Source organism: Littorina saxatilis, linkage group LG15 (genome assembly GCF_037325665.1).
Source record: "Littorina saxatilis isolate snail1 linkage group LG15, US_GU_Lsax_2.0, whole genome shotgun sequence".
NCBI classification, from domain to species: Eukaryota; Metazoa; Mollusca; class Gastropoda; order Littorinimorpha; family Littorinidae; genus Littorina; species Littorina saxatilis.
Window position 1 is genome coordinate 45,830,851 of NC_090259.1, and position 60,948 is coordinate 45,891,798.

The 60,948-nt window shown below is 40.9% G+C and overlaps 2 protein-coding genes and 1 long non-coding RNA gene across 3 annotated transcripts; all 3 read left to right on the forward strand.

Moving 5' to 3' along the window:
* Nucleotides 1–33,238: 33,238 nt before the first annotated feature.
* Nucleotides 33,239–38,500, forward strand: LOC138948038 (uncharacterized). Its single transcript, XM_070319567.1, has 3 exons — nt 33,239–34,336; nt 34,766–36,770; nt 38,442–38,500. The coding sequence occupies exons 1-3, from the start codon at nt 33,239–33,241 to the stop codon at nt 38,498–38,500; spliced, it is 3,162 nt and encodes a 1,053-aa protein (XP_070175668.1).
* Nucleotides 38,501–40,309: 1,809 nt separating this feature from the next.
* On the forward strand, nt 40,310–45,200 carry LOC138949463 (uncharacterized). Its single transcript, XR_011450291.1, has 5 exons — nt 40,310–40,635; nt 41,045–41,389; nt 43,428–43,490; nt 43,912–44,016; nt 45,061–45,200. It is a non-coding gene; the product is annotated as an uncharacterized lncRNA (long non-coding RNA).
* Nucleotides 45,201–47,897: 2,697 nt separating this feature from the next.
* On the forward strand, nt 47,898–51,114 carry LOC138948142 (uncharacterized). The gene is made up of 4 exons (XM_070319650.1): nt 47,898–48,306; nt 48,824–49,045; nt 49,978–50,034; nt 50,885–51,114. Exons 1-4 carry the CDS (start codon nt 48,177–48,179, stop codon nt 50,986–50,988), a joined length of 513 nt encoding a protein of 170 aa, XP_070175751.1. The 5' UTR covers nt 47,898–48,176; the 3' UTR covers nt 50,989–51,114.
* The last annotated feature ends 9,834 nt before the right edge of the window (nt 51,115–60,948 follow it).

Below are 60,948 nucleotides of genomic sequence, written 5' to 3' on the forward strand. Positions count from 1 at the left end.
ATGGACGAGAAGGTGGATCAGTTTTTATCTGATGTGACAACATTACAGATTTCAGATTTTCAGAGAAATGAGTGTGAAGGGTTAATAACTGAAAACGAAGCTCTCGCTGCACTTAAACAAATGAAATCTGGGTCGGCCCCTGGGGTTGATGGTATCACTGTAGAATTTTTGAAAGTGTTTTGGACCCGCATCAGAACATTGTTAATTGCGTCTTTTAATGCAAGTTTTGACGATGGAAAATTGTCCTCCACGCAGCGCAAAGCTGTCATTACCCTTATACACAAGGGAAAGGATTTGCCTAAAAATGAATTAAAGAACTGGAGACCCATCTCCCTTACAAACAGCGATTATAAACTGATAGCCAAGTGTTTGGCAAAAAGGTTAGGAAGCGTTATTGGTGATATTGTTCAGAAAGATCAAGTCGGTTATATTAAAGGCAGAAAAGTATATACAATATTAAGGTTAATTGATGATGTAATCGAACAGTCACACGAGTTAAATCAACCTGGTCTGTTGGTCGCTGTGTTCAAGCGTACGATAGTATTTCAAAAGAGTTTATTATTAAAGCCTTTCAAAAATTCGGGTTTGGGCCAGAATTTGTTCAATGGGTGACTGTGTTAATGAACGACACGGTTAGCTCAGTGCAGTATTGTGGATGGTTGTCTGATTTTTTTGATGTGAAAGCCGGGATTCGTCAAGGGTGCCCGTTTTCATGTTTGGCCTTTGTACTGGCCATAGAATTGTTGGCATTAAAAATAAGACAGTGTAGACGTATTAAAGGAATTTCGTTATGGAATAATGCTGATATTGCAACCGTTATTAAAATTGCTCTGTATGCAGACGATATCACCCTTTTTTTAAAGGATGAGATTGATATGTATTATGCACTTGAAATAATGAATGACTTTTCTAGCTTTTCAGGCTTAAGGATACATAAGAGAAAGTCTGAGGCGATGTGGTTGGGTAGTAGGAAACATTGTGATGAAACATTTTATAATTTTGTTTGGAAGAAGAAGTTGAAGATTGTGGGTGTATATTTTTGTAATGATAAGAGTGCTTCTTTGGTAGAAGATAACTGGACTGGAAGAATAAGGAATATTAAGCGATTGATTTGTGCATGGGAGAAGCGAAATTTGAGCATTGTAGGGAAAATATGTATTGTGAAAACGTTTTTAATTTCACAATTTGTGTATATTATGCAAGCGTTTGTATTACCTGACTGTGTTTTGAATGAAGTCAATACCTTATTGTTTAGATTTCTGTGGCGAAAAAGAGATTGTAATCGGAAGGCCTTTGAAAAGGTGAAAAGAAGCGTTGTATGTTTTGAAATTGAAAAAGGTGGTTTAAAAATGATCGATACTAGGCAAATGCAAATCTCTTTTTTATTACAATGGGTTTTACAACTTACTACATCAAATGAAAATGATAATTGGAGTTTCACTCCAAAGATGATGTATTTGCGTTTTGGAAAACATTTTGAATGTTTCTTATCGAATGTAAACAGTGCAAGATTTAAAGGGTTAGACCTAGTGAAATCACACTTTTGGAAAGCAGTATTAAAATATTGGCTGGATAATAACCACTACGATCGTGGGACAATCGGGCCGATTTTATTATGGAATAATGCATGCATAACGTATAGTGGCAAAGTTTTATTTTTTGAGAGTTGGATACAACGAGGTGTATTGGTATTAACTGACATTGTACGTTCGGGAGATATATTATCATATCAAGATATATGTGATTTGATTGGATATTCGCCAAACCGAATTCTTGAATATAATGTTGTAAAAGCTGCTGTGTCATTATTTATGAGGAAAAATGCTGTAAATATGACTGATGATGTTTGTATTACCTTACCACTGTTTAACGGCAAAAATGTGTTAAGTGCCAGCGAATACAGGAAAGAGATTATTAATATGAAAACAGATGTACCATGTTCCGGAGGATTTTGGAAGAGAAAGTTTAATGTAGAAATTGATGAACGATCCTGGATAGTTGCCTATCAGTCAACACAAGAGACTAGATTAAGAGTTTTACACTGGAAAATTATGCACAACATTTATCCGACCAACATTCTCCTGTGTAAAATGAAAGTAACGGAAACTAATAAATGTAATTACTGCTGTGATGTAACTGATTTCATTGAACACTTCTTTTTTGAATGCCCGGTTGTATATGTCGTAACGAAATCTGGTAATTGCCGAATTCGTGAAATCGGCAACCTATTTGCCGAATTCGTGAAATCGGCAATCGCTTGCCGAGAACGCGAATTCGGCAGGCTATTGCCGAAATTGTGAAAGGCCTTATCAAAGTTGTCGAATTCGTGAAATCGGCAACTGATTTCACGAAATCGGCAATCGATTTCACGAAATCGACGATTTTGTCGATTTCACGAATTCGGCAACTTTAAACAGGTTTTGGTACAACAGAATTTTCTGTAGCCGATTTGTCACGAGTTGTCGCTCTGCAAGATGCATGGGGCTCCTATCAGTGTAAAAATATCAATCAAGTTGTAGGCGACTTCTGCAGCGGTCCTCGACTTCAGTGGTCTCAGAAAATTGAACTTAGTGAAGTGATCCTGGTAGTTCATTATATTCACGTAGTCTCTATCTGGCTGTGACTCCATGATGATGAGGTCCACCTGTCCTCGCGAACCCAAGCCCGAACTGCATAATGGTTTCACCACCAGTCCCTTGTTTGGCTTTGACTTCTTCTTCTGACACGATTCGCAGTTTGCTAGGAATATGGCCACCATCCGTTCAGTAATATTGCAGTATTTGTCGTGAAGTCCGAGGCGTGTCTTCTTTACTCCTCCGTGTCCGGTACTGACATGGGCCTCCAGGATGCGTTGGAATAAATCCTCCTTGGTTATCAAGTACCTTGGGTGTGCGGTGGCATCGTGTCGTTTCTGGATTAAAGAAAAGCGAGTTTCAAAACGGGCAATAGATAGTATGTTCATGTTGACAGATGTATTGTTATTAGATAAATGTCACACACACACACACACACACACACACACACACACACACACACACACACACACACACACACACACACACACACACACACACAAACACATGTGTCTGATTTCCATAAATGACTAACTACAATTGCGAGAGAGAGAGAGACAGAGAGACAGAGAGACAGAGAGAGAGACAGACAGACAGACAGACAGACAGAGAGACACACAGAAAGAGACAGAGAGAGAGAGAGAGAGACAGACAGACAGACAGAGACACACAGAGAGACACAGAGAGAGACAGAGAGACAGACAGACAGACAGACAGACAGACAGACAGACAGAGAGAGACACACAGAGAGAGACAGAGAGAGAGAGAGAAAGAGAGAGAGAGACAGAGAGAGAGAGAGATAGAGAGAGAGAGACAGACAGACAGACAGACAGACAGAGAGAGACACACAGAGAGAACAAGAACAAGAACAAGAACATCATTTATTCTTCAGGCCTCTAGCCCCTAGAATAGGGTCGTTACAAACAAAAATACAAGTCAAAAATACATACAGCGGCAAAGCAACACGAAGCTACAAAACTAAACACATACAGCGGCAAAGCAACCAAGATACAAAACTAAACATACACGGTAAAGTAATACAGTCACAATCAGTCGTCTTGAGCTATGTTTTCAGTAAACTCCAGGCGAGTTTTTAGAGCAATGAACAAGTAAATGCTTAATCTACGAATATCAGATAATGAGCCGTTACGGAGAATATTCACAAAATTTAATGAGTTATATCTTGTATTTAGAAACTTAGCCCTGGCGTTTGCATACAATGGACAATCAAATACAAAGTGCTTTTGAGACACACAGAGAGAGACACAGAGAGAGACAGAGAGAGAGAGAGAGAGAGAGAGACAGACAGACAGACAGACAGAGAGAGACACACAGAGACAGAGAGAGAGAGAGAGAGAGAGAGAGAGAGAGAGAGAAAGAGAGACAGACAGAGAGAGAGACAGAGAGAGAAACAGAGATAGAGAGAGAGAGAGAGAGAGAGAGAGAGAGAGAGAGAGTGACAGAGAGAGAGTGAGAGAGAGAGAGAGGAGATGTTTATTACCTTTACTATTCTCTGTGAGCCAGCTATGTCCAACAGTTCAAACCGGCTTCTCAAATAGTAGTAACCGCGATCTTTGGTTTGCTGACCAGCAAGTGTTGAAATCATTGTATTGTAATCCTTTCTACTTGGTAGAATGTGCACGCTAAATTTCTCTTTTCTGATGGCATCATCAAACCTGTCGGCAAACAGCGCCTCCGTCATTGAAAGCTTCCTTGTTATGAAGGAAATTGTGAATATAATTTGGGCTCCACATTTTTCTTTTTAAAGGGTGAGTATTTTTCACCGTTTATTTCAACTACATAAAGACTGATATGCACGTGAAAGTGACTGAACATTGTGGAGTTAACTCCAAGTCGACGGGGTTACCACAGGACGAAGAAGAAGAAGAAGAAGAAGATGAGCACAGAGAACAGTTCAGTTTGCCATCAGACGCGTCACAGCTCAGCTACACTACATTCTGTTGCACCAAAACATGTTTAAAGTTGCCGAATTCGTGAAATCGACAAAATCGTCGATTTCGTGAAATCGATTGACGATTACGTGAAATCCGTTGCCGATTTCACGAATTCGACAACTTTAATCTGGCCTTTCACGATTTCGGCAATAGCCTGTCGAATTCGCGTTCTCGGCAAGCGATTGCCGATTTCACGAATTCGGCAAATAGGTTGCCGATTTCACGAATTCGGCAATTACCAGATTTCGTTACGACATATACAAATTCTGGAAGTTTATTGAAGAATTTATTTTTCGTACTTTAGAAATTAAGATTATTTTGAATGTTAGTTATGTTTTATTTGGTATGCATTTTGTAATGGTGAGAAAGGCAACTATGTATAAATTGAACTACATTATCTTAATCGGAAAGATGTGCGTTAGTATATATAAAAAAACAAATTCGTTTTTACCGTTGGAAAGTATTTTTAATAGGCAGTTACAGATAAGAAGCATTTTTGTGTGAGTGTTCGAAGAACAAAACGTTAAAAAAGTTAGCTTGCTGTTCTCGATAAGTTGTATTTAATTCATTGTATGAGATATTGTTAATTGTTGTTATTTATGTGAATAAAATTGTTTGAAAAAAAAAAAAGAAAAAAAAAAAAAAAAAAAAGAAGCTACATATCAAAATGACATTGCTTCTGAAAAGCAAACCTGGTGAACAGCATTAAACACAACAAGTGAACAATGCACAGTATTTTACATAGTAGACACACATCGATGAAAACGGTACCAGGAAGTTTGACAGAAAACTGTAATGTAAAGTGAAAGCAGTACACCGTTACTGTGGCAAAGACAACACGAGTAGTAATCAGCAACATTTGCATCAAAACAAAAGGGTGAGTCATCAGAGCTACACAGGTAAGTGTACCAACAAACTAAATCTGAATTATGTACATGACAAGTGATACATGATAATAGCAACGACGACAATATGGACAAGTGGCACAAGTGTGGCATATAAACATTGTAGTAAAAGGATCAACATGAATCAAAAGCAGTGTTCAATGAAAAGTTTGTTTGTTTGTTTGTTTGTTTAACGCCCAGCCGACCACGAAGAGCCATATCAGGGCGGTGCTGCTTTGACATATAACGTGCGCCACACACAAGACAGAAGTCGCAGCACAGGCTTCATGTCTCACCCAGTCACATTATTCTGACACCGGACCAACCAGTCCTAGCACTAACCCCATAATGCCAGACGCCAGGCGGAGCAGCCACTAGATTGTCAATTTTAAAGTCTTAGGTATGACCCGGCCGGGGTTCGAACCCACGACCTCCCGATCACGTGGCGGACGCCTTACCACTAGGCCAACCGTGGCGGTCAATGAAAAGTGGATGGGTACATCATGATTTGTTTGAAGAATAAACAAGAATAAACCACAGCATTTAATTATGTTACACAATCATAAAGTTTTATAATTTTTCAAGGAACAAATGAAACCAAAGATAGTTTCAATTGTCATTAAACAGATATGTACACCATAATCGTTACAGGGACATATGTGACCCTCCACCACGGAATGAGTCGCATGTCACCTTTGCATGATTTTCATATTTTTACATTTTCCTAAAGAGTTTTGTATGCTCTATCCAGTGGTGAAAACCGTTTTAGAAAAGAGCGAACACTTTTCGAGTTATAAGCCTGTGACTAAGGTGACCCTCACACTGTTACCTGACACCACCCTGACTTATATTAAGCTTAGCGCAGAACCGCGCGAGGTGACATGCGACTCATTCCGTGGTGGAGGGTCACATATACGTCATACGATATAGATGAGTGGCCGATGTGTATGCACAATGGGTACTCTCGGGAAATCACGAGAAAAACAAATTACTACAGACTCTAACCAAACCAGCATCTCGATTGCAAGCTTCAAAAAACATCCCGCAAGTTAAATCTACATACAGTATCTACAATAAATAGATTTTACTGTTTGGTCCCTTTAAAAGAACATTCACCAGAGTGTTTTGTTGTACACATTAAAACCACATTTTCTTCAGTGAAACATAACACGGACGAAACCAGTTTGCAACCATTTGTGTCCAATACAAATTCACGAAATATTACGCAGATTGCCCATCACGGATACATTTAATCGTCTAACTTTACATAAAGAGGCATTTTGGAGGATTAAATGCACTTAATATGAGCACTGGCTGAAAATGTAAGGGTACGGAATCAATTAAGCCGTACCGTGTCTCAGAAAAGCTAATGAGAAATTAACCCAGCCATACACTCCAAACACAAACAGCCTGACTTCATGTTTCTTGTACAGTGTAAAATGTGTACATTAAATAATGCCTCAAGAGACATAACAGAATGTCCACTCTGCTTTTGACGTGCGGTATATGTCCAAGTGGAGGGATGTGGTTTTTTCCATGTTAAAGATGGGGCAGGTTTGAGATGGAGAGCAGACATGGTTTTACGGGAAAGACTGTGTTTGTTTGTTTGTTTGTTTGTTTGTTTGTTTGTTTGTTTGTTTGCTTAAAGCCCAGCCGACCACGAAGGGCCATATCAGGGCGGTAGGACTGTTTAAAATGTACGTTTTAAAATCATATTTTGTAAACTCCAACATGTTATAGAAATTAGTAACGAACATCATCGGTGCAACAGAAGCCACGTGGATCTGAAACAAACATCGTATAACCTGACCAAGTGCATCAGTACTGGATCAGAGGCACAAACACAATATTAAATACAGATACAGGCCGTCATTCATTTCTTTCATCATACCATCCTGAAGAAGGCAGTTTGCCAAAATATTAAAAAACAAAGACCTTCCCTTGTTATTGCTGTGTCCTATTTTGTTTAAATCAAGACAAAGGGCCTTAGTCAGTCGGCTGAGGACCGTTTTGGTTACTTTTTGGCGTCACGTTAGCAAACACATTTTTCTGATAGATTTTAACACCACAACACTAAATCTAAAGTTTTGGGGCAATATTCCAAACCACCGGTGAGAAAAACGTTGGTTTGTGTGTATGTTTTCCTTCTTTGGCGTTACTATTCTTGTTTTGAGGGTTGGGTTCATAAAACGGACATAAAACTTAAACCGCTTGACAGAAATTATATAACTGTAAATCATTCGAAAGGGAAGGCATTCATGTACACGTTTGTGCCACTTAAAATGACGTCATTATCTGTTTGTTTTTGTGAAATTGACAAGAAGAGCGGGGTAGTAGTTGCTCTGAGAAGGATAGTACGCTTTTCTGTACCTCTCTTCGTTTTAACTTTCTGAGCGTGTTTTTAATCCAAACATATCATATCTATATGTTTTTGGAATCAGGAACCAACAAGGAATAAGATGAAAGTATTTTTAAATTGATTACGAAAATTTAATTTTGATAATAATTTTTATATTTTTAATTTTTAGAGCTTGATTTTAATCCAAATATAACATATTAATATGTTTTTGGAATCAGAAAATGATGAAAAATACAATGAACGTAAATTTGGATCCTTTTTTTAAAAAAAATATTTTTTTTACAATTTTCAGATTTTTAAAGACCAAAGTCATTAACGAATTTTTAAGCCACCACGCTGAAATGCAATACCGAAGTCTGGGCGTTGTCGAAGATTACTTGACCAACATTTCAACCAATTTAATTGAAAAATGAGAGCGTAACAGTGCCGCCTCAACTTTCACAAAAAGCCGGATATGACGTCATCAAATACATTTATCAAAAAAAAGAAAAAAACGTCTGGGGACTTCATACCCAGGAACTCTCATGTCAAATTTCATAAAGATCGGTCCAGTAGTTTAGTCTGAATCGCTCTACACACACACACACAGACACACACAGACACACACAGACACGCACACACACATACACCACGACCCTCGTCTCGATTCCCCCCTCTACGTTAAAACAATTAGTCAAAACTTGACTAAATGTAAAAAGGAGGAATAATTGCAATCACACACACACACACACACACACACACACACACACACACTTACACACACACACGCACGCACGCACGCATACACACGCGCACGCACACGCGCACGCACGCACGCACGCACGCACGCGCGCGCACACACACACACACACACACACACACACACACACACACAAAGACACATACACAAACATACCGACAAAATGACGGACATACACACAGTGAGACAAACCGACACAGAAACACGCACACATGCACGCACGCACTTTTGTACGCGAACAAAGACGTAGAGATGCTTATAGAGAAACAATTACGCAACCAAAAAAACACACAGACAGACAAACTTCATTCTTGGTAGAGAAATGCATTTCTTTCTGTATTGCTTTCTCTTTAAGTGCACCTACCTCGCAGAGAGAGAGAGAGAGAGAGAGAGAGAGAGAGAGAGAGAGAGAGAGAGAGAGAGAGAGAGAGTGAGAGACAGACAGACAGACAGACAGACAGACACAGAGAGAAAGAGAGAGAGATAGACAGACTGATAGACAGACATAGGGAGAAACAAACTGACGAACAGAATACAATACAATACAATACAATAACTTTATTAATCTCTAAAAAAGAAATTACATTGCTGAGCGTTTGTGAGAGAGAGACATAGACAAACACACAAACAGAGACACACAGACAGACTTCACTATTGTATGTGCAAGTAATTTTGTTAAACCACACGTTACGTTCACCACTGAACGTGTAACCATGTAAAACGTTACTATCTCTTTATATGTGTTTACTTGCATTGTAATCCTGGGGGGGGGGGGGGGGGGGTATAAATGTATGTAACGCGCAATACATGCCTTTTAACTTACTAGAATTGGAATTTTCATTTAAAGACTAGCATAAGAGTGTGACACATGGTTCATTCGTTATTACCTTATTACAAAAAGAAAAAGAGAACGGCACTGACGCTACCGGAAATAGAATTTATCAGTGAAATTCTACCATCAATTTAGTAATCGATGCGATGTAAATTATCCTAAAACTGTGGTATGATCACGACATCGTTTAGCATTTAGGATCAAATGGTGCCAATGTGTCCACAATGCACTAATCACAGACAACAGTTATACGCTTTACGTACATGTAACTCTCCAACTGACATTGTCTGCCACTTGAAACAAATGACTTTCGAAGGAACATTAACTTCAATATATACATATTATGTATGATTTTTAATAATTACTTGCACATTTTGAAAATAAAGCTTTTTCTACGATAATGTGTTTACCCCCTAAATGTATAAGTCATCCGGTAGAAAAACCGGAAGTATCGTGTACTAAGCACATGTATATGTTTAAAAAGTTAATTGTGTTAATGTAGAACATCTTGCCGATGTATATGTTTAGGTTTTGAATACTTTAGGGGAAAAGCATAGCCATTATTCAGTCATCTTTAACTAACACCCCTAATCTCAGGGCCCATTTTGTTTGTGGGGGTAGGGTTTCAATCAGTCAAAAATCACTTTTATTCAATATTGTCTGCCATTACAAATACATACACGTAATTGCACAATTTCTTGAATTTTAAGATGCTTTAACTGACTAGACCAAGAAAACCTGCACTTTTTGTAGAATTAGTATTTTGTCCATGATTTATGTTTAAAAATGTCAATTCTTACGACAAAAAATGCTAACAGTTGCCTCACCAGACGACACGTACCTACGACGTGAATCGTGTCTGCCAATTAAAATGCATATATTTTGAAATAAGGGGAATCATAACATATTTCACTGTAAAGTGTCTCACTCTAATACCTTCTGGGTTCATGGTGTATTTGGTTAAGTGAATTGCAGATAAGGCTTTTTGAAAATGACAGCTATACATATATTTTATTAAAACTGAAACTGGTGGAGTGAAAAACAGACCTGTTTTGAAGAAGTCGTACTAAAATCATTTATGGCCTTGAACTTCACAGTTTGCGTGTTATATTTTAAAGAAAACACGTTTTCATCTCTAACAATGACCTAATTTACACATACATATCGGTCGGTCATAGTCGCGTTTTTTTTTAGAGAGGTAGTGTACAAAATGTCGTTTTGTACGTTTAAATTACATGTCCATTATTTTAGTCGTATATCAATCAATAAGTAAATGCGCATACTTTTATTAAACGTTACTTTCACTTTAAGATCGCTTCTAACATTTAGTATAATTTCTGACAAATGCACGCTATGTAATAAATTGATAATATTATGGACGCCATGTGGTAAAACCGGAAGTTGAATTATTTTGCGATAGCAAAATCCTTTTACAATGATCACTTTCCTTTTATATTGAGCTGATGTTTAACGTTATGGGTAAAAATCTAACAGATTGAACCAAATTATCCTTTTTCAAGCCTGTGTATGTGTAAACTCTTTTTTGCTTCGACCCGGTTCGGTTTTCGGAGTTGATTCAGAATCATCCATTATTTATCTTATATGTCTGTTGTTGTCCTCAGTAAAATAACAATTGTTGATGTAAAATAATTCTAGCTGTGAGAATAAACAATTTTCAAGATGTTTTTGATTGCGGTTTCAACCAGGCGTTCTGTTAGCTATACATATCGATTGAGAAAATGTCATTTCCTGTTTTGTCGTCCGCATGTTATACAGATGTTGTTAAAAATAAAACTGTGTATACGAATTAGGCATTTTACTTGCTGTCTGATGGCAACAATCTTTAGCTTTCGTTTAAGGTATAATTTGCTTATATCCGTATGCAGTCAAGCGGTACATGACGTTTTTTTGTAACCTACCCCCTGCGTCATGGCTGCATTTTTGCAGAATATGGGTCATGTTACAAAAACGCTTCTCATTCTTAGGTGGTTGGGTTTAGCCATTTGTCGTTTACCGAACTGTGGCTGCAAATAAAACGAACTTTCCAAAAAACATAATATCTAATGTGACCACCAAAAGTAACCCTCCCACTATAGCCAGCCAGGTGACTATCTAGTCTACACTGTGACAATGGCAAGCTATCGATCAACCAAGCAAACAGACGAACAGGTAAACAATAAATCTGTTGTAAAAACAACAACAACCCTACACCAAACAAACAAACAAACAAAAAACAAAAAACAAGTATATCATCCCTCTACAACAAATCAAATCAATGCGAGTTGAAAGAGCACAACAACAAAAAACTCATATCAGAATTACAAGTGATTCAACAACAGTTTTTCATTGCAACGTATTCCGGCAGAATCTCCGAAGACAAGACATGAGAAAGAAAAGAAAATGGATTAATGAGGGAAACAGAAGTGTAACGGTCTGTGTCAAAACACGGTGTTGCAACGCACAATGAGAACGTTGTCGCACCATACACTCAATTGTAACAAAGCGGTGATACAAATAGATGGGCAACCAACGCATTGATATTGCAGCTGTGCAGTCTGAGTCCCACCACAGTTATGTGTACAGACTGAAGACAACCTGTGTTCACTCTTTGCCTCTGTACGACAGGTCAGGATACCTTGGATCAGTGAGATCAGAGAACAGCAAATAGTCCTTCATCTTGGGCGACAGGGGGAGCTGTGCAATGTCTCTGTGACGTGTCTTGCTGAGTGTGAGGCAGCGTGAGATCACCAGGCGACACGTGGACACCAGGCTGCGAGGTGTGCTGCTCACTTGCCGCAAGTAGTCAGCTGACTGCTGCATTAATTCAAAGTTAAATAAATAATCAGGAACGGTGTTTTCAACGTGGTGAACTTTTCCCCACAAAAAGCGAAATTGAAGTTGAATAGTCGATGATGAATGCTTGCCCAACTGGGGCATGTGCGTGTTGACGTAAAACAGCTGTCTGTTGGAACACGCCCCTGATTCATACAGCATATGTGTCACGACAGGCAGGCCTCGCATCACGGCCAGCACCAAGGGAGACAACATCTTGCGATCTTCTAACGGTCCATAATACCGGTATTGCCTGGCAGACCTTGGAGTGTCAGTGGCGTGCGGCTGGTGTGTGCTGAAGCCCAGCGTGACGCACTCTGATACTATCCTCTGTGGATAGTCTGTGCACATCACTGCGTAACACAACGCTGTATGACCAGTCTCTGTCACAGCTAAAGGGTCAACCTTCCTTGCTATCAGGTGGTACAGGGCGCCAGGACAGCCAGCCAGACACACAGCATGGAGAGCTGTCTCCCTTTTGTCATTCACAACCTTCTGCTGGTCAGGACACCACATGAGTGTGGACTCGATTACTTCCCCCTGACGTGCGTCAATCAGCATCCGTAGTGGTGTGCGTGTCTCACTGTCATGTCTACCCTCTCTGCAATGTGCAGCTTGGTGGATGTCCCCATGGAATTGAATCAATAACTTCACCAGGACCCACTGTTCAGCTCTAATCGCCCTGTGCAGCACAGACATGTCCTCTCTGTCCAACACATTGGGATCACCATCTCTCACTGTCAGCTCCTTCACTGCCTCCCAGTCCCCTTTCCTGGCCGCTCTGTGTATCGGTGTGTGGCCGTCATCGTCCTTCATGTTGATGTCAGCGTGGTGACGTTGGCAGTGATCCACCACATCCCACTGGTGCTGCTCAATGGCTTCCAGCAGAGCGGTGTCACGATGTCTGATTCCAGTCTCGTCTTTTTCCTCTATCAGCGGCTTTATCACTTGCCAGATCTCACAGCTGAATGCCCGTTGAAACAGCGCTTCCCGTTCCTCCAAAGACAGTGGGGCTGGCAAGGATTTGATACAGAGCCACACCACGCTCCCTTCCCTCCTCTCCCAGGCACGCTGCATCACCTGTTGTTTCACGGCATCATCAATTTCGTGTTCCATCACCCTGGCAACCAGAGTCCACTGATTCATCTCCAGCAGGTGAGGAAGAGCATCCAGACACACCTGAACACTCAGCCCTCGCTCCAACAGCGCTCTGCACACGCCCCACTGATGTCGTCCCATCATGTCAGAGAAGAACGAGTCTCGCTTGGCTTTATCCATCCTTAGTTTCACCAGTTGTATCACCACGTGCCTGGCCTTCTTCTTTACTGCTGCTTTTAGAGCCCTGAGGTGAGACGTTTTACTGGGACAACGAACAAGAGAATACAACACTGAGGTCCAGTTACTTTCTTGACAACATTTTCTTAAGTCTTTGTGAGATTTTTTCCCTCGCATTTCATTCTCCAGTTGCAGGGCTTTTATATGTGTGCGAGCTATGTTCCTCTTGACGTTCTCTGGTATCCTTTTAGCTTCGCGCATCCTCCCAAGCCGTTCTGCGATCTCTGCCACGTCACCGCCCCGTTCAAACATGCGAAGAACAACGTCCCAGTCGGCGTATTTGGCCATTCGGTAGTGCACTCTCATCAGTTCGATGTCGGTCAGTCCATGGTCAGCCAGCAGCAAGGCCACGTCCCACTGCTTCTCATTCAGAGCTTCGTTCAGCGCCCAGATCCGCTGATCGTCATACAGTGTGTGGTCTGCCCACTTCTTGACAACGCTCCACTGTCTCTGTTTCACAGCTGCCTTCAACAACTGCCACCGATCTTGCTCCCACACATGTGACAAACAAGCGTGGCTGATGACGTCCCACCTCTTATGACGTAGCATAACCCTAAGGGCCACACTCTGCAGTTCAGGGAAGAGAGGCAGGACAGCGAACATCGTCAGAAGGATGTCGTCATCCTTTTCTCTCCTCCTGTTTCGATAGTACAGGTTGAACTGCCGCAAGAATTGGAAAAACACATGTGTGGAACTGGAACTGTGTTTGCGTATACCTAACGGCTCAGATGACAATTTGCTGTCTTGCTTGTTCCATAGGTCGATAATTGCTTCAACAGAACACCCTACAGTAATGTTTCTCATGCAAGAATGTATCTTGTGATATATTTCCGGCACGCAGCTGTCAACATGATCGTTTATATTTGTTAAACTGTTGTGATCACTGCACAACGCCACACACACATTCTGCACTAATGACATGTACAGCACTTCATACAGGTCTTCCTTCAATTCAAGATGGCTACGTCGTGCCTGGCCATCTTCTCCAACAACCAGTACTGCCTTAAACAGTCTGATTGTTAACATTAAATCAACATGACAATTATCCACATCATTCAGTGATGCTTCTTCATCACCCTGTCGGAGTCTGGTTTCCCCTGTAACCCATTGATGCAGTGAGCTGGCAACAACCTTGTCTAAAACCAGACCTACCAAGTCTAGTTTACCATGTTCTACCAGGAGAGGCAGGACGATAGCGTAATCACGCGGAAGTATGTATCTTAAGAACAAGTGTTGCTGTTTATCCTGATTTATTGTTCCCGTCTTCCACATATCATCCGCTGTAGTTAAACCTTGATGTAATGTTTGACCAACAGCTTCCCACAAATCTCGTCGAATAAGATGTGTCTGCACAAAGTCAAACTGAACGTTAGCACAGTGAGGCAACGCATACTTTATAAAGTCATCACCTGTTGCATTTTTGCTGCATTCTTCAAGGGCCCAGTTGTGGCGCCCGTTACTCACACCTTGGTGTAGCACCCTATCTACAGCTTTCCACTCGCCCCTTGTCACAATATGTGTCAGTACAGAGTCTAACTGATCGTCAGCACAGTGATGCAACGCGTACTTTATAAAGTCATTACTTGTTGCAGCAATACTGCATTCTTCAAGGGCCCATCTGTGGCGCTCGTTCCCCACACCTCGGTGTAACACCCTATCTACAGCTTTCCACTTGCCCCGTTTCACCAGATGTGTCAGTACAGAGACCAACTGATTGTCAGCACAGTGAGGCAACGCATACTTTATAAAGTCATCACTTGTTGCATTTTTGCTGCATTCTTCAAGAGCCCATCTGTGGCGCTCGTTCCCCACACCTCGGTGTAACACCCTATCTACAGCTTTCCACTTGCCCCGTTTCACCAGATGTGTCAGTACAGAGACCAACTGATTGTCAGCACAGTGAGGCAACGCATACTTTATAAAGTCATCACTTGTTGCATTTTTGCTGCATTCTTCAAGAGCCCATCTGTGGCGCTCGTTCCCCACACCTCGGTGTAACACCCTATCTACAGCTTTCCACTTGCCCCGTGCCACAAGATGTGTCAGTACAGAGTCCAGCTGATTGTCAGCACAGTGATGCAAACCGTACTTTATAAAGACATCACTTGTTGCTTTTTTGCTGCATCTTTCAACAGCCCATCTGTGGCGCACGTTACTCGCATCCTCAGAGAGGATGCGTGCTACTTCTGCCCAGTCACCCCGCTCTACAGCGTCCTTCACTTGACTGCTGACGTCATAACAGGCTTTTTTTCTTGGACTTGCCATGATGCGCTAGTCACTGTGTGTCCAAGGAAATACAGGCGTTAAGAGTCAATTGCTTAATATCAACCATGTAACACGTTTCACATCATTCCCAAGAGTTATCTCAATGTATGCTCCACTTGTTCAGGTGACCATGATGTTGTATTTCTGTTAGTATACCTCCCACCGTGCGACACGCCTATCGTCCGCTTAATGCAGCTTGACAGGGTATCATCGACTCGGCCATATTAGTGCATGGTCAGCCCTCTTCACCGCAGTATACACACTGAGGTCCCAGGGTCCACGACGAGAACTTTTTCCCCATTTTTTATTTAAAGTTTTCTTGGCAGTTTGTGGTAACATCTTACAACTCTTACGTCGCTTCCCTTTACCTCTCCTGTCGTTCTTCGTGTAGCTTTCTACATTCTGCGTCTGAGCTTCATGGAGATCATCTGCACACAAAACCCACCAGTGTCATACCAAGCAAATGTCATTGTTTTAATATTCATATTCGTGTACAGAATTCTGTTCACCACCCAGAAAGGACTGCAGCGAGCGCATGTATACTGTTGTGTGGCCAGTAGTGGAATGTATGAATGGGGACTACCATAGTTATAGCAACTTAACGTAGGTTCGAACTAAGTGGTTGGTAACTAAAGCTTTAGTCAGTCTGCAATGCACGAGAGCGAACTTGGTCGAGACATACAGGTTACAGACTCCGAGTTCTGAATATCGTGCATATTTTCCCAAGGGTCGATTTTCAGGTATTACCTCACCAGAGACTCGGTAATACCTGAATACCTACCCAAGGGAAAAAATGCAAGATATTCAGGACGAGATGTGTAAGCTTTTTATCCCATTACTCCGACGTTTTCATAAACAAAAACATTTTTTGACACGAACTCTGCGAGTGCCTGTTTTCTGCTTTCCCAAACCTTTCTTGTGATCAAGAGCAGTGAGTAGGTCATTTACAATGCGAAACAATGCTGTTGGTTGGTTGATAACAGAATCTTACAGCGAAGTGTTTCTTTGTATTCTTTACAAATTTCAAACTACATGCTTTTAGTTCCAGGTAAGTTACTTCTTCTTCTTCTTCTTCTTTCTTGATTGCGTTGTGTCTAAATTATGCCTTGTTAATGGTAAAGTTATCATAGTATTGATCCACACGACGAACACAGAAATTACTTTGTGAATAAAACAAACGAATGAATAAACGAAAATTGGTCATACAAAAAAGAAAGTAGCATTGGATACTCAACAGTTGATTATGCCACAGGTTCCCACATCTATGGCATTGCAGCTGTATTGATGTATCCGATGAGTGTACGGTGACGCGGTCCATCATTTGTTACGTGTCATTATCATTACGTCCATGCTCAGTCTTCAACAAACCAATGAAAACAAGAACGCTGAAGTGTGACTGACCATTCCGTCAATCACAGGAGTCACAGACACCAACGTCGAAGCGATGACTGTTGAACAAATGCACTGAAATACGTCCGGTTTGCTAATACCTTTCAAGCACACACATAAACACACACACACACACACACACACACACACACACGCACACACATAGGCACGCACGCACGCACGCACGTACACATGCACACACACACACACACAAACGAACACGCATTACTGTCAGTTTGTCAAGGAAGGTATCAAATTAAAACCAACCATGAGGAAACATTGTAGAATCCTGTACAATTTAATTCTTCAATTGCTTTGCAAATAGAGCGTAAGCCCATTAGCGATGGTGGGTTTTCCTGTCTGTGTTGTAGATTACAACAACTGAATGGCAAACAAGTTCGTGGTCGCCATTCTGGGAGGCGTGCAACAAAAACAGATCAATGGCAGGACACAGGAAGCAGTTGCCTGTATCAGATATCAGAAAGCTGTCTGTGCACGACAAGACGAGCGCGACTTGTTTGTTGGTATTTTCCAGAGCTGTGTGTTATGTTGTGACATGCACTTTCAGTTTTTTTAAATTATAATAACGTGTATTAAATGGCAACAAGAATGTATTATTTTGTGCTTTTATCAGGAATATTCCTGTTAGTTAATGATACAAGATCATAGTATATATTTGTTTAATCGTTTTTTGGAATTGTTTGTATTCAAATCAATTTCACAACCTTTGGTTTCTATTTTAAGAAGGTGATGTACTTTAAAACTCTTGTAATTTACTGAAGGTTGACAAACACAATGTTCAAGTTGTGTTGATATTTCTTTCACTGCAGGCCAAGGATATACTTTTATATAAAATCAGTATTTAATAATGAAATCAATGTGTGTAGTTAAAATGTCTGTTAAGTGAAGAAATATCACCTTTGTAACATGGTCATGGTTTCCACTAGTACACAGCTCTAGAGAATAACCATTGTATAGTAACGTGAACGATAGCTTCTGCCCATGTGAACCAGCTTGTAAACCAGCACAGCCGTATATGGGTCGTTCTACAAAGCTGTGTACTACGAGAGGGTCATGACTTTAGAGTTAGATTTCGGAATGTTTCTCTTGCTTCTCGAATGCAATAAGGATATCAACAGACTGCAAATTGACCAAAGAGATAACGATAATAAAATCAAGAAGATCGTTAGGTTGGTTAGTGTTTTGTATGAAAGCAAACACAGAAAATGACGTCAAAATGGCGTTTTTATTGTGACATTGCTTACATCTTGTTTTTAAGTATCCCTGTGGCTGCCAATGAAATGCGACCATGAACCCCTCGATATACATCTTCGTTGTGTTTTGTGCTAGTGTTAAATATGCACTTAGCTGTTTGCCCTTACGCATGTTTACAGTGTTCATTTGGATCGTTCAAAAATAAAAGTTGCCTACGTAACATTTGGTTCATAAAACCAACCGCGAACTACGTGAACGTGTCTATAACTTCTGTACGCACGAATATGCGACTGTGTCTATTATCAGGCATTACTGACGTGTAGTGAACGTGTTAGAATGTGATCCGATTTGAATGTGATTTTGCCTTTTGCGTGTCGCCACTAAGCTTCGTTTATATTTGTTCTGGTTACGCTGGATCGTTAAAAATGATATTTGTCACTTAGCAACGCATCAAACTTGGTGTTTCTTTTGCATGCAATGTTCTTCAACATCGCTGAAAGGTTTTTCCATCAAAAAATCTCATTAACTTTTTGAACGGAGCAGGCGTGGAGCGTTTTATGAGTCGTTACCAACGAGGGACGAATGTTACGTAGGCAACCTTTCGCGACTCTTCGCTCTTAAAGTTAATATTTTTTAAAAGTTCGACATTTTAATGTTTTATTTTGTGATATACGTGCTCGGTGTCTCTTTGTTAAGTCTTAGGCTATTCTTTGTAGTCTAGTCCTGTTCCAGTTGTAATAGTTAAGGTAATAAACCGTTGAGTTTTCATCACAATTTGAACACACTCGATCGACTAGGTTTTTTCTTTCGGAAAACGATAAATCGAATAAAATCAGATTAAATGCTGTTGCGAAATAGAGAGAAAGAAATCCTGTGTCTGTGAAGCTGATTTCCTTGTTTGTGGGCATTAAGCAAACACAAAAAGAACAGTCCCTTCAAACAGCCTGGTGATACTAAACTCATGTATCCGGAAGACTTGACTGGGCGAACCAAGCAGGCAGATTTAGCTTCGGATTTCACTAGCTTACAGCATTTACCCTCCCCAACTTCTTTAAGTTAGAAATATTATTGTGCGATTTTTCTCGCCCATGACACTTAGATTTATGGTAAAAGAAGAATAATGTTTCTGACAGGACCACTACGAAAAGATTGAATTATCAATCAAATATAACAAGCAGGCGCAAGTGGTCAACTAGATCTAAAATGTTGCCCATCGTGTTTATAATCTGTGCCATGTAGCTTTGAAATCAGCAGTACATTGTTTCGGACACAATCATAAGCTGTGAAAACCCGTAAAGTACATTGACTTTTTCGAAGCAAGATCACAAAAATATGGTCGCAAAAATGAGGCGATTTGGTAGAAAAATAAAGTTGTTGAGGTAAAAAGTATCGTGTCTATTGTGTGGATAGTTTGTGTATTCTGCCGTGTATTGGCAGAAGGCAGTAAGTCCAAATTTGGTAAAAATGAGATTTTCATATCATAATGCAGAGGGGAAAAAGGCGCATCTTGTGTCAAAATTTCTAAGATGTGCGATCAATATTTATGGACTTTTTGAAGAAGTAAGTCCACTAAAAAAAATTAATCGAAGGATAAAAATCGGCAAATGGAAGCAAGTCCAGGGACTTTTGGTTTTCAGGTTTGCACTGGACTTACTTCCTTGCAAGCCTCAAAACGAGTTTGCATGGTTTAGCGCTCTATGTCCATTAGCCAATCGCGTTCACCCTTTTGTAATCCTGACTGCGGTTAACCAATCAGAACTAAGCTTATTGTATCATTATTTCCCTGGCCTTTGTCGGGGAAAATGGCGATGAGAGCTGCCGACGTGTTCAACTATCCGAAGCAACAGTAAGTTGGTTTGTTTGTTTCATTTTTGTTGTTGGCAGTTTTGCGTTCCGGTCTGAAATGACTCTCTCTCAATAGGTGTATGGGAATTTACAACGACAACACTGATTTTCTGACTGATTTGGGTATTCCAATGTGCACTTGCATTGCGGAGCTAGCAAGTAAAATGCCATACCCATAGTTCAAATGCCCATTTATTACGGTGTTGTTGTTGTACGCTACTTCCACCGTGACTTCTTGACTATTCACTTCTGCTATTTTCATCATGATATTTATGGATGCATTTAGCATGTTTCTAATACAAAGAGATAGTTGTTTTGATCTAGAATGAGTGACTTGTGGTCTTGAGCACTGACAGCGTGTTAGATCTGGAACGGCAGTATGACATTATTCTGGAGGATTGTTCTCCGGTCTCTTTGTGCTTCCAACCATCGGAATAAGTATTATGTCCTATTGTATTTGACAGAAATGTGATTCGAAGTGGGACAGGCAGCGACGACAGCTGCAGCACACAGTCTGAGGGATACTCGCCTTTATGTTCAAGGGCCCAAAACAAGGTATGTTTCACTGACACAGCCAAAAATAGCGTGCAACATTTTTTCATTTCTTTCTTTTCTCGGGCTGAAGAGGTATATTTTAAAACGAGCAACATCTTTACATCATTTTCGTTGCAGTAGTATTAGTATCATCAGCAGCAGCAGTAATCGTTTGTCATTATAGTCGCCCGGAGTGGGGGGGGGGGGGGGTGGTGTGCGCGGGAGAGGAAGAGGATGATCATTGATGTGAAGGAGGGTGGGGAGGAGATTAATTTTGTCAATAAAATGTCTCACTTTTGCTGCCTTTTTCATTTGACAGATGTGTAAGCGTTGCTGGCAGGTTGCAACTGCGAGATCTAGATACAACCACCTCGGCTTGCAGGAGAAGAGGCCACAATGGACCTTGCCCAAATGAAAATGCCAGCAACATACGACGGTTATGGGCCAAAGAAGAGGAAGAGGAGTAATACTGACAACTTTCAGTTTGACAATAACAGATGCTGAGCGCAGAGATGCAGAACGTGGGGACGAGGAGGGGGAGGGGGTGGGGGGATTGTATGTTGTTTGTTAGTTATCCAAACAGGCTCATGGAAAAAAATCTACATCCAGTTAATCGCTGTAGTTGATAATTGTCATCAGTCGGATGGCAGAATGTCAGTGAATAGTTTTAGAAGGGATGTAGACTGTAACTGGGGTAGATGGGGTGATAAATGAATATACTACATCATAGTTTGCAGGTTTGTGGTTTTGCTAATTGAACACTCAACTACAATGTTTGTGGACAGTGTGTGAATTACTATGTCATTCTACTAGCAAATGTAGCGCGCATGGTGTACAACTACAAATGGTTATATAGTTCATCACACAGTTTTCAAGACTAATTAAACAAATTTTGTTCAAAAGTGGAACACTTCAGCTGAAAGTCAACACTGCACGATAATATTGTTAACTCTGGTATAATGGCGGTTTGTCAAACCATTTCTTTTTGTCACGCTGTTGCTTTAATTTTGTGTCCTTTGGAAATCAAGACTGCACGATTATCTATTGTTAATTCTGGTATAATGGCGGCTTGTCAAACCAGTTCTTTTTGTCATGCTGTTGCTTTAATTTTGTGTACTTTGGAAATCAAGACTGCACGATGACCTATTCTTAATTCTGGTATAATGGCGGCTTGACACACTAGTTATTTTTGTCATGCTGTTGCTTTAATTTTGTGTCCTTTGGAAATCGTTAGTCAAACTCAATAAATAAAACGTCTTATTGTCAGATCCTGGATTCGTATTCTTATTAGCAAACGAAAGCGAGAAAGACAGTGAGAAGGAAAGGAAAAGAGTGTGTGTGTGTGTGTGTGTGTGTGTGTGTGTGTGTGTGTGTGTGCGTGTGTGTGTGTGTGTGTATGTGTGTGTGTGTGTGTGTGTGTGTGTTTGTGTGTGTTACAGACAAGCAGCAAGAAAAAAAGCGTGTGTATGTGTAAACGTTTTCTTAGATTTTTAGTTTAATGTTAAAAGACTTGCGTTCAAGTCAATATTTGTCTTGTGAATATCAAAAGAGAGTATCAAGACTTGTAATAAAAATAATGGTATTTTTAAACGATATCAATGACACAAGAACGGATTAACAATAAAGTTAATCATTAGAGAGCGACCACAGAATGATAAGCAAAACGAGGAACCAAGACAAATAGTCACCTGGCTGGCTATAGTGGGAGGGTTACTTTTGGTGGTCACATTAGATATTATGTTTTTTGGAAAGTTCGTTTTATTTGCAGCCACAGTTCGGTAAACGACAAATGGCTAAACCCAACCACCTAAGAATGAGAAGCGTTTTTGTAACATGACCCATATTCTGCAAAAATGCAGCCATGACGCAGGGGGTAGGTTACAAAAAAACGTCATGTACCGCTTGACTGCATACGGATATAAGCAAATTATACCTTAAACGAAAGCTAAAGATTGTTGCCATCAGACAGCAAGTAGAATGCCTAATTCGTATACACAGTTTTATTTTTAACAACATCTGTATAACATGCGGACGACAAAACAGGAAATGCCATTTTCTCAATCGATATGTATAGCTAACTGAACGCCTGGTTGAAACCGCAATCAAAAACATCTTGAAAATTGTTTATTCTCACAGCTAGAATTATTTTACATCAACAATTGTTAATTTACCGAGGAAAACAACAGTCATATAAGATAAGTAATGGATCATTCTGAATCAACTCCGAAAACCGAACCGGGTCGAAGCAAAAAAGAGTTTACACATACACAGGCTTGAAAAAGGATAATTTGGTTCAATCTGTTAGATTTTTACCCATAACGTTAAAGATCAGCTCAATATAAAAGGAAAGTGATCATTGTAAAAGGATTTTGCTATCGCAAAATAATTCAACTTCCGGTTTTACCACATGGCGTCCATAATATTATCAATTTATTACATAGCGTGCATTTGTCAGAAATTATACTAAATGTTAGAAGCGATCTTAAAGTGAAAGTAACGTTTAATAAAAGTATGCGCATTTACTTATTGATTGATATATGACTAAAATAATGGACATGTAATTTAAACGTACAAAACGACATTTTGTACACTACCTCTCTAAAGAAAACGCGACTATGACCGACCGATATGTATGTGTAAATTAGGTCATTGTTAGTGATGAAAACGGATTTTCTTTAAAAGATAACACGCAAACTGTGAAGTTCAGGGCCATAAATGATTTTAGTACGACTTCTTCAAAACAGGTCTGTTTTTCACTCCACCAGTTTCAGTTTTAATAAAATATATGTATAGCTGTCTTTTTCAAAAAACCTTATCTGCAATTCACTTAACCAAATACACCATGAACCCAGAAGATATTAGAGTGAGACACTTTACAGTGAAATATGTTATAATTCCCCTTATTTCAAAATATATGCATTTTAATTGGCAGACACGATTCACGTCGTAGGTACGTGTCGTCTGGTGAGGCAACTGTTAGCATTTTTTGTCGTAAGAATTGACATTTTTAAACATAAATCATGGACAAAAAACTAATTCTACAAAAAGTGCAGGTTTTCTTGGTATAGTCAGTTAAAGCATCTTAAAATTCAAGAAATTGTGCAATTACGTGTATGTATTTGAAATGGCAGACAATATTGAATGAAAGTGATTTTTGACTGATTGAAACCCTACCCCCACTAACAAAATGGGCCCTGAGATTAGGGGTGTTAGTTAAAGATGACTGAATAATGGCTATCCTTTTCCCCTAAAGTATTCAAAACCTAAACATATACATAGGCAAGATGTTCTACATTAACACAATTAACTTTTTAAACATATACATATATGCTTAGTACACGATACTTCCGGTTTTTCTACCGGATGACTTATACATTTAGGGGGTAAACACCTTATCGTAGAAAAAGCTTTATTTTCAAAAAGTGCAAGTAATTATTAAAAATCATACATAATATTTATATATTGGAGTTAATTTTCCTTCGAAAGTCATTTGTTTCAAGTGGCAGACAATGTCAGTTGAAGAGTTACATGTACGTAAAGCGTATAACTGTTGTCTGTGATTAGTGCATTGTGGACACATTGGCACCATTTGATCGTAAATGCTAAACGATGTCGTGATCATACCACAGTTTTAGGATAATTTACATCGCATCGATTGATGGTAGAATTTCACTGATAAATTATATTTCCGGTAGCGTCAGTGCCGTTATCTTTTTCTTTTTGTAATAAGGTAATAACGAATGAACCACGTGTCACACTCTTATGCTAGTCTTTAAATGAAAATTCAAATTCTAGTAAGTTAAAAGGCATGTATTGCGCGTTACATACATGTATACCCCCCCCCCCCCCGGATTACAATGCAAGTAAACACATATTATAAAGAGATAGTAACGTTTTACATGGTTACAAGTTCAGTGGTTAACGTAACGTATGGTTTAACAAAATTACTTGCACATACAATAGTGAAGTCTGTCTGTGTGTCTCTGTTTGTGTGTTTGTCTATGTCTGTCTGTGTGTTCGTCTGTTTGTCTCTCCCTCTGTCTGTCTATCAGTCTGTCTATCTCTCTCTCTTTCTCTCTGTGTCTCTCTGTGTCTCTGTCTGTCTGTCTGTCTGTGTGTGTGTCTCTCTCTCTCTCTCTCTCTCTCTCTCTCTCTCTCTCTCTCTCTCTCTCTCTCTCTCTCTCTCTCTCTGCGAGGTAGGTGCACTTAAAGAGAAAGCAATACAGAAAGAAATGCATTTCTCTACCAAGAATGAAGTTGCAAGAATGAAGAAACTGTCATGCTTATCTTTTGTAATTTTTTTTACGTTTGTATATATATATATATGTATTTTAAGATTAGAATAGTCCCTCTCTGGGCGAGGGCTGGTTGAAAAGAAGATCGTTTATATTGCTTATGCCACAATCCTCGTAAAATAAAATTTGATTTGATTTGATTTGATCTCTCTCTCTCTCTCTCTGTCTCTCTCTCTGTCTCTCTCTGTCTGTCTCTCTCTCTCTCTCTCTCTCTCTCTCTCTCTCTCTCTCTCTCTCTCTCTCTCTCTCTCTCTCTCTGCGAGGTAGGTGCACTTAAAGAGAAAGCAATACAGAAAGAAATGCATTTCTCTACCAAGAATGAAGTTTGTCTGTGTGTTTGTGTGCGTGTTTTTTTGGTTGCGTAAGTGTTTCTCTATAAGCATCTCTACGTCTTTGTTCGCGTACATAAGTGCGTGCGTGCATGTGTGGGTGTTTCTGTGTCGGGTTGTCTCACTGTGTGTATGTCTGTCATTTTGTCGGTATGTTTGTTCATGTGTCTGTGTGTGTCTGCGTGCGTACGTGTGTGTGTGTGTGTGTGTGTGTGTGTGTGTGTGTGTGTGTGTGTGCGTACGTACGCGTGCGTGCGTTCGTGCGTGTGTGTGTATGCGTGCGTTCGTGTGTGTGTGTGCGTGTGTGCGCGTATGTGTGTGTGTGTGTGTGATTGCAATTATTCCTCCTTTTTACATTTAGTCAAGTTTTGACTAAATGTTTTAACATAGAGGGGGAATCGAGACGAGGGTCGTGGTGTATGTGTGTGTGTGTGTGGGTGTGTGTGTGTGTGTGTGTGTGTGTGTGTGTGTGTGTGTGTGTGTGTGTGTGTGTGTGTGTGTGTGTGTGTGTGTGTGTGTGTGTGTGTATGTGTGTCTGTCTGTGTGTGTGTGTGTGTGTAGAGCGATTCAGACCAAACTACTAGACCGATCTCTATGAAATTTGACATGAGAGTTCCTGGGAATGATATCCCCGGATGTTGTTTTTCTTTTTTTCGATAAATACTTTTGATGACGTCATATCCGGCTTTTTGTAAAAGTTGAGGCGGCACTGTCACACCCTCATTTTTCAATCAAATTGATTGAAATTTTGGCCAAGCAATCTTCGACAAAGGCCGGACTTCAGTATTGCATTTCAGCTTGGTGGCTTAAAAAATTGATTAATGACTTTGGTCAATACAAATCTGAAAATTTTAAAAAAAATGTTTTTTTATAAAACGATCCTAATTTACGTTCATCTTATTTTTCATCATTTTCTGATTCCAAAAACATATAAATATGTTATATTTGGATTAAAAACAAGCTCTGAAAATTAAAAATATAAACATTATGATCAAAATTAAATTTTCGAAATCAGTATAGCCGAATATACGGCGTTGAACTACTCACAATCAAAAGGTTTAAACCTGCAAATGATATTAAGATGCTCTTTTTGATTTGCCTTTCTTATTTTTTTAAATTTAACATGTGTATGTTTCATTTCTTGGGACTGTTCAAATGTTTTACACTGAAAACCAAAGCCGATTACTTGCCTCATTATGATTTTTGTTAGCATACTGAATTACGTCATAATTACAAAAACAAACAGATAATGACGTCATTTTAAGTGGCACAAACGTGTACATGAATGCCTTCCCTTTCGAATGATTTACAGTTATAGAATTTCTGTCAAGCGGTTTAAGTTTTATGTCCGTTTTATGAACCCAACCCTCAAAACAAGAATAGTAACGCCAAAGAAGGAAAATAAACACACAAACCAACGTTTTTCTCACCGGTGGTTTGGAATATTGCTCCAAAACTTTAGATTTAGTGTTATGGTGTTAAAATCTATCAGAAAAATGTGTTTGCTAACGTGACGCCAAAAAGTAACCAAAACGGTCCTCAGCCGACTGACTAAAAGACTAACTTGAGCATGTGTTGAAATTTCAGAAAACGAGAACATTTGTCTCGTTTAATCACAAAAGAAAATACAAATTGTTCACCAAGGAAGTTGTTTGTGCATTCAGAAATTCACGAAATCACTGGACGTAAAGTCACATTTGAAAAAAAGTTCCAAAAGCAGTGTTGCGTGTATTTTCTTTTACTTTCAATTTTTGGAGATAATAAATTAGCAGAAAGCAGTAAGTCCACTTGCTGCTCTATGCCCTTTTCTCAGCCAGATATATCGACCAGGATATAATATGGCAGAAAGCAGTAAGTCCAATGCTGCTTTTTGCCATTTTTAAAAAATAAGATTTAAGTCGGGATATAATTTGGCAGAAAGCAGTATGTCCTCTTACTGCCTTTTACCATTATTTTTGAGTGAATGAGTTTGGGGAATTAATTCGGCAAAAGGCAGTAAGTCCACAAAAATCATTATTTCTAAGTGATGAATTAAATGAGGGTTTTAATATTCATAGCAGAAACGCACAATAATGCCCTACATGTTATCAGCAAACAAAAAAATCATTTAAAGCTTTTCATTCCAAATCAGTGATGCAAACAGAAAATGTCGATTTTCTCGAAACTATGTTTCATGGACTTGCTTCCTTCTGCCTTTACACGGCAGTATTGTTCTGCATCTGAGTTATTCCATGATTCAGATATAAACACAAAACAATACTAACGTGTTTAAGAGAGGAAGACTGTGTGTCCGACGTTAACCGAAGACACAGCAAATCATTAATAATCAAAATCGTTAAGGCTCTTGATCTGCCGTATGTTAAAAACAACGCACTTAAATCTGACCGAATTTCGAGTCTATTCAATGACGACGTCACTAAAACCAAAAGAATTCCATTCATAACACAGTCATTCATAAGCCGGTTGATGACGCCACGTCATGGACCATTCGAATCGTCACAACATATGTTGACGTCAGCTGCGACGCGGCACGAAAATGTGCTAACCTAGCCTTACTTGTCTCTGTCATAACTGATTCTGGACTTTCAATGTTCATTTTCTAGCTGCATGTCGACTCGATGTTTTGTTATTAATACTGTTTGTTTGTTTGTTGGTTGACGCAACCAAACAAATACGTTTTAGTTACCAAATATCTATTTCAATTCGTTTCCCCCGACTGCATTTTGTTCAGAATGAGCTCTGAATGGGAAGCAAATAAAGCTAATGTTACTATCATACTATGGCTTTTTGTAATCTGTCTTGTGTGTTTGGACAACTTTTACGCTAAACATGTGTGATGTTACACACCTTTCCGACCACCCCTCGTACCCAAAAAAAAGCATAAACTTATCTTTTGTTCAGCATGGCACCGTGGCATATGTCTATATCTGTCACATAAACCATAAAAAAACCTATTCAGACAGTTTCAATTTTCACGATGCATGTCACACATTTGGTACACAGCTTTATGGAATGACCCCTATATGGACTACCAGCATCCTTTCAGGTCTTCATTCACCAAGAATGTTAAGCCTTGCTACGTTCTGTGCAAAATGGGAATTTAAAACAAAAATTTGAAGATTGAAGGAATTGTTTTCCTTATATAAAATCCTAAATTGACACCAATGTCAAAAGGCTAACTAATTTCAGAAAAAAATGATCACTCTGCGCAGAAAGTAGTGAGGCTTTTGATTGTTGGTATGGGGTCAAGTGAAACGATGCTCTTATCCCATGTTAAGCCCCATTCACATCTGTTGTTGTTTACATCATGCGTACACTACACAGTGGGTCTCTTTATCTTATCCTTATCTTATCCTCCTTATCTTAAGGAAGTTGACACATATGTTCTGTACCCCAATGCTTTAGTTTAGTGCAGTATGTAATATATGATATGTTCAAGATGTTTACACAACAATGTGGGTATCTTTAATGCATGCGCCGTCGCGATATAACCTTCGTGGTTGAAAACGACGTTAAACACCAAATAAAGAAAGATCTTTAATGCAGTTGACACAGAGTTACTGTCCCCCATTTACTGGTTTTATGCAGGTTGTAAACACGTACACGTAACATGACATGCTTTCACATCAGTCGCTGATGGGGAGAGGAAGACTCTCTTATTAATTTTAGACATTGACATCAGTTGGGCGTGGACGCCAGCCTTAAAACATTTACAACATTTCGCGGAATTGTTTGATCACTACATTTTATGAAAATGTACGTGTAGTAGAAACATTCCGCAAGAGTATTAACGCATGTACAACACGACACACACATGTGTGAGCAGTATAACAGTAACAACACTTTGCGACAGTGTTTGAGCAGTCGCAATACTCCAGAGCAATCAGACAATTTCGCGACAGTATCAAAACATTCAGAACGTTTCATGAAGCGTTTTCATATTCCCAATGTAACAATAGTTTCAGCAATCTCAATAATTTACGAATGTGTTTGAATACTCACAACATTGAGCAGTCACAACGTTTCAGCAAACTAGACGATGATACTGCCGATTACGAAAAGTTAACGATACACAAAATTAGAAATATTTTAACTTATCAAAACCAAAAGCCTTTTTACCACTCTACGTGGAGACCGAGCATTAGTCGCTGGATTGACTTTGAGACACAGGAGTTGGCTTCAAAATTCCTTCAGCACAGAACAGTTTTTTGTGTGGAGGCAAAATGATGTTTTTATCACAAGAGTCTGGGCGGATCAGTGGTTGTTAGCATGATTGTTTCAACAAGCAGGAAGGTATATGTAAACACTTCAAATGGTTGCGTTGATTCTTGTTATGCTTCATACAGGAATTTGACACAAAGAATCCTCACCATGACCGACACAGCAATGGTGTGAAGACGGCAACAGCAGTCGCTGCAACATGAAATAGTGCCGACAGGCCCAGGCTGTGCACACAACAGGACATCCCGACACGGAATGCACGCATAACATTATTTGCTGAAGGGGAAGACGAACAATACCTGTATGGGCTGTCAGTTTGTCTCATCGTCCTAGCCGGGAGACTTTAGCTGCAAACAAGGAATTAAATCCAGTAACACAATACAGACTGGAAAAGACGAGACAGTCCTCACTGTGCGCAGACAGAAACCAGGCGTTTGATTGGTGGCATGGGGTCAGGTAAAAAGATGCTCTTATCCTATGTTTCGGTAGATGGAAAATCACTGCTTGTTTGTTTGTTTTGCTTAACGCCCAGCCGACCACGAAGGGCCATATCAGGGCGGTGCCGCTTTGACATATAACGTGCGCCACACACAAGACAGAAGTCGCAGCACAGGCTTCATGTCTCACCCAGTCACATTATTCTGACACCGGACCAACCAGTCCTAGCACTAACCCCATAATGCCAGACGCCAGGCGGAGCAGCTACTAGATTGCCAATTTTAAAGTCTTAGGTATGACCCGGCCGGGGTTCGAACCCACGACCTCCCGATCACGGGGCGGACGCCTTACCACTAGGCCAACCGTGCCGGTCGAAGATCACTGCTGAGAGCACACAAAATCCACAAAGACGAAACCATAGCATGTATCTGAGGTATGCGATTCAATAAACAAAGCGATTTTCTTTACCTTTAGGGTGCTGGTCCAGTGTCACAACCCGAAGTTTTAGAGATTGCAGAAGAAGCTTAAACAGGCTTTTTGTAGATGCACGAGATGATGTAATTGTTATATGTGTGAGTGTATATAATAATGGTGTTATTTACAACATAAGCATTGGAGTCCAAACACTATTGTAGAATGTATGCGTGTGGGATGTGAGATGCTTTACGCCTGTAACTTCGCGTATTTGCAAGTTTGTGTCCGAATCGTGGAACGGGCTATAGTCACCCGGTAACGTGCGGTGAACAAACCAGGTCAAGCTGCAGAAAACGAAAGTTTGTAAATATTTGTTGGGCACAGTCGTGCAAATTAAATAATGTTCATTTCACCTGGTAAGATAATATAGTGTAATGCATAAATTATATTATAGCGTATCTATAGGCTATTTAGTAAGAGAAGAATTAACATAGTCCGGGTCAGCGGTGTACGAATACACTTTGACACCCCGTCAGCGAACTAGCACGGTTTTGGTTCAGTGCTACCCGAGAGAGTCAACGGTACGGTTGCAGACGTACTGGCGGGCGCGAGTACTCCATCACCCGGCGGTTTTTTTACGGTGAGCGTTGTCATTGACTTGGCGGGTGGACTATTGTTTCGAATTGCTGTGGCTGAGTAGATGTCGTTGTCTAATGTTTGTTTTGTTTGTGTTTACGTTTCAGTAGTGTTGTAATATTGTGGGACACTATGATTTTGAAGCGTGTTTATGTCCGTGGGAATGTGCACGGGAAATATGAGAATTACATCGACCGGCCCATTACTACCTATTCGTATAGGGAGCCTCGGGATTTACATGTATATTAATGCATGTTTGGGAAGTGATATGCAGTGAACATACAGTGGAATTATATGTGTGTAATTATTTGCACATAACTGTTAAATATTCGTTTACACGGAATATCACATTTTATACAAGATGGCGGTCTACTTTCCGACAACTTTTGTATCCTTATGTTATTGAGCATGTTGTTTTATACCTTCATATTATAGTGTGTAATATTACGCGGGGAGTTATCATACATGTGGGGATATGGGTGTTGTGTCATGCAATTTTGGTTGCGTAATGTAATGTTAAAGTTGGATACCACAATCTAACATTTAGTGAACGTTTGTCCAGTTATTTGTAACATATCACATGGCGTATATGGTCATGACAAATACAATAAGTTTATAGGTTTAAGCAAACTATAAATCTATATTGTGAAGCCCCGTTGTATAGCTAATGTATTAAATAATTATCCTTTTCCATACATGGTTACTTGGTGTAAAGTTTCGATCTTGATGTCCATCGGTATGATGCGCTAAAGGTTTGCATCACCGATGAACACCAACACAACCATCGATACACGCCAGGTAGCTAGGGATGTTATTGTTCAGTATTAACGTGCTGATTTTATTTACATGCAGTTGGCCGGAGAGAGAACGGAGGAGGGACGTGTGTTCACGTGAAGGCGTTGTGATCTGGACATATGGGACGCTGTCAGGAGGCGACTACGGCTCACAGCAACGCAAGAAGAGCGGCGTGGGTTACTCCGACCAGTAGATTCCCCCCAGAGTGTACGCAGGACCACCAGAAGACAGCATGAGGAAGGAGTCTGGTCAACTCTACATGCCTAGGAATCTGGGGAACAGCTCCGAAGGACTGGAGCTGGGTTCGACGTGCTTAGGCAGTCGGGGACTCTTCTAGGGGGTCGGAATCAGGAAGCTGCGGCCTTCTGAGGAGGGAAGGACATGTGAGGCCTTGGTGGGCGTTGTGTATCCCGAAAAGCTAAGTACTCTGTCGTGGTTAAATCATGTGTCTGTGTTCGTGTAATTTGGTGATGCGACCTTATTGAGCGCCGTATACTAACAGGCTATTTAACCATAGGGGGGGTGCTTAGGACTGGAGTTCCAGGATAATTTCATGTGAATTCATGTGTTGTCAATTTTCGTAGTATTTGTAGAGTGTACACGTTAAATGTGTGGATGTTTCGTGCATAAATTTGTGTTTATTATATAAAGCTTGCAAGTTACATGTGGTTCCTTTAGTCTTTTTATACACAGTGATGTCTGTCTCCACTTGTAAACTTTCTTGGGTGTGCGTTAGTGAGTGAGGTGTATGTTTGCGTGTGATCCCAAGATTGCTCAATCTTGTGGAGTTAAGTCGTCACGTGTCAATGGTGGAGATGCCGGGGAACCATGAGTGATATGCTTTCGAGGCGAAGCTCTGGGACCCTTTAGTTATTTTTTTTTGGAACCAAATTTGTTTGTTGTTGTGTTTGTTTGTGTTGTTGGCATAGTTTGTGTGTGGTGTTTGTTGGTTTGTGTGAGGTAGTGGTGACCGTTTGATTTGAAATGTGGTGACTGTTTAGACATCCCGTGGGTGGTTGGAGGGGACTGGACATCTCTCAGCGGTTGAGAGGTGTTGGGTTACTTAGCCACAAAGGATTCATCTTTAGTCCATCCGTTAAAGTCAGACGGCGCCACTGAAGCAGATCGAACTAGCAAATACGCATGTATTCTATATTCGGATTCGGTTAAAGCAAAGTTTCATTCCGGTATTACGCTAAGGCTATGTGGCTATTGATTGTGGTAAAGTATAACCAAATGTCAATAACTTACGCGGATTTCGTCCGATTTCTCGGTGGGCTTCGGTACGCAGTTTGATGCGTTTTCCTTTCGCGTGCATGCAAATATTTTTCAAGTAGCGCGTTTTCATCTGAAATGGCGACGGGAGGTGATAGTGTGGATTCTCCGGTGTCAGGGCGACTTAGGTCACAGGACGTGCCGACTGATAGTTTAACCGGATTAGTTACATCTGAACTCATGAGGAAGGCAAAATCAACTCGAGAGAAGCTTCTACATAGTCCAGGACGTGAAGAAGGGGAGTCCATTACGTACTACCAGAAGTTCATGACTTTAGGAACGCAGATGGAGTTGAAGGGAGATAGTCTTCGAGCATTCGCCGACGCTAAGATAAAGGAGATAGAGGACGTACGGGCCAACAAGGAGAGGTTGAGCTTAGAGAAGAAGAAATTGGCGATGGAGGAAAGGAAGCTGGAAGAAGCACGGGTGGAAGCTCAGAAGCAACGTGACTTCGAGGATGCAAAAGCTCAACGTATGGAGAGTATAGCCCAGAAGCAGCGTGAGATGGAGGAAAGGAAACTGGGAGAAGCACGTGAAGAGGCCCAAAAGCAGCGTGACTTTGAGGAGGCCAAAGTTCAACGTATGGAAAGAATGGAGTCTGAAAGAATCGATGAGATGAAGAAACTTCAAGATGAAGCACAGAGGCACGCAGAACGATTAGAGGAACAAAGGGCAAATAATCAACGAGCTCATCAGAAGGCGAGGGATGGAATGGTAGAATCTACCAAAGTAACACTTCCTGCATTCGACGAGAACAAGGAGGATATAGAAGCTTATCTTACCAAATTCGAGAGATTCGCAGAGGAGTTAGACTGGGACCAGACAACATGGGCGAGACGCGTGAGTACCAAACTCAACGTGAAAGCGACGACCTTGATTGGGGATATGTCGAAGGAGGACGCTCGAGATTACCAGTTAGTGAAGAAAGAGTTACTGAGAGGATTCCGGTGTACAGCAGAATCGTACCGAGAGAAGTTCAGGGCAGCAAGAAGGAAGAGCGAAGAAACGTTTTCAACCTACGTGAGCCGGATAACGCGGTACCTGCACAGTTGGATGGACCTAGCGGAAAAACAACGAACTTACAAGGACCTCTTCGACCTGGTTCTTTTGGAACAGTTGCTTACTGGCATCCCGCAGTCTGTCGCTACGTTCATTCGACAGTCCAAAGCCACCAATGTAGCTGATTCAGTTGAGCAAGCTCAATGTTTCGTGGATGCACGTCCTGGTTTCGACTCATCACAGAAAGGGGGGAAAAACCAAGATAAAGGAAACAATGGGAAGACAGACAGTAAGGTGCAACTTACCCAGGGACAAAGGGTAAAAGATAGTACTGTCAAATGTTTCGGATGTGGAGGGGATCATCTCATAAGGAATTGCCCGGAAGCGGGGAAGCCGAGGGGTGGCGGAGAAATGTATGGAACAGGCATACAATGTCACAAATGTCATAAGTTCGGACATGTCAAGAGGAACTGTCCAGGAATAACCCTTATCATCAGTCCAGAACCGGAGGAGACTGCAGTGAGAGAAGTTTTCTTGATGCGGGAGGTGGAAGCGAATTACAAGATCCATTCAGGGTTATGTGGGAAGTGTGATCGTCGTACTCAGGGAGAAACTTTCGACATGACAGTTAGGGTGAACGGGAAGGCAGTGGTAGCCATACGTGACACGGGAAGCCCAATGCTGTGTGTTAGCGCTGACCTCATCGACCCGGCTACGTACACAAACAGGACAAGAGAAGTGTCAGGAGTGTTTGGAGAGCAGGGAACAGTACAGGCTCCCATAGCCATCGTGAAGTTAGAATCTTCGGTGTTTGTAGGGAACGTGGAAGCTGTCGCTATTCAGAATATGGCAATTCCTGTATTGATAGGAAACTACATGGTCCTGCCAAATGGAAAGGAAGTGAGAGTCCCGGTGTACGGAAAGAAACATGTAATTCCATCTTTGTGCGCAGCAGTTCAGACACGAGGACAAGCAAGGAGAGACGAGAGAGGGAATCTAACATTGAAGATTAATGGAGTCCCCTTGGCACAAAGGACCTGTGCTGAAATGGCTCAAGCACAAGAAGAGGATCCACACCTAAAACGTGTGCGCGAGTTGGCGGTGGAAAAGAAGCCATGGCGTCAACAAGGAACCGGGAAGGTTCGATTCGTGATACGTAAAGCTTTGTTGTACAGAGAATACTCAGGTGCAGATGGAGTGGATCACCGACAGTTAGTGGTGCCCAGTGAGTTCCAGAATGAGGTGATGAGATTAGCTCACGATGCACCCATGGCAGGACACCTAGGGGGAACGAGAACCAGGAATAGGATATGGACAGAATTCTATTGGCCTGGTATGTGCCCCGACATCAGACGATACGTGGCATCATGTGACGCTTGCCAGAGAACTACGGCAAAAGGGAAAGTGAAGCCAGTACCATTGGAAAGAATGCCGTTGATCGATGTCCCGTTCAAGCAGGTAGCGGTGGACATCATAGGGCCGATTCATCCGCCGTCAGACCGAGGACACCGTTTCATACTGGTAACAGTAGACTATGCCACCCGGTATCCTGAAGCAACCCCTCTCAAGAAAATCGATACACCACATGTGGCGGAAGCGTTGTGGGAGAACTGGACCAGAGTGGGCATACCTGAAAAAGTGTTGTCAGATAACGGTACCCAGTTCAAGAGCGAAATGATGCAGGAGGTGTACAACCTGATGTCAGTACATGGAATGTACACAACTCCATACCACGCACAATGCAATGGTCTAGTTGAACGTTTCAATGGTACGCTGAAACAGATGCTGAAACGACTCTGCCAGGAGCAACCCAAGGAATGGGACAGGTTCATTCCGGCGTGTTTGTTTGCATATAGGGAAGTTCCTCAGGAGTCGTTAAAATTCTCACCGTTTGAACTACTCTATGGGCGAACTGTGAGGGGACCTATGCAGGTATTACGGAAGCTGTGGACCAAGGAAGAGACAGACCAAGAAGTGAGAACCACTGCCGAGTACGTTGTGGACCTGCGGAATCGAGTTGAGGAGACATGCAGGATTGCCAGAGAAAACCTCGGGAAGGCGACAGAGCGATACGCAAGGGCAGCGGACAGGAAGGCAGAAGACAGACAATTCAAGGAAGGAGATGAGGTGTTGCTGCTTCTTCCAATGAAAAAGAACAAGCTGGAAATCGCTTGGCGTGGACCTTACGTCATCAAGGAGCGATGCGGCATGAACGACTACCGGATTCAAGTGGGGAGTAAAAAGAAATTATTCCACGTCAACCTCTTGAAGAGATACGTCAGGAGGAGAGAGATCCCAGCGGTTGTAGGAGTGGTGCTGGAAGAAGAGGAACTGGAAGAAGTGCCTGAAGTCTCAGCAGGACAGAACACCATTCCATTAGTGCCATTAGAAGCGGGAGAGGGACCCAAAGATGTTAGCATCAATGACGTGTTACCCGCCCAAAAACAACAAGAGCTGAGGGATTTGACGATTGAGTTTGAGAACCAATTCACCGATCTTCCTCGTACCACAAATCTTGAGGAATGTGAAATCACCGTCCTCGAAGATACACCAGTGCGAGTGAGGCAGTACCCATTGCCTCACGTGGCCATGGATTGCATAAGGAAGGAAGGTAAGACCACACAACGGGAGGTTGACGAGATGGGCTCTGCAGTTGCAAGCTTATTCTTTCCGAGTGCAGACCATCAAAGGAGTGAACAACGTGGACGCTGACTTCATGAGTCGGGTTGCTCTTGATATATAGGGTGCTCACTGTTGGTGGTTACCGTTAGTTCGAGCTGGTGATGGAGGTGTGTCACAACCCGAGGTTTTAGAGATGCAGAAGAAGCTTAAACAGGCTTTTTGTAGATACACGAGATGATGTAATTGTTATATGTTTGAGTGTATATAATAATTGTGTTATTTACAACATAAGCATTGGAGTCCAAACACTATTGTAGAATGTATGCGTGTGGGATGTGAGATGCTTTACGCCTGTAACTTCGCGTATTTGCAAGTTTGTGTCCGAATCGTGGAACGGGCTATAGTCACCCGGTAACGCGCGGTGAACAAACCAGGTCAAGCTGCAGAAAACGAAAGTTTGTAAATATTTGTTGGGCACAGTCGTGCAAATTAAATAATGTTCATTTCACCTGGTAAGATAATATAGTGTAATGCATAAATTATATTATAGCGTATCTATAGGCTATTTAGTAAGAGAAGAATTAACATAGTCCGGGTCAGCGGTGTACGAATACACTTTGGCACCCCGTCAGCGAACTAGCACGGTTTTGGTTCAGTGCTACCCGAGAGAGTCAACGGTACGGTTGCAGACGTACTGGCGGGCGCGAGTACTCCATCACCCGGCGGTTTTTTTACGGTGAGCGTTGTCATTGACTTGGCGGGTGGACTATTGTTTCGAATTGCTGTGGCTGAGTAGATGTCGTTGTCTAATGTTTGTTTTGTTTGTGTTTACGTTTCAGTAGTGTTGTAATATTGTGGGACACTATGATTTTGAAGCGTGTTTATGTCCGTGGGAATGTGCACGGGAAATATGAGAATTACATCGACCGGCCCATTACTACCTATTCGTATAGGGAGCCTCGGGATTTACATGTATATTAATGCATGTTTGGGAAGTGATATGCAGTGAACATACAGTGGAATTATATGTGTGTAATTATTTGCACATAACTGTTAAATATTCGTTTACACGGAATATCACATTTTATACAAGATGGCGGTCTACTTTCCGACAACTTTTGTATCCTTATGTTATTGAGCATGTTGTTTTATACCTTCATATTATAGTGTGTAATATTACGCGGGGAGTTATCATACATGTGGGGATATGGGTGTTGTGTCATGCAATTGTGGTTGCGTAATGTAATGTTAAAGTTGGATACCACAATCTAACATTTAGTGAACGTTTGTCCAGTTATTTGTAACATATCACATGGCGTATATGGTCATGACAAATACAATAAGTTTATAGGTTTAAGCAAACTATAAATCTATATTGTGAAGCCCCGTTGTATAGCTAATGTATTAAATAATTATCCTTTTCCATACATGGTTACTTGGTGTAAAGTTTCGATCTTGATGTCCATCGGTATGATGCGCTAAAGGTTTGCATCACCGATGAACACTAACACAACCATCGATACACGCCAGGTAGCTAGGGATGTTATTGTTCAGTATTAAGTTGCTGTTTTATTTACATGCAGTTGGCCGGAGAGAGAACGGAGGAGGGACGTGTGTTCACGTGAAGGCGTTGTGATCTGGACATATGGGACGCTGTCAGGAGGCGACTACGGCTCACAGCAACGCAAGAAGAGCGGCGTGGGTTACTCCGACCAGTAGATTCCACCCAGAGTGTACGCAGGACCACCAGAAGACAGCATGAGGAAGGAGTCTGGTCAACTCTACATGCCTAGGAATCTGGGGAACAGCTCCGAAGGACTGGAGCTGGGTTCGACGTGCTTAGGCAGTCGGGGACTCTTCTAGGGGGTCAGAATCAGGAAGCTGCGGCCTTCTGAGGAGGGAAGGACATGTGAGGCCTTGGTGGGCGTTGTGTATCCCGAAAAAGCTAAGTACTCTGTCGTGGTTAAATCATGTGTCTGTGTTCGTGTAATTTGGTGATGCGACCTTATTGAGCGCCGTATACTAACAGGCTATTTAACCATAGGGGGGGTGCTTAGGACTGGAGTTCCAGGATAATTTCATGTGAATTCATGTGTTGTCAATTTTCGTAGTATTTGTAGAGTGTACACGTTAAATGTGTGGATGTTTCGTGCATAAATTTGTGTTTATTATATAAAGCTTGCAAGTTACATGTGGTTCCTTTAGTCTTTTTATACACAGTGATGTCTGTCTCCACTTGTAAACTTTCTTGGGTGTGCGTTAGTGAGTGAGGTGTATGTTTGCGTGTGATCCCAAGATTGCTCAATCTTGTGGAGTTAAGTCGTCACGTGTCATCGAGTCAAAAACAAAAATAAGCGAAGAATCAACTGATTCCGATCGAAGCTCTCTGTTCAGATGTGCGATGGCTCTTTGGACTACAGCCTGAGACAGCGAACAAGAAAACGATGTTTATTTCTGACTCGAAGTGAATCCGAGAGAGACTTTGCAACACATCGGAAGGGAAACAATCATACACCAAGCGTTTCTCAACGCTGACCTAATTACCATTACCCAATCTTTTTCTTCCCGAACACTGATATGGAAAACCAAAACAAATGAAGAGACCTGTCGTCCTGTTGAAAATCAACTCCGAGGTGTTTGTGTGCTTCGAGCATGAATTGTGAATGTTGTAATGCACGAGACAGCAATATTCTACATGAGCCTTTTTCGCAGGCTCGGGAATACTTAACATGTTGGCGAGGGAAAATGGCGGGGCGTGTAACCTATATCCCATTTATACATGTTTGTGGTTTTTTTTAAATCGATTTTCTGAAACCTGCTCATGCCTGTTCCCCCCTGCGATTAACTTAATAAGGCTTGCACAAAGCTACCTGTTTTGCGCATGAGACTACTGACTTTAAGCAAAAATAAATGAACTCACCGAAAAGTGTATGTTCTATTTAATTGTGTCCATGTACGTGTGTGTATCTAGTTATAACTGCCTTTCTGTCTGTGATTGTTAAAAAGGTGATTAATTACATATGTGCGTGTCCATGTGTATTTGTGAGTGTGAATGTGTATGCATGTCGTTGTATGTATTGTTGTGTGAACGTGCGTGTGAGTATTGTCTTTGTTGGCATATGTCTGTGTCTGTCTGCCAGTGTGTACATCGTGTGTTTTAGTATTTATCTGTGCTAAAGTTCGTCATTTTCATGAATCCCCACAGTACGCATTATATCTCCACCGAACCTCCATCCCATCCCAACCCGACCCCTACCCCACGCCCTCGCTACTCTTACGATTGTGTTGCGACTGTAAACACGTTTTAAACAATCGAATGATCCAAACAATTACTTTGGCAGGACAGTCTCTGTCTAACTATTGCCACATAATAAACATCTATAAATGGTGATTAATATTATCTATAGCTGCCGCCTACATAACCCGCCCTAGCTTTGTCACCGCCCAAAACATCATGTGCATAACTGTGTGATTTCTACTCCATCTTATTGGCGCCTCTTTGTTTCTAAGTCATCTTCATGTTCGTGTGTGTGTGTGTTCGCCTACGCCAACTTTAGAACAACACATTCTTGTTCAACACTATGAATCATGAGCAACGCACTGAATAGAACCTTCGATTTCAAACGGAAATATTTGTACTGATTTGATATTTAATGTGTTCACGTCACAGCTAAACGCATTATGCTCTTGAGGAACTATAACGGGTATGAGCATCGGACAGCGCTCCCAGTGACGGTAGATGTGTTTACTACTCTGATATCACGTTGGAAAAGGGAGAATGTTGCTGCTTGAATTCATCAGTTTTGTACACATTCTTTTGTTTGCCCTCCTATTTCAAGGCAGTGATGTTATGTGTAAGTAAGACTTTTTTTCTACCTTTTCCTTTTAATGATTTCTTTTTTGATTTGTTATTGTTCATGTGTGTATTCCTGTTGTGGTTTCAACATTTATGCACACCTTTATGACGCCTCGATGATTCAAAAGTCTTCTTAGTTTGTTTCCAAAGAATAATTGTTTTAAATTAGACATGCTGGTTTTGAGCAATTCATTTTTGACCATCATTATTCTGCCAATTTCGTCAAATAAAAACGCATAATCATACGGGTACACATGGAAACAAGCAAAGAAAGAGGTAAACGTCAACAACAACAACAAATATCTTTATTCTGGAGAGTGTTTGAGTTATTTGAGTGTTTGGTTTCTTGGCTGATTGGTTGGTTATTGCATTTCTTTGACTAAATTTACGCCCTCTCTGTTTCCCAGGTGAGTTTTTCCAATATGGCTGCAATTTGGTCGGAGAAGGCGAAGCACAAAAAGCAACTCTGAATTTTACAGTAAACACCACCTGCAGTAATACAACGAGCCCATTGCACGTAGTGTCTGTCAAGGAGAAAACACCAAGTGCAAGACAAGCCCCGACCATCTGCCAGATATTTCACGATAAAAACGGATCCTGTACTACAGCATCAGTGGTGGGCTGCACGTGTGAAGATCTGCGCTATTCTGCCACGACTGTTGTCAGTGATACTGGCTATACAAACCTCACGTTGAGAGCAGTAATGTGGGATGGAGAGAAGATCGAGAAGCAGATTCAAGTTGACAAGACAAGCAAGTTGGAGTATTACATACGGGATACCGTATTTTGTGTTTAGTTGGCTTATTCTTCAGAGAAGTTGTTAAGTGGGTTGGTTTATATATTAGGTAAAATACCGCCTTGTATATTAAACAGAAATTATCTTCAATTAGGTTTAAAAATGGACGGTCTATATTGAGAAAAGAACACTTTTCCCGCGAATGTATTTACTGCTAGATTTAATTAAAAAAATATCCAATTGCAAATGTCGTTCTATTCTCATAAGGGGGTCCATATTGCTCTAAAACTACAGAATGGTATAAAAGTAGTGCCATATTTCTGTTAACCACTTACCTGACGCCAGTATGCACGAATTTTCTGTCTCTGAATTTTCATATCTCTGTCATAGATTTTGACAATTCAAAAGGAAAGCGTACTCACAACGGCAATTATTGTCGAAGGTATTAGAAGCGATGTAAATAGTTATTGTAAATACTTTCATTACGATACAAAGTAAAATTATAATCTTCAGATTGTTTTGTTTGTATTTGTTATGTTTTTGTTTCTGGTTCATGGATCTGTGTGTTGTTTTTGTTTCTGGTTCATGGATCTGTGACACCGGCACGGTGGCCTAGTGGTAAGGCATCCGCCCTGTGATCGGGAGGTCGTGGGTTCGAACCCCGGCCGGGTCATACCTAAGACTTTAAAATTGGCAATCTAGTGGCTGCTCCGCCTGGCGTCTGGCATTATGGGGTTAGTGCTAGGACTGGTTGGTCCGGTGTCAGAATAATGTGACTGGGTGAGACATGAAGCCTGTGCTGCGACTTCTGTCTTGTGTGTGGCGCACATTAAATGTCAAAGCAGCACCGCCCTGATATGGCCCTTCGTGGTCGGCTGGGCGTTAAGCAAACAAACAAACAAATGGATCTGTGTGTTGTTTTTGTTTCTTTGTTTTGTCATGTGCTCTGAATGAAACGTAATGCGAGTAAATATGTCCTGTCTGGAAAATACAGACACTCGTTTTGATGGATGGGATAAAGTGTGCAATTTATGAAAAGTGTGAAAAATACAAGAAAGAACCTTAACATATTTTTGAAGACAAAAAGCAAGAAGTAAAGGTTCTTTCTTGTATTTTTCACACTTTTCATAAATTGCACACTTTATCCCATCCATCAAAACGAGTGTCTGTATTTTCCAGACAGGACATATTTACTCGCATTACGTTTTATTCAGAGCACATGACAAAACAAGTCACCGTTTTGTTTGGCAGTTTAAACTTTTCTTATTCTATTTTTTGTCTCTATTAATTATTTCAATCAAACGTCGCACATACACAATCAGACTTTCACAATTGTAAGTTGTGATTCGTCAACGTTGCCAATTTTCTCTGTTCCTGATTTGTTTGCAAAAAAAAAGAAAATAAAAAGCAGAGTTTTCACTGAACAATTAGTGGATATTGTTTTGCAAAGACGACTCAGTCTGAGTATTGTATTTTTATTTATTTATTTATTTGTGAGTATTTCTACGCACATACCCTCCCAGGGGGAGGCTCATGGCGTTTACAATATGCCGTGTGAGATGGAATTTTTTACACAACATATCACGCATTCACATCGGCCAGTAAATCTCAAGCGTGTTAGGCGAGTATATACTTTTCACATTTTTTTTATATATGTCTATACAATTTTGCCAGGAAAGACCCTTTTGTCAATCGTGGGATCTTTAACGTGCACACCCCAATGTAGTGTACACGGGACCTCGGTTTTTCGTCTCATCCGAAAGACTAGCACTTGAACCCACCACCTAGGTTAGGAATGGGGGGAGAAAATAGCGGTCCGACCCAGGGTCGAACACGCAACCTCTCGATTCCGAGCGCAAGTGCGTTACCACTCGGCCACCCAGACACCATGTATCCCTATATGCTTTCGACAGCATGTTTCGGACTGAGAGAATATCCTTGATTCATGTTTTCGAATAAACCAAAATAGTATGACTTGTGACATATTTGTTTCAAACTTATTTAAATCAGAGTATCCATTATTAACACTGTGCTTGGCGTGTGTTAACTTTCAGCCTGTACAAACAGCCTGGTACAGGTGAACAGTGGGGAAGGATGCGTCGAGCAAATTTCTACTGGTACGAAAATGTGTGTGTGTGTGTGTGTGTGTGTGTGTGTGTGTGTGTGTGTGTGTGTTTGTGTGTGTGAGTGTGTGTATGTGCGAGTGTGTGTGAGTACGTGTGCGCGTGTTCGTGCGTGTGTGTGTGCGTGCGTGTGTGTGTAAGTACGCACGTGTGTGTGTGTGTGTGTGTGTGTGTGTGTGTGTGTGTGTGTGTGTGCTTGGGGGTGCCAGTTTGCCCATATGTCTGTCTGTCAGTTTGTGTGTGTACACAAGTTCACTACCAACAAAAACAGCAACTCTGTGTGTGTGTGTGTGTGTGTGTGTGTGTGTGTGTGTGTGTGTGTGTGTGTGTGTGTGTGTGTGTGCAAACTTCTGGGGAACAGTCCACACTGTGTGTAGTAAGTCTTAACCAAGGTTTCCTTTTTGCTCCTTTTAAGTGCCATCCTTTGAGAGAACAGCGGCAACAGAGATCTCCTCCCGTACTGCTCTCTCGTCGGTGCCTATGTCCGAAACTCAGCCTTGGCACGACCATGGTCGCATTGGTAAAACATTCCTTCTTTACACTGTTGGTAGTCACCATTCTTATTTTGTTCACAGTCGGTAAAACCTGTTTATAATCCCGACCGTCGATTTAGCTGGTGCCAATATTTTTGTGAACATTTTTTGGTGAACTGCAAATGGATAATCAGTCCGCACTTTTGTTTTAATTGCAGTCACTTGGCCTTGTGTGAAAAAAACTAGTTTTGAAGACTTTTACTCTGTTTGGAATTTGACATCAAGCTCATATTTAACCCCTTAAAAACATGCGCTACGTTTTCTTCACGTCTTTCTCTTGCTGGTAGTTTTTGTCTTCGTACAAGTAGCAGTCAAACCGCGACAAAGTCCAAAGAGCCTTGTTCAGTGTTTTGACGTCAGAAGGAATTGCAACCAGTCTGTCTTTTTGATAGCTGACGTCAGTAATATATAAGAGCAACCAGTTTGTATCTTCCTAATAGCAACAGGGCAAACAAGAAATTCCTTCGAGGTAGGAAAAACACCCCCGTTGGTTAAAGGGAAATAACCATTCTCACTGCCACCAACTGAGAAGGTTATTTCCCTTTGACCATTAATATGTGCCTCTATAAGTCCTTGTAGAATCTTAATCCACCAATAACTCCCTAACCGTGTGTTTGACTGGTCCCAATTTTTGTAAGGACCGTCTCAGGAATGTATAGAACCTGTTCACCAAATTTGGTGACGATCGGTCCGTTCATTCTTGAGATCTATATGCGAACACAAACAAACAAACAAACAAACAAACACATCGAGCGAAACCTATACACACCCCTATACCGGGGGTGTAAAAACTCAGGCACAGTGTATAGCTTGACCATCATCTTTGCATCAGTATTATTTGTCTGATGTGTATCTTCTTCATCCACGTTTAACCTCGATAGATTGAGGTTATGGTATATGTTTCCTCGTGTCAGTTTTGCCTTTGATATAGTAAAGTAACAATTCCTCTTTTTGAGCATTGTAAATTGTGAGTATAACAGTATCCATATATATTTAACTTCGTTGTATTAACTTTGCCTTCTCATTTACAGTGAGCACACTGGAACGGCTGAAATGGTTGGTTGTGATATCCACAGCAGTTTCTGCGGGCGTCATTCTCATTTTACTTGTGTTGATCTGCAACATGAGCAGAACTATACACAGTAAGTAACTACTGGCTTAGAAACACTTTCCCTCGTTTTCTTGAAAATCTGTTATTCATGTGAATTCTTTTATTGTTGGTGTTTGGTTTGTTTTTGTTTTTTACTTTTTTTTTTTATTTGACCTCAGTTGCATGCAAGGTTGCTTCAACCCATCTTTTTTGCCTCTTTCGTCTTTTTTTTTTTTTTTTTTTTTTTTTTTCTTTCTTTTTGGGCGGTGAGCATATCCTTCTTCATTGGTCTTTTTTTTTTTTTTTTTTTTCTTCAATGAAATTTTAATTTTGTTTTCTTTTGCATTACAGGTTACATTTCCATTAAATTACTTTTTAATTCAACAACTTTTTTAGGTGTTAGTGTTTAGCGTGAGTTGCTGTAGCAATGAAAGTCTAATGTTAAAATATGTGTGGTTGATTTAATTATTTCCGTATACAATCCTTTGAGGTTTGTTTTCATGTTATATTCATGTATAATCAGGCACACAAATCTGAAAAGTATCATCAGAAGCACTGTAATACTGAGTTTTGGCAGGGGACACTGTAGAAGCAGAATTATGTAAAACATTAAAAAAAAAGTTACAAAATAAATAAGAAAAGTGTCCGTTATGAATGTGTGTGGTTGTAATGGTCCAATTTATGTTTCTTTTTTATTTGAATGTAAAGTGCAAAGTTCGTTCCTGAGAGGAGAATTTCAAAGCAGGATTTGTTTTGCACCCAGTCAACACTTTATAAAGTATTTGAAAAATATAAAGATGAAGGTGATGCACGGAATGGACCTAGACCAAAGTCTAATTGAAAAAGAATAAATACTGATGTACTTTAAAAAAAATCATATTTCAGGTTTATCTCCCTTCTTACACAATAATGCCAAGATACATTGTCCTTTTACTTCTTCTTCTGCGTTCCCGTTACAGTCTTTTTTCAAAAGCGCAAGTGGCTACGCTGTTCATATGTTTGACATGAAATACTCAAATCATAGATACAATCGACGGGCGCTGTGGCGGGGTGGTAAGACGTCGGCCTCTTAATCGGAAGGTCGAGGGTTCGAATCCCGGCCGCGGCCGCCTGGTGGGTTAAGTGTGGAGATTTTTCCGATCTCCCAGGTCAACTTATGTGCAGACCTGCTAGTGGCTTATCCCCCTTCGTGTGTACACGCAAGCACAAGACCAAGTGCGCACGGGAAAGATCCTGTAATCCATGTCAGAGTTCGGTGGGTTATAGAAACACAAAAATACCCAGCATGCTTCCTCCGAAAACGGCGTATGGCTGCCTTAATGGCGGGGTAAAAACGGTCATACACGTAAAATTCCACTCGTGCAAAAACACGAGTGTACGTGGGAGTTTCAGCCCACGAACGCAGAAGAAGAAGAATAGATACAATCTTGTCGTAGTAAGAAGTGTGTATACTTTGACTTTATTCGCGACTTGTTAAAGAACAATTTAAAACCTATGCAGGCATTGTTACAATGACAGCTTTGTCCTCAAGCTTTTTATTTCCTGTTGCAATTGAAATGTAGTTGGCAAGTGCTGTGAACTTGTGATCTTCTTCAAAGATGATACACGCACCGCTATTCGGTCGGTGATTCCTTTCCCGTGCACTTGTATGCAAAAGGAATGATGGAGATTTTGTTTGTTTGTGTGTGGCTGGTTGTTTGCTTATGCGTTTGTTTGTTTGTTCATCTTTTGTTCGAATTTACCTTTATTGTACTACAAGACAGAATGAACGGTTGAAATATGCCTTAACTTTTGTTGTCTACAAATCTATTCTGTTTACCATTGTCCTATGATATTCGAAATGCATCTCAATGATAACACACCATTTCATGAAAAATATCCCCATTTGATATTTATGACAATAATAGTATTTTATTGTACATTTGTTAACAAGCGTTTTAACATTCACAAATAGTTTTTCATTTTGAATAATTACATTCATTCTATCAATAATAACTTGATTGTTGAAGCTTTTGTGTGACATAGCTCATTTCAGACTAATTTTACTTTTCTTCCACGTGTTTCCCTTCATCTGTCTTAATGAATAATTTGGTGTATACTTTCAGAGATCAAGGAGAGGTAAGCTTTTATTCTTTCTATCCTCCATTGTTTACTGCTTTTTATTCGCTTTAATTCAGCCATTCAAGAAAATGAAAACACTATTTAACCATTAGATGGATTTGATGTAGGTTGGTTGGTTTTTGGGTCTGATGTAACCATTACGGACGCTTTGTAAAAGATGATGCAGTAAATATCGATTTTATGAAACTGCGTGCATTCTGTAATTAAAACTACTTTCTTGGGGAAAACAAGAAGTTTTTATCAACTGTTTCTTTGTAAATAAAAAACAACCTTCCCGTCAGATGTATTTCAAAGCAGCTTTGTGCAAACACACATAACAGGAAGTTTCCGTTGAGTATTTAGAGTTGGTGACAATCCTACTAGGGTTGTGTGTGTGTGTGTGTGTGTGTGTGTGTGTGTGTGTGTGTGTGTGTGTGTGTGAGTGTGTTTGTGTGTTAACTAAGGCACAGGCTGGCATCTTGCCCTGGATTAAATTGATTGACATAACACAAAATGAAATATTTCCCTAACTCTCCCTTTTAACCCCAACCCTTTTGATCATAGGTCTTGTTTTCTGTATTAGTTAATATATACTCGTAACGAATTACTGCCTTTTCAAAGAAAAAATTTATATTTTTTCCCACCCCACCCTCAGAATGTATTCTTCTGGTTAATTCTGGTCAAGTCCACCATCATGTAGATTAGTGTAATATTGTAATGTTTTGGTCAGGTAATATAAGCGTGTTTGCTTGAGTTCGTGTCCTCGCTGTATATTGTAATTGCAACATGTCATATTCTGAATAAGATTCTGTTTAAACCAACATAGATCGATAATATTGATGATTTATCATAACATTGTTTAACTTTGCTTTGAATGTTGGCTCCAAATCAAGAAGTTATTGTTTCGCACATTGGTAGCACTTTTTCATTTGAAACAGGGTTTTCCCCCTAAGTCTCATGGTTTTTACCTTTTCCATTGTAAAAAATAAAAAAAAAGATTATATTTTCACGGAATACTTTTTGTCCTACAGACTCCCATCCAGGTTTTTGAAGAACGAGTTACCAAAGCCTATCGACCTTAAAGTTGGTGAGCACACACATCTTCTCATCTTCGGTGTGTTACGGATCAAACCTTGGACAACTTAAAACGGGGGGGGGGGGGGGGGGGGGAGTGGGGGGGTTGGGGGACTCCTCTGTATTATGCGACTGAGTAGTCACCTTGGTATTACCGCGAATACACAACTTTTCTGATCATTTTATACAGTGGAACTCTCTTTTGAGACCTCAACAACTCTGAAAAAAATTGACTAAATGTAAAAAGGAGGGAATTATGGGGGCACATTTAGATGTTATGAACAGAGTATCATAGAAAACAGGGTCTTAAAAGGGAGGAATTCTTCTTCTTCGTTAATGTGCTGAAACTCCCCCGTTCACTCATGTTTTGCACAAATGGGTTTTTGCATGTATGACCGTTTTTACCCAGCCATTCAGGCAGCCATACGCCGCTTTCGGGGGACGAGGGAGTCTAAAACTTGGGGTGTCTAAAAAGGGGGGTTCCACTGTAAAACAAATGAGGACACCATTTCATCAACTCTATTTTCCAGCGGCCCTGTCCAATGTCATGTACTGTGGGTCTAACGTGAGTCTGATGGTGAGCAACGACCTATACGGTGTATCTCTGTGTGACACGCTCAGCACCGCAGTGTCTTCGCCTGTTGACGCACGTGTTGGGATGCCCCTGCTGACAGGTGGTACATGTGGATTTGCTGGTGCCGAGAAGGCAGAAGATGGTGCTGCAGGGAATTCTTTGTTCGAGGACAAGAAAGGTGTGATATGGTCTCAAAAGAACAAGTTAGCGTCTTGAACAATGTACTCTCTGTATATGTCTGTCTGTCTGCGTGTGTCTCTCGTGATTTCTCTCTCCTCTCCTCTCTCACTTTGTCTCAGTCTGCCGATCCTCTCTGTCTCTCTCTCTCTCTCTCTCTCTCTCTCTCTCTCTCTCGTGATCTCTCTCTCTCCTCTCTCACTCTGTCTCAGTCTGCCGAACCTCTCTCTCTCTCTTTCTCTATATATCTCTCTCTCGTGATTTCTCTCTCCTCTCTCACTTTGTCTCAGTCTGCCGATCCTCTCTCTCTCTCTCTCTTTCTTTCTCTCCCCCTCTCTCTCTCTCTCTTAATGTTTTGCTTTATCATTGAGTGTCTGTGCGTCCCAAGGACAGATTGTAAGAAAAGGCATTGCCTTAAATCGTAATTCTTGTAAAATAAAGTTCAATTCAATTAAACTCTCTCTCTCTTTCTGTCTGTCTAAACCTGTCTGTCTGTGGTTCTCTCTCTCTGTCTGTCTCTCGCTCTCTTTTTTAAAAAATCTCTCTCCCATTGGTTTGTGCGATCAAAATCACTGATGCCGACGAGCAAATGCTGCGTGGATTGCTGTGTCTATAAAAGAAGGGTTAGTTGCGGTTTACCTTTTGGGTATGATTCCTCAACCTTGACTGTTTCTGTTTCTGCTGTGTGTGTGTGTGTGTGTGTGTGTGTGTGTGTGTGTGTGTGTGTGTGTGTGTGTGTGTGTGTGTGTGTGTGTGTGTGTGAGTGTGTGTGTGTGTGTGTGTGTGTGTGACTTGTTGAATGTTGCTATTCCTGTGCAGAGGGGCAACTGGTTTTTTTCTCATATTTTCTATGCATTTTATTTTGAAGTTTTATTTCATGTATGGTTTCTTCTGTGTCCGATTGACAGCTCATTAATGCATACCTTTCTCCAGAGTCTGAAGGGGACTATGCTGAGGTCAACAGCTTGTTTGGAGACAATCCTGACAAAGGTATACAATATAAGAGAACAAATATTATTGATTGTGAGACAAATGTATTACATTGTGGTCTTCTTATGCTGATTCCATGACCATACTCAGTTCCTTGAAACACGATTGTCCGTATCTCTGCCGCAACTCCTGATATTAAGTACCTTTTCAGGTTTCTTTGAGACATACGGACACTTGTGTTTCAAGGAACTGAGTTATCAGTTTCGAGTTTTTGGCCGTTCGAAGAAAAGAATGACGTTATATTTCAAACACTACAAAAACTGAACCAGATGTCCAATGTGAAAAGTCTTAAAACTGTCCGAGGATCGATATACCACTGAATGAAATAATGATTGATTGAAACAGTGTTTTATTCAGATGCATGTTTAACAAAGCCATGATTCTTACATATGAGGAAGGAGCTTAACAGGTTTAACTTTTCAATGTCCTCTAGACAAAATAGAAAATTGACGAACATTATAATGATCTGATAAACAAAAGGGAAGTAAGCGCTATAAGTGCATACGACATGTGTATTAGAGTGAGAGTAATTAAGGAAAAATTATGTATTATGACTTCATAATATTCAAACCAATCCGAACAAAATAAAAACAATTGGAGAATTACGTACAGAGAGAGAAAGAGAGAGAGAGAGAGAGAGAGAGAGAGAGAGAGAGAGAGAGAGAGAGAGAGAGAGAGAGAGAGAGAGAGAGAGAGAGAGAGAGAGAGAGAGAGAGTCTATATAACAATGTCAGTGTCGCTGTAGAATCTAAAAATAAAAAATGTCCCTGAAAAAAACATGTACAATGTGGTTATTTTGGAATAAAATATAATTGCAATCATCATGGGTTTTCCATACGCACAACAACAGGGGCAGAGGATGGGGAAGACACGTACATAGAGGTGTCGGAGATCAGAAGACTGAAGGCGGAACAGCGCAAACTGAAGGAAGGAGCCGCTGTCACTCGACTATAGACCTTACTCACCTTGGTCATCTTCTGCCTTCCAACCCTACCCATCTCCCAACTAAAGCAATTAAAGCCAACTCTCTCCTTCCTCTTCCCTCTAATTCGACCCCCCCCCCTCCTCCTTTCAAGTCTATCCCCCTCCCACCCCATCGATTATGGTCACTTCCAAACTCCCTCCCCCCTCCCTCCCTTCCCCTATCCCCATCGTGCGACCATGGTCAACTCTCCCCCCCCCCCTCCTCGCCAACCCACACCCCCCCTCTCCCCCCAGTGATTATGGTCAACTAACCCCCCCCTCCCCCCAGTGATTATGGTCAACTAACCCCTCCCTCCCCCTGCCCCCCCCCCCTCCATCCCTAACCCATCCTCCCCTTCCCATGCAGAGAAAGAATTGGATGGCTAGTTTGAAAAAGTGGACAGGACTCGCGATGACAAATCGTCTGAAGACAGAACACACAAGACAGAATTGCACAGCGTTATCATCGTGTATGTGCCCCTTGCGACCCTCACAGTCAAGGTACCGAACCGAACCGATGTCAAGCTTCGGGCAGTGGTGTCCCCTTGTGTATCTTCAGTTTTGGAGATTTTTCTTCCAAGTTTACCAAGTATTTTTTATTGTATTCTTCAAGGATTAGGAAAGTTGGTTTGCAAGGATGAGTTGCTTTAATATTTCTGTAGTAAGCTGGTGCCAAGGTTTGGTCGCTATCGTGGTGTATATTGTCCGTCAGATATCATGTTCAAGTTGCTGCTCCGTATTTCAATGTTACAATACAAACTTAGAAGTTTTATTTTCTTCGATGTACCTTGTATTATCGTTCAGTTTCTCGTTTAATTTGTGCTGGTTTGTTTTAGAATGGATTTGTAAAGTGCATGAAGCCAATTGGTGGGACTCGCGCTATAGAAAAATTTGTATTATTATTATCATTATTATTATTATTATTATTATCATTTATCATGTTTGTGCTCTCCTTATTTGTGTCCTGTTATATTGTGTACCAAAGTGAAAGTTTGAACTTGTTTTATCCTCATCTCGTATCATGGTTGATGCTTTACTCCCATGTTTACATGTACATAGATATTTTGTATGAATCTTAAGTGATATCATCATGAATTTACGGTGTACCGGAATGTTTTTTGAGTTAGTTAATTGTTGCTTTTTGGGTCCAGCGGACCATATAGGCCAAATCAGGACTCCATTTTTTTTAGAACAGCTTGAAACACAGGATTGTTGCATGAAACATGTCCTTAAAATGAAGTTAACACAAGGTGTAAGAGGTCTTACCAATAACACTCTAATGTAAGAGTGACCGATACCGATTTTGGAAAACGGTCGATCCTTTGTGATTAGCCTCCGTTTCGGGTCAAGCATATCATCCCATACCGTATTTTGTGAGCTTTTTTGCAGCTCAAACAGGAGCAAAGTCACAGTTGTTTGATGACGTTCTAAAAACCGCTTTGTGCCATTTGCATTGTGTAGCCTAGGAATGCAGGATGTGAAAAGGATCTTCATGATACTTACAGCAACTTTAGCACTAGCACTGCAGTTTTGTGTGTGGTTTAATTAGTGCATTTGTTTCTGTGCGGCTTTAATTTAGTGCATATTTTACATGTCCATGAAATATACCATTTCCACGTGTCCCTTGATTCTTCTTCACAAGATTAAATTTGAAAAGGGTTACACATCCAACAAGTTCGTAATATTGTTCCCGGTTGTTTTATTCCTTTGAACTACTCTCAGCAAAGTAAACCAGTAGATGTATAAAACTATGTCTTGATCCTTGCTTGTAACCTAATGCAAGCAAGTGAACTTTTTGCACACACACACACACACGTACACACACACACACACACACACACACACACTCAGACATTGAACACTCTCTCTCTCACACACACACACACATTGATCAAATTAAAAGGAAGAGGTATCACGTTTTTGTACATACCCGACTTATCGAGAGCTTCACCAGAACATTTCTTTTTTGTAATTGTTCATTTCTGTTGCTATCTGTTGTGTATAGCTTTTTCATTTAAGTCGACTAGCCTTACTCTTTTTATTTGTAATTTTAACTGCTCCTGCTGTCATTCTTCTTGTGTTTATTCCTGTTCTTGTTGTCTTTTCTTGATCAACTGAAAGCTCTGTTTGTCATTCGTCTTGTGTTTATTCCTGTTCTTGTTGTCTTTTCTTGATCAACTGAAAGCTCTGTTTGTCATTCGTCTTGTGTTTATTCCTGTTCTTGTTGTCTTTTCTTGATCAACTGAAAGCTCTGTTTGTCATTCTTCTTGTGTTTATTATTCCTGTTCTTGTTGTCTTTTCTTGATCAACTGAAAGCTCTGTTTGTCATTCTTCTTGTGTTTATTCCTGTTCTTGTTGTCTTTTCTTGATCAACTGAAAGCTCTGTTTGTCATTCTTCTTGTGTTTATTATTCCTGTTCTTGTTGTCTTTTCTTGATCAACTGAAAGCTCTGTTTGCCTCACCGGTGTCTCCTTTATCATTTAACTATCAACTCAAAATAACCTCATAACAATGAACAGCAATTTTGAATTTTATATCAATTTGTTTGTTTGTTTATTTGTTGCTTAACGTCCAGCCGACTACGCAGAGCCATATCAGGACGAGGAAGGGGGGGATGAAGGGGGCCACTTGTCAAGCGATTCCTGTTTACAAATGCACTAACCCATTACTTGTGTCCCAGCAGGCTTTAGTAAAACTAAATTAATACCTACTGGAAGATTACCAGTTTCCAGTATGTTAAAATAGGCTTAACCTATCTACTGCTGGACTTACATCAGAACACTAACAGATTAAACTATACATGAATCGCGAGACAAGCGGCAAGAGAAGAGATTTTTGGAAAAAATACAGGTGAATGAGCAAGAAGGCAAAAAAAAGAAAAGAATTCATGAAGAAAAAGAGAGCATGACAGGAAAGAGGAACCAAAAATCTACCTAACAGCAAACTAGAAAGCTCCTGCGGTTCCAAAAACAGGAGGGGCCTTTAATTTCATAACCGCAGTGCCCCACTGCGGGATGAATTTTATATCAATAAGGAGTGCTGTTACAAATATGCTTTTTTAAACATATTTAGTTTATATATCTTACTACTACTAAAATAATTACTTGGAAAACTGTTGCCTCGAATTTTTCGTATTACCTTACATTGGCATACACCTTTTACGTTGTTAATGATAATTTTGTTTTGCAACCTCGATTTGTCAATGTCACTAACACGCTGCAACATCTCGGCTGTTTAGGGTTTTCCTTTTCTTACTTCCCGTTGAAATTAAACAGTTACGTTATGATACGCTCTGATGTTTGACTATTGGTGTAGGTCGTTTGCCTTTGTTTCACCTCATGGGAAGTTAATCCGATTGTTTTCGGTAAATGTTCAGGCCGATTATTGTTAGTACATTCGCGCTTGCAGTCAATGTTTGACAGTTTGTGTGCGTGTGGTGTCTATGCAGCTTTGAAGATATGTCATCACGAACTTCCTACCCTTTTTTTATTTTAAAGTCCAAGAATTTTAAACGAATTGAGGCAGTGCGCTGTTCAGAGATCTGCTAACCAAAGGGAAGTAATTAAGCGCTCTAAATAAAGTAATTTTTATTGATGATGTAAGTCACTTGTTCCGTTCAATGCTTGTTATTCTCTCATGTGCCAGGTGATTGGTTCCGGACAACTCTCTCTAACTCAATTACACATGTATGCATTTAGAGTGCTTACTTCCATTTGGTTATCAGATCTTTAAAGCCTAAGGGTTTGAAATGTTGGTTTGCAGACATGAGATTCCTTGACATTTAAATTGTAAGCAAGTGTAAAGGTTAGCGCCTTCTCGCCGTATATATCTGTTGTTTAAATCATTACCAAGCTGCTGTAACAGACTTACAGCCCAACTTTCTTGAAATCCAAAAAACAAATAAACTGCCAACATTCCAAAATTAAGAAACAACAAGTCGCGTAAGGCGAAATTACAACATTTAGTCAAGCTGTCCAACTAACAGAATGAAACTGAACTCACTGCATTTTTACAGCAAGAGCGTATACTCGTAGCATCGTCAGTCCACCGCTCGATGCACAGGCAGTGAAATTGACAAGAAGAGCGGGGTAGTAGTTGCGCTGAGAAGGATAGCACGCTTTTCTTTATCTCTATTCTTTTTAACTTTCTGAGCGTGTTTTTAATCCAAACATATCACATCTATATGTTTTTGGAATCAGGAACCCACAAGGAATAAGATGAAATTGTTTTTAAATCGATTTCGGAAACTTTATTTTAATAATAATTTCTATATTTTTAATTTTCAGAGCTTGTTTTTAATCCGAATATAACATATTTATATGTTTTTGGAATCAGAAAATGATGAAGAATAAGATAAACGTAAATTTGGATCGTTTTAAAAAAAAAAAAAATTTTTTTTTAACAATTTTCAGATTTTTAATGACCAAAGTCATTAATTAATTTTTAAGCCACCAAGCTGAAATGCAATACCAAAGTCCGGCCTTCGTCGAAAATTGCTGGGCCAAAATTTCAATCAATTTGATTGAAAAATGAGGGTGTGACAGTGCCGCCTCAACTTTTACAAAAAGCCGGATATGACGTCATCAAAGGTATTTATCGAAAAAAAGAAAAAAACGTCCGGGGATATCATTCCCAGGAACTCTCATGTCAAATTTCATAAAGATCGGTCCAGTAGTTTGGTCTGAATCGCTCTACACACACGCACACACAGACACTCACACACACACACCACAACCCTCGTCTCGATTCCCCCCTCTACGTTAAATCATGTAGTCACAACTTGACTAAATGTAAAAACCAGAAAATGTATGTTATTGGAACGTTTAATTTGTGACAAACAAAACGTTACATTTATTTAATCTTTGACCCAGCGGTCTTGTAAGTGGACGGAGAGAATAGTACAAAACATAAACTTGTCTCACAAATTGTCCAGGAACTCGCTCAAATGACATAGGCGAGACAATGATTACTGACGAAATTCCTTGGCTTCATCTTCTCATGGTTGATACTCTCCTTCTCTGAAGAGTGACTTCAACATAGAGGTTGACCTTTTTCAGCGGTATTGTGTCAGATGCTGTACTCCCTTTTTAAATTTAGTCAAGTTTTGACTAAATGTTTTAACATTGAGGGGGAATCGAGACGAGGGTCGTGGTGTGTGTGTGTGTGTGTGGTTTTACCGACAAATGGGGACGATTGTCACTGGAGAGCAGTCAAATGGGGACGCTTCCGGGAAATGGGGACGTCCCCATTTTACGGCCCGTGCGACCCCATTTGACTGGATTTGAGCAGATTGAGCGACCCCATTTGACTGCTTCCTAGCATCCCTGTGGACAAACGGACTTGATTTTCACACAGATTCATACACAGATTTTAGCTCTGCACTTTGTGGTCTGCTCAACTAAACCATGTGATTTTTATCATGTGACTTCAAATGACTTTACAGTAACTGCTTTCATCAGAATTCAGTTTCTATTCAAATGCAGTCAAATTAAAACATTTATTTGAATTAACAAAAAAACGAAAGTTATTGCATTTAATATATTTTATTAAGAGTATTTTGAAAGAGTTCTGATTATTTGATCACGGTTTTTGTTTGTTTGTATTAAAACAAAAACAAACACAGAAACATATACATTCCTGTAAAAAAAAATTATTACAATTATTTTGTTATGAATTAAGCTTGATTTATTTTCGGTTAATTCGAAGTGTTGTGTCTCATTATTACATATATCTTTTTTGTCGTCCTTATTGCAATTTTTATTTATTTTATTCATGTTACCCTAGGGTTTTTTAAAAATAAATATTGACTTGACTTGACTTATTGCGAAGTATGAACCGCGTAGGTGCTTTCTTGTTACTTTTAATTTTAATAAATGTCATAATACTACCAAGATAAAGAGAGATGTACGGAGGAAGGGAGATAAATGGGGAGGAAGAGATATATAGGAATGGACTGAGTGAAAGGGGTGGAGAGAGAAGGAGAAAAGAAGGGAGGGAGAGAGAGAGAGAGGGGGGAAGAGATTTGGTGGGATTAAGGGAGGGAAAGAAGAAGAAAGAGAGAGGGAGGGAGGGAAAGAAATAGTGGGGTGGAAGGAATGAGAGGGGGGAGAGAGTGAGATATGGAGGGAGGAAAAGAGAAGGAAGGAAAATGAAAGAGTAGAGAGGGGAAGGAAGGATGGAAAGAAATAGTGGGAGGGAGGAAGGGAGTGAGAGAGGGGAGATAGGAAGGGAGGAAGAAAGAGAGAGGGGGAGGGGTATAGAGAGTGAGACGGAGGGACAGAGGGAAGGGAGAGAGAGGGATTGAGGGAGGTAGAGAAAAATCGAGAGATTGTTGGTGGTAGGAAGGGATGGAATAAAGGGGGCAGGGAAGTCGTGATATATATTAAGAGAGAGTTACGGGAGAGAGAGAGGTACGGTTGGTTGGTTGGTTGGTTGGTTTTTGGGGTTTAATGTCTCTTCAGCAGATGCTAGCTGCTATTCGAGACCGATGCAGTTATTTTCTTTTCCCTTCATATGGCAAGTTCTACGTTTCAGACTATTTACATTCAAATCTATCACTGTAAAAGAAGGTTCTAAAAATTAATAATTTTCACTTCTGGTACTTTAAATCTTGTAAAAAATCTTGATCTCTTTTAAAAAGTTAAAAATCTTGTCCGGGGGAACATCCCGGAATAAAACCTTCAGTGTTTCCGCATTGTAGTGTTTGTCTCGAAATTCTTGAACGTCTACACATTTTGTGAGAACATGTTCTAATGTCCATGGTTCGTCACATCCAAAACAGTATGGTGGATCTTCACCTTTCAGCAGATACGAATGTGTAATGTGACTGTGCCCAATGTGTAAGCGACAGAGAACTGTCTCTTCTTTCCTGTTGAGGCGACATTGGGGTAGGCTGTCCGACAGCTGGGGGACGATCTTATGAAGTTTATTTTCTTCACATTCGTCCCATTCACTCTGCCATAGGTACTTTATGTACATGTTGGTGCGAGTTCTGAAATCTGAATGCTTTGTGTGTTTGTCAGTGATGAGTCTTTCTCTGGCTTCTTTAGCAGCTTGATCAGCTGCAGAGTTGCCTCTAATTCCAACATGGGATGGCACCCATGCAAACACAATCCTTTTGCCTTCTTCAATCAGAGATGCATGTAGCTCTTGGATTTCGACCAACAGTGGGTGATCTAGCTGAGTTCTCTTCACGGCGGTAAGAGCCGATAGGGAATCCGACAGAATCAGGAAGTCTTTCTTTTTTGACTGATATACCTGTTTCAGAGCTAGCTGTAAAGCTTTCAACTCTGCAGAAAATACAGAACTGTCATCCGGAAGACGGGCCGAAAAGGCCATATCGAGTTTAGGACCAGTGACAGAAGCTGATGCCACTTTACTTTCAGCTTTGGACCCATCAGTGTATATTCGTTGATGGGAAGGAAACTCGGTACAGAACTGGCTAAAACACTGTTTAAAAATCAAATCATTTGTCTCTGACTTCTTTAACCTTGTCAGATCGAGTCGAACAACTGGATCTGGCAATGTCCATGGAGGTGTTTCTGTCCATCGATTTTCACTAACATGATCGAGTTTTATCTTTGATTCGGCCAGATGTGACTGAATCCGAGAAGACAGAGGTGCTCGATCATTTGGGTGACTTTCAAAAAATTCAGAGCATTGTGGTTGAAATACGCATTGGTAGGCTGGATTTGTAGGCATAGCTTTCAGTTTCAACACATAATTTAGGGTGAGTTTCAGGCGTCGCAGCCTCAGAGAGGGTTCTTTGGCCTCAAAATATAAGGACTGTACTGGAGACGTCCTGAAAGCTCCCAGACAAAGACGTATACCCTGGTGGTGTATTGTGTCTAATAGCCTTAGGTTGGATTTTGCGGCTCCACCATAGACGACACAACCATAGTCCAACTTGGATCGGATTAAAGCACGGTAAAGTCTGAGTAGGACTGTGCGGTCAGCACCCCAGTCCGTATGAGAAACCACTTTCAATACATCCAGAGCTTTCAGACATGATGTTCTCAGATACTGGATATGTTTAAGGAATGTTAGTCGACGGTCAAAGGTCAGTCCTAGGAATTTAAATTCTTCAACAACCTTGACAGGATTACCATTCAGGACCAGAGAGGGTTCTGGCATGGCTCCCCTTTGTTTGCAAAGATGCATACAGACAGTTTTGCTGGTGGAAAATTTGAAACCGTTCTCTGTTACCCATTTTTGCAGGAAGGGAGGGAGAGAGAGAGGTACGGAGGAAGGGAGGGAGAGAGAGGTACGGAGGAAGGGAGGGAGAGAGAGAGAGGTATACGGAGAAAGAGAGGGAGAGAGAGAGAGGGAGCAAAAGAGGGAGGGAGAGAGAGAGGGAGCAAAAGAGGGAGGGAGAGAGAGAGGTACGGAGGAAGGGAGGGATAGAGAGGTAGCAAAGGAGGGAGGGAGAGAGTGAGGTACGGAGGAAGGGAGAGAGAGAGGGGGAGCAAAGGAGGGAGGGAGAGAGAGAGGTATGGAGGAAGGGAGAGAGAGAGAGGGAGCAAAGGAGTGAGGGAGAGAGAGGGAGCACAGGAGGGAGGGAGAGAGAGGGGTATGGAGGAAGTGAGAGGGAGGAAGTGAGAGGGAGAAAAGGAGGGAGAGAGAGAGGTAAGGGGGAGGGAGAGAGAGAGAGGAAGCAAAGCAGGGAGGGAGAGAGAGAGAGGTATGGAGGAAGGGAGAGAGAGAGGGAGCAAAGGAGGGAGGGAGAGAGAGGGAGCAAAGGAGGGAGGGAGAGAGGTACGGAGGGAGAGATAGAGGTACGGAGGAAGGGAGGGAGATAGAGAGGTACGGAGGAAGGGAGGGAGAGAGAGAGGTACGGAGAAAGAGAGGGAGAGATAGAGAGGGAGCACAGGAGGAAGGGGGAGAGAGGGAGCAAAGGAGGGAGGGAGAGAGAGATGTACGGAGGAAGGGAGAGAGAGAGAGGGAGCACATAAGGGAGGGAGAGAGAGAGGTACGGAGAAAGGGAGGGAGAGAGAGAGAGGGAGCAAAGGAGGGAGGGAGAGAGAGAGAGGGAGTAAAGGATGGAGGGAGAGAGATAGAGGTATGGAGGAAGGGAGAGAGAGAGGGAGCAAAGGAGGGAGGGACAGAGAGAGATACGGAGAAAGGGAGAGAGAGGGAGCAAAGGAGGGAGGGAGAGAGAGGGAGCAAAGGAAGGAGGGAGAGAGAGTTGGTTGGTTGGTTGGTTTTTGGGGTTTAATGTCTCTTCAGCAGATGCTAGCTGCTATTCGAGACCGATGCAGTTATTTTCTTTTCCCTTCATATGGCAAGTTCTACGTTTCAAACTATTTACATTCAAATCTATCACTGTAAAAGAAGGTTCTAAAAATTAATAATTTTCACTTCTGGTACTTTAAATCTTGTAAAAAATCTTGATCTCTTTTAAAAAGTTAAAAATCTTGTCCGGGGGAACATCCCGGAATAAAACCTTCAGTGTTTCCGCATTGTAGTGTTTGTCTCGAAATTCTTGAACGTCTACACATTTTGTGAGAACATGTTCTAATGTCCATGGTTCGTCACATCCAAAACAGTATGGTGGATCTTCACCTTTCAGCAGATACGAATGTGTAATGTGACTGTGCCCAATGTGTAAGCGACAGAGAACTGTCTCTTCTTTCCTGTTGAGGCGACATTGGGGTAGGCTGTCCGACAGCTGGGGGACGATCTTATGAAGTTTATTTCCTTCACATTCGTCCCATTCACTCTGCCATAGGTACTTTATGTACATGTTGGTGCGAGTTCTGAAATCTGAATGCTTTGTGTGTTTGTCAGTGATGAGTCTTTCTCTGGCTTCTTTAGCAGCTTGATCAGCTGCAGAGTTGCCTCTAATTCCAACATGGGATGGCACCCATGCAAACACAATCCTTTTGCCTTCTTCAATCAGAGATGCATGTAGCTCTTGGATTTCGACCAACAGTGGGTGATCTAGCTGAGTTC

Coding starts and splice junctions, on each gene's coding strand:
- LOC138948038 (XM_070319567.1), top strand. CDS start 33,239: ATGGCGACGGGAGGTGATAGTGTGGATTCTCCGGTGTCAGGGCGACTT. Junction 34,337..34,765: donor GACAGTCCAAAGCCACCAAT/GTAGCTGATTCA, acceptor CGTCGTACTCAG/GGAGAAACTTTCGACATGAC. Junction 36,771..38,441: donor GGATTGCATAAGGAAGGAAG/GTAAGACCACAC, acceptor GGACGCTGTCAG/GAGGCGACTACGGCTCACAG.
- LOC138948142 (XM_070319650.1), top strand. CDS start 48,177: ATGGTTTTTACCTTTTCCATTGTAAAAAATAAAAAAAAAGATTATATT. Junction 49,046..49,977: donor TTTGTTCGAGGACAAGAAAG/GTGTGATATGGT, acceptor ACCTTTCTCCAG/AGTCTGAAGGGGACTATGCT. Junction 50,035..50,884: donor TGGAGACAATCCTGACAAAG/GTATACAATATA, acceptor GCACAACAACAG/GGGCAGAGGATGGGGAAGAC.